The sequence below is a fragment of the Miniopterus natalensis genome, chromosome 6 (genome assembly GCF_054644295.1).
Source record: "Miniopterus natalensis isolate mMinNat1 chromosome 6, mMinNat1.hap1, whole genome shotgun sequence".
Classification (NCBI taxonomy): domain Eukaryota; kingdom Metazoa; phylum Chordata; class Mammalia; order Chiroptera; family Miniopteridae; genus Miniopterus; species Miniopterus natalensis.
In genome coordinates this window covers 10,286,667-10,358,755 of record NC_142086.1, presented here as the reverse complement: position 1 = coordinate 10,358,755, position 72,089 = coordinate 10,286,667, and the positions used below count along the sequence as shown (strand labels likewise).

Sequence of the window (72,089 nt, the reverse complement as noted above, 5' to 3'; positions counted from 1 at the left end):
TCTATTTTACAAAGTTTAATAAAAAAATGAAAGTAGGCCCTGGCTGGTAGGGCCCAGTTGGTTGGAGCATACTTCCCACACCTCGAAAGGTCATGGGTTTGATTCCCTGGGTCACATAGTTATGGGTTTGATCCCGGGTCAGGGCACATGCAGGAGGGAACCAATCAATGTTTCACTCTCACATCAATGTTTCTCTCTCTCTCTCTCCCTTCCTCTCTCCCTAAAATCAATAAAAGCATGTCTTCGTATGAGGGTTTTAAACAAAAGTCAGATGAGCAACTCATCCTGGTTTGCCCAGGACGTTCCCAGTCTCAGTACTTAAAGTCTGGCATCCCTGGAAACTGCTCAGTCAGGGCAAAACAAGAAGGCTGGTCACCCTATGACACCCCAACCTGCCCCACGACACAGATTCTTGTGAGACCCTAAGAACGCATTTAGAAGCCACTCTACCTTTCCCTTCCTGAGCGTTTGGGTATTTGTTGCCTAATTTCTTGTAGGCCTGAAACGCTTTCCCATAACTAACCTAAAAACAGCAAGGCACAAACAGTGAGGGCTGTATTTCCATGGAAATATCCACAGTGAGGAAAGAAAACTTTCTCAGACATAATCAGATAACATGTCAGCATTTCCCATGCTAAGCGTCCTGTGAGTGACAAGCCATAAGTAATCTGTAGAAGCATGATTACGGCAGCTCCAATGGGTTCTCACAGCAGAGGCCTACATGATTTCAGCAATGAACACCTACGTGCACAAAATAAGTCATGTCTAGTATTTGACCCTCTATGAGAAACTGAGGTACAGTATCCAGAGGTGGCCTAGGGCGGTTCAGTAGCACAGCTGCCCAGGACCCTGATCTATAGTCTAAATATCACAAAGGCACTGAAATGTTACTGGAAATGGAACAAAGTAGAGGAAAAATGGGATTTTCCAGAATTCCTTTAGGGTGGTCACTGTCCGTGGCTGGAAGGAATGCAAATGCTACTCACTTCTAAATTCTTCTAGACAGACAGAAACAAGGCTACACATCGGGGGACAATCACCCCCCGATGGTGTGCTGGCAGCTTGTCTGATAAATGTCTGTCTGGTGGGCTTACACCCACATGGATTTAGGGACAACCTTTTGAACTTAAACCATTTGTAAATAAAGGAGCAGCTGCAATTTGATAAGCCACTAGGCTGGAGAGATGTGGAGAGCACCCGAATCTCTCCCACCTTCAAATTCCACTCCTGAATCCCACCCCCTGGGCAGGCATCAAACTCCAGAGGTGACCCTGTGAACTGCTTCTCAAGAAGGGTGGGTGCAGTTAACCCGAGGCCTGGAGTTGTGCTGAGATGCCTGTACGTTTGGGACTTCTGGGTCCTTCTTTCTGTCCTTCCTGCACACGGAACTCAACCCTCAAGTAAAGCCAGAGTAAATGTCAGGCATGTATAGGTTTTCAGGGTAGACAAAGAATTAGCCTGCTAAGCATCCTCTAGCGGGCTCCAGTCCAGGCCAGCGAGGACACTTCATTAGGGGCATAATGCCAAGGCTGTAAGGATTCTGGGTTTAAATCCTTCCTGGGCACTTACAAAATATGTAACTTTGGGCACAATCTTGACCACTGGAGGCCCTCATTTCTCATCTGTAAAATAAAAATAATTTTACCCATCAGACTATTTTCAATGGTGTTTGTAAAACACCTGCAATGGCCTGGCTCATAGTGGGGTCTGCGTCTCCTCCATAGCTTGTCAGGGAGGCTGTCTCCACACTCCTCAAATCTGTTCTAGGACATCCGCCCACCAGTTTCCCCTACTCTCTACCGATGGCCTCACCTTGCTGTCAGAGAGAAAGGGAGCATCCACGAGGCTGCGCCCTCAGCCCCCTGCGTCTGCACCTGGTCATCACATTCCCTTCTCCTGGACGAGGCCCACCTCTTGGCCAGGGTGGTGGAGCCCTCAACGCCAGCCTTAAAGCCTTTACTCTCCCGATTTTATCTCCTTTCACTTGAACAGTGAACCTGCCCTTTCTAAGTTCAAAAGGTTGTCCCTAAATCCATGTGGGTCTAAGTCCACCAGATAGACATTTATCAGACAAGCTGCCAGCACACCATCAGGGGGTGATTGTCCCCCGATGTGTAGCCTTGTTTCTGTCTGTCTAGAAACAAGGGCAGGTTCACTGCCCTTGGCTTTTAAGCTTGCTCAAATGTCTCATTTAGAAAAAGAAGAGATTATTTCCCAGCCCCACTCCGGGTTCTGCTCTGAATACCAGTCTTCCCACCCACAAACGCCCTGTAAGCCCCGTCCATCCCCCCGCTGCCAGCTCCTGACTCCCCATGGGACCGGCAGTCTCGCCTCCTTCCCACCACCCCCCCGAAAATGCTCTCCAACCTTGCCGCCTGCTCTCCGGGCCTCTGGCCTCACACCCGTGATCACTCCCTTCCCCGGGCTCTCCTGGCTCAGGGTCTGGGTTCCCCTCCCTCTCCGAGGGGTCCTGAAAGGATAACCTTCCTCAGCACCAGGCCCGGGCCCTCCTCTTCGCCACCCACGCACTGTGGGCGCCCCGTCTTCTCATGGCGTCAGTTATGTCTGCATGCCGAGGACTTCAAAGTGCTAACTTTAGGCCCCCTCTGCAGACCCTCTATCCGACTGCTTGTGGAGATCTCCACTTAAAGAGAGTTAGTTGGGAGAGGAGATAAATCATTAACTTGTCTGAGGCATTGTGTTAGTTTGCTCGAGTCGCCAAAACACCACAGACTGAGTAGCTTTTAAAAAGCAAATTTAGGGGGGAAGGAAGATGGCAGCGCTGTGAGAAGCAGCAGAGGCCCTGCTCCCAGCCACGGACTCGATTTCCTCCTAAAATACCAGGTAAGCAGCTTGGAGAAACCAGAGGAACATACCTGAGTGGACAGAGTGTGAGTGGGGAGCGCTGAAGAGACATCAGTCTGGTAAGAGAGGGGGCTGTAGAAAGGGGGAGTCTCCCCTGAAGCCTGTGCTGGGTGCTGAGCCCTGAGGCCTGGAAGCTGCAAAGCTCCCTCCCCTCGGGGGGTGCAGACCAACATCCAAAGCAGGGATCTCACACCTGGAGCGGAGGAGAGGGGAAGGAGCGCCCCGCGCAGAGGGCAGAGGGCCCCAGGGGAGCGGGTGCCCGCAAGGAGGGGACAGCGCCTTCCTAGGAAATAAAGCTGCTGATGGCGGCCGCGACCCGCGTCTGATGCTCAGGGTGCCAACCATAGGAAGGGCTGTCCCAAAGTGTGTGGCACCCGAGTGGTGAGGGACCAGAGGACTGCACTGAGCAGCCGCACACAGGGACCCTCTGCCTCCTATGAGGCATCCTGTTGAGCCCCAGAGAGCATTTGATCTGAGTGGTTTGGGGGAGGGGAGGAGCCCTCCCGCCCTGAGCTCCCGGTGCAGAGAGACTGGGATCAGTGACCAGCCCTGCGGGACCCCGTGGTGGCACATGAAGCCGCCCCAGCTTTGCTGAGACCAGCGGTGTGGGGAGCTGCGGGGAGCTGACTTTGGGCCCCTCCTGCTGGGGGCCTTGGCACATGGGCAGCAGGACCTTTCAGGGCGAACTTTCCGCCGGTGTGTTGCTTTGTGCATTTGTGAGTTTGATCAGGGAACTGGCTCCCACCTTCCCGGCGTGCACTGCGCACAGACCAGCGGAGGCTGGGACTGGGGTCTGCGCAGTAGACGGTCTGAGGGGCGGGCCTGGTGCGACCAGCCAACCAGAGCTGAGCGGGGAGGGGCGGGGCCCGCCGGCCTCTCCTGCAGCAGGAGCCCCGCCCCCAACAGGAAAGGGGCGGGTCCCGCTCACTGAGGCCCCAGACACCCCGCAGGGCACAGTCCTGAGGGGGAAGGGAGAGCAGCTCACAGGAAGACTTTACAAGAATAAGACTCTCAGGGACTGTTGTTTGGGGACTGGAGAAAAAGCTGAAAACCCCTGCTGGGGGCTGGGCAGGCACAGGGCTCAAGGGAATGTTTTTTAATCAAACCCATTGAGCCCAGGCTGCTGAAATGGCCCAAACAGAAGAGGCAACAGGCTGAAATCAACCTGAAGCTGCAGCAGGACAGAGCCTGGGGAACTAGAATCAGAGGACAGGGTAGGGACTGAGGTGGCGGCGGTGGAGCAGAGACTAACTCCCGCAGAGTGAGCGCCTGAAAGCGAAACCTCTAAGTAAGGGGAGTGATACCCTGACCTACCCCAGCCACCCTGCACCCTAAAGACTCTACAGAAGACTCTGGAGCAAGACCAGGCAACTATAAGGTTGCAAAGTAGCTGACAAGAGGAGGTTGTCCACAGGGAGCCTCAGATCAACCTTCTACCTAAGGACACCAGAGCCAAAACTAGAAGGCTCCTCACATTGGCTGATACACAAGTACCTCCCAGGAGAACAGAAATCAGCCCACAAAACTGTGAGCCTCAGACAACATAAGCTGCCCGAAGAAACCCACCTGACTGACTCTTTTTTTTCTTGTTGTTTTTGTTTGTTTGTTTGTTTGTTTCTCTTTTTCCCTTAGGAAGAAGGGGGGAGGGATTGTTTTTTCTTCTTTTTAAATATTAGATTTTTTTTTTAATTTTTAAATTTTTTTAATTCATTTTTTTTCTTTTTTTTTTTAAAGAATTTTGTTTTGCTTAGCTTGTTTTTTGTTTTGTTGCTCTGCTTAGTTTTGTTTATTTGCTTTGTTTTGTTTTATCCTTGCCTCTATTATCAAGACTTTCTTGATATTCCTGCTTAATTGCTGGGACTTTATCATTATATCCAACAAGCTTACTGCTTTCTCTATAGTTTCCCCCATATCTCTTATCAGACTCCCTCCCTGCCCAGGCTTTATCTCTCTCTCTCTCTCTCCTCTCAATCCATTGGCATAACTTTTTTTCCCCTCTATTCTTCTTTTCTTTTGTTTTCCTGCCTTCTGTCTTCCTGTATTTTTGTTCCATTGTTAGTTTCTCTTATTCTCTTTCATGTATTTTTAGTTTTTCATTTTCAACTATTATCCTATTCCTATTCTCTCCTTTATTTGCTGGGCCTTCTTTCAGAATCTTTTCTCTGCCTCTTTAATCTCCCAGTAGCTTCTCTATTTTTTACATTTTAATTTAGTTTTTTATTATTATTATTTTCTAAATTTTCATCAATATTAACAATATACTTTTCTCTCTCTAAGCTTTACTTTTCTTTCTCTCTTTTTTTTTTTTTAACCTTTTTTTTTTTCTCCTCTAGAATTTGTGTTCTAGAGAAACACAAATTCTGTTCTGTTCTGTTCACTCTCCCAGTTCTGTTTTCACTTGGGTTGTCTTCATTGTGACTGTCAAGATACTTTGTAAGATACCCCTTGTTTCCTGGAAGTTTAGTTGTGTATTGTCCTGCCTTGTCAGCACTCATACAACAGTTTACACGAAGAGGTTGGGGCTGAGACACACAGTTAGCCAACATGAGAGGAGAGTCCTCCCCAGGACTAGTCAAAAACAATCTAGACCCAACCACCACAGGAGAACCCAAAGAACCAAAAAAAGGGGACACCCACAAAAGGGACATGCCTAGAGCAAAGAGCTCAGAAGTATAAGGAAAACACACCTTTGGGCTCCACTGGACTCACAATACAGAATCCTTCCCTGTAAGACAGGGAGACATCAAATATATTTGATATATAGATACAAACACTAAGAGCCACCAAAATGGGGAGACAAATAACCCCCAAATGAAAGAAAAGGAAAAATCACCAGAAAAAGACTTTGATGAGATAGAGTTAAGCAAGTTATCAGAAAAAGAGTTCAGAGTATTGATTATAAAGATGTTTAAGGAAATTAATGAGAAAAACAAGGCACTAGATGGTAAGATAGAGGAACTTAGTGAAAACATGAAAAAAGAGATACATAACATAAACAAAAATCAGAAATAAAGAATGCTGTACCTGATATCAAGAATACACTGGAGGAATTAAAAGCAGGCTCAGTGAAGCAGAGGATAGAACAAGTGACTTAGAAGACAAGGTAGAAAAAAAATCACTCAATTAGAGCAGCAAAAAGAAAAAGTACTTAAAAAGCATGAGGATAGTCTAAGGGAGCTTTGGGACAACATGAAGAGAAATAAAGTTCACATCATAGGAGTGCCAGAGGGGAAGGAAAGACAGCAAGGGATAGAGAACTTGGTGGGGAAAATAATGACAGAAAACTTCCCTAGGCTGGCGAAGGAGAAAGCCACACAAGTTCAGGAAGCACAGAGGATTCCAAACAAGAGAGACACAAAGAGACCCACTCCAAGACACATCATAATTAAAATGGCAAATGGCAAGGACAAAGAGAGAATATTAAGGGCTGCAAGAGAGAGACAAGCAGTGATCTACAAGGGAACCGCCATAAGGCTGACATCAGCTCTCTCAACAGAAACTCTCCAGGCCAGGAGGGAGTGGCATGAAGTTCTCCAAGTAATGAAAAGCAAGAACATGCAACCAAGATTGCTTTAACCAGAAAGTCTATCATTTAAAATTGCAGGTGAAATAAAGAGCTTCCCAGACAAAAAAAAAAAAAAGGCTAAAGGAGTTCAGTACCACCAAACTAGCATTGCATGAAATGCTAAAAGGACTGCTCTAAGAAAAAGAAAGAATAGTGAGAGAAAGGTACATCAGCATAAATGGGGGAAATGGCATTAAATAAGTTTATATCAATAGTAACCTTAAATGTAAATGGAATAAATGGTCCAATCAAGAGACATAGAGTAGCTGAATGGATAAGAAAACAGGACGCCAATATATGCTGTCTATAAGAGACCCACCTGAGAGCAAAAGATTCACACAGTCTAAACGTGAACGGATAGAATAAAATATTCCATGCAAATGGCAACAACAAAAACAAAAAAAGCTGGAGTAGCAATACTTATTTCTGACAAAATAGACTTCAAAATAAAGACTATAACAAGAGACAGAGATGGTCACTACATAATACTAAAGGGATCAATCCAACAGGAGGAAATAACCCCTATAAACATTTATGCACCCAATATAGGAGCACCTAAATATATTATAATTTCTTGAGGGACTTTAAGGGGGAGATTGATAGCAACACAATCTTAGTGCGGGGAATTTAACACCCCATTGTCAGCATTGGACAGATCATCAAGACAAAAAACCAACAGGGAAACACAGACCTTAGATGACTCACTAGACCTAATGGATTTAATTGACATTTACAGAACATTTCATCCCAGAGCAGCAGAATACACATTCTTCTCAAGTGTACATGGAACTTTCTCAAAAATAGACCACATGTTAGGGCACAGGGCAAGTATCTACAAATTCAAGAAGATTAAAATCATATCAAGCATCTTTTGGGATCACAATGCCATGAAATTAGAAATCAACCACTATAAAAAAACTCAAAAATATTCAAACACATGGAGGCTAAATGGCATGCTATTAAACAATGAATGAGTTACTAATGAGATCAAGGAAGAAATCAAACACTTCATGGAAAGTAATGAAAATGAATAGACAACAACCCAAAATCTATGGGACACAGCGAAAGCAATCCTGAGAGGAAAATTCATAGCATTACAGGCCTATTGCGAAAAACAAGAAAAAGCTCTAATGAACCATCTAACACAACAACTAAAGAAACTAGAACAAGAACAGCAAGAAAATCCCCAAGGAAGTAGAAGGAAGGAAATAATAAAAATCAGAGCAGAAATCAATGACAGAGACTAAAAAACAATACAAAAAATCAATGAAAACAAGAGCTGGTTCTATGAAAAGATAAATAATATTGATGCACCTTTAGCCAGACTCACAAGACAAAGAAAGAGGACCCAAATAAATAAAATCAGAAATGAAAGAGGCAATATAACAACCAACCCAACAGACATACAGAAGGATTGTAAGAAAATACAAGCAACTATATGCCAACAAACTGGACAACATGGATAAATTGGACAAATTCCTAAAAGCATACAACCTTCCAAAGCTGAATCAAGAAGAGGCAGAAAACCTGAATAGGTTGATAACAACTAATGATATTGAAGCAGTAATTTAAAAAACTCCCAGCAAACAAAAGTCCTGGACCAGATGGATTTACAGGCAAATTCTACCAAATATTCAAAGAAGAATTAACTACTATTCTATTCAAACTATTCCAGAAAATTCAAGAGGAAGGAAAACTCCCAAACTCTTTTTATGAGGTCAGCATCACCCTAATCCCAAAAACAGATAAAGACACGACAAAGAAAGAAAATTACAGGCCAATACCCCTGATGAACATAGATGCTAAAATCCTCACTAAAATACTAGCAAACCAGATCCAGCAATACATTAAAAAGATCTTACACCACGACCACATGGGATTTATTCCAGGGATGCAAGGCTGGTATAACATCTGCAAATCAATAAATATGATATATCACATAAACAAAAAGAAGGACAAAAGTCTTATGATCATATCCATAGATGCAGAAAAAGCATTCGACAAAAGCAGCACCCATTTCTGATAAAAACTCTCAGCAAAGTGGGAATAGAGGGATCATATCTCAACGTAATAAAGGCCATCTAAGACAGACCTACAGCCAACATCATACCAATGGGCAAAAACTAAAACCATTTCCATTAAAAACCGGAACAAGACAGGGGTGTCCACTTTCACCACACTTATTCAACATAGTACTGGAAGTCCTCGCCACAACCATCAGACAGGGAGAAAACATAAAAGGTATCCAAATTGGAAAGGGGGAAGTAAAAATGTCATTATTTGCAGATGACATGATATTGTACATAGAAAACTCTAAAGACTCCATCAAAGTACTACTAGATTTGATAAGTGAATTTGGCAAGGTAGCTGAATATAAAATCAACATCTGGAAACCAATGGCAGTCTTATACACCAACAATGAATTTTCAGAGAGAGAAACTAAAAAAGAAATACAATTTACTGCCCGGCTGGGCATGGCTCAGCGGTTGAGCATCGACCTAGGATCCAAGTGATCGGGGTTGGATTCCTGGTTCAGGCACATGCCTGGGTTGGGGACTAAGCAGCCAATCAATGACTCTCTCATCATTGATGTTTCTATCTCTCTCTCTCCCTTCTTCTCTCTGAAATCAATAAAGATATTAAAAAAAAAAAAATACAATTTACCATTGCAATTGAAAAAATAAGATAAGAAGGAATAAACTTAGCCAAGGATGTAAAAGATCTGTACTCAGAAAACCACGGGACACTGAAAAAAGAAATAGAGGAAGATATAAACAAGTGGAAGAATATACCATGCTCATGGATTAGAAAAATATCATTAAAATGTCCATACTACTCAAAGCAATTTATACATTCAATGCAATTCCTATTAAAATACCAACAGCATATTTCACAGATCTAGAACAAACATTTTGAAAATTTATATGGAACCAAAAAAGGCCCTGAATAGCCACAGCCATCTTGAGAAAAAAGAACAGAGTGGGAGGGATCACTTTACCAGACATCAAACTGTACTACAAAGCCACTGTAATCAAAACAGCCTGGTATTGGTACAATAACAGGCATATAGATCAATGGAACAGAACAGAGACTCCAGAAACAGACCCACGCCATTATGGTCAGTTAATATTTGACAAAGGAGCCAAGAGTATCCAATGGAGTAAAGACAGTCTCTTCAATAAGTGGTGCTGGGAAAATTGGACAGATACATGTAAAAAACTGGAACTAGACCACCAACTTTCACCATACACAAAAATAAACTCATAATGAATAAAAGACTTAAATGTAAGTCGCAAAACCATAAAAATCCTGGAAGAAAACATAGGCAGTAAAGTCACAGACATCCCACGTAGTGGAATTTTCACTGATACATCTCCTAGGGCAAGAGAAACAAAGGAAAAAATAAACATATGGGACTACATCAAACTAAAAAGCTTCTGCACAGCAAAAGAAAACATCCTCAAAATACAAAGGAACCCCACAGTCTGGGAAAACATATTTGCCAAGGGTGTATCTGATAAGGGGCTAATTTCCAAAGTGTACAAAGAACTCATACTACTCAGCAAGAGGAAGACAAACAACCCAACTAAGAAATGGGCAAAGGACCTGAATAGACACTTCTCCAAAGAGGACATACGATGGCCAAGAGACACATGAGAAAATGCTCAACGTCACTAATCATCAGACAGATGCAAATTAAAACCACAATGAGGTATCACCTCACACCTGTCAGAATGGCTCCATCAACAATCAATGAATGACATGTGCTGGCGAGGGTGTGGAGAAAGGGGAACCTAGTGCACTGCTGGCGGGAATGCAGACTGGGGCAGCCACTATGGAAAAGTATGGAGGTTCCTCAAAAAATTAAAAATGGACCTGCCTTTTGACCCAGTGATCCCACTTCTAAGAATATATCCTAAGAATCTTGAAACACTAATCAGAAGGAATATGTGCACCCCTATGTTCATAGCAGTGCAATTTACAATAGCCAAGATCTGGAAACAGCCCAAGTGCCCATCAGTAGATAAGTGGATAAAAAAGCTGTGGGACATTTACACCATGAAATACTACGCAGCTGTAAAAAAGGATCTCATACCCTTTGGGACAGTATGGATGGACCTGGAGAATATTATGCTAAGTGAAATAAGCTAGGCAGAGAAAGATAGACATCACATGATCTCACTTATATGTGGAATCTAAAGAACTTAATAAACCGATGACCAGAATAGATTCAATGACATGGAAACATGGATCAGACTGATGAATGTCAGAGGGATGGAGGAGAGGGGATAGGTGGAGGGGGAGAGATTAACCAAAGAATTTATATGCATATATGCACAACCCAAGACACAGAAAATGATGTGGCGAGGAACTGGGGAGGGGAATGGCACTGGGTGGAATGGGTCATTGGGGAGAAAAAAGGACATCTGTAATATTTTAAAGAAAAAGAAAAACAAAAACATAAAAAGCAAATTTAGGCATTGGCCAGTGGCTCAGTTGGTTGGAGCGTCATCCCATCCACCAAAAGGTTGCAGGTCTGATCCCCGGTCGGGGTGTGTACGGGAGTCAACCAATTGATGTTTCTCTCTCTCTCTTTCCATCCCTCTCTCTAAAATCAATAAAAGCACATCCTCGGGTGAGGATTTTTTTTAAAAAGGCAGATTTATTGTTTCATAGTTCTAGAGAAAGGAAGTCCAAGATCAAGGTGTTAGCAGGTTTGGCTTCTTTGGAAGCCTCTGTTTGGCTCAAAGAGAGCCACACCTTCCCACTGCATCCTCACATGGTCTTTCTGTGTATGCAATACCTGGCTTCCCTTTGTGTGCCCAAATTTCCTCTTTTTAGGACACCAGTCAGAGTATATCAGGGCCCACCACAATAGCCTCATTTAACTTAATCACCTCTTTTAAGGCCCTATCTCTAAATACAGGCACATTCTCAGGTACTAGGGGATAGTACTAGGGGTTGAGTTGGGGAGAACGTACTTCAGCCCATAACAAGTATCTACTTAGAATGTCAACTCAAGATGTGTGTGAATCCAAAAGGCACTTCAGTGTCAGCATGGCCATCATCTCCATCCTTACACTTAGACCCTGTCCTCTGCCCATGGGCGCTCCCCAGATATGGCACTCCTTTGGCTCAGCACCTCCATGGTCCATCCATCACAGGCACACCTGCTCGCTTCTCTCTATCCCCTCTGCAACAAAGTTGGTCCAAGCCACCATCCTGAATGGTCTCTCTTCCCGAGCCTTGTCCACCTCCAGGCCCCTTCTCCATGTGGCACTGACAGTGAGCCTTACCCATCCCACTCTGAATTTCTTTCAGTTCTTCAAACACACCACTCTCTTCGGTCTGAGGCCTTTGCATGTGCTCTTTGCTTTTCCTCAGACTCTCTCCACCTTTCCCCTAGCAAACTCTTACTCGCTCATTAGTTTTCAGTTTAAACATCTCTTTCTCCAGGAAGTTCTCCTTGATCTCCCCCAACAAAGGGGTTGGGTGCCTCCGTTTGTGCTGCACTGCATGATTAATTAGGTGTCTTCTCCACTGGAGGTCATAGGTCATATTGTTTGTTTTTATAATTGGGGGAATAAATGTTAGTTAAGGGGATTAAAATTTTGAACCCTTCTGACATAGATCCGAATATCAATTTTTTATTTATTTATTTATTTTTTAAAAATATATCTTTATTGATTTCAGAGAGAGGCAAGGAGAGGGAGAGAGAGATAGAAACATCAATGATGAGAGTCATTGATCGGCTGCCAGCCCGCAACCCAGGCATGTGCCCTGACCGGGAATCGAACCCCAATTGCCTGGATCCTAGGTGGACACTCAACCACTGAGCCACGCCAGGCCGGGCCTGAATATCAATTTTTAATTAGTGTTAAGCTTAGCACTATGCACAACAAAGCTGGGAAGTACTTCTGTGATTTTCTGGGAAACATGTCAGTGTACTTCTAAGTTCCTTGGATTCTTCCTCATTGCTAATTTTAAATTAGTTCATTAGAATTAATATGTATTCCTTTATTGAAAATGTAGGAAAATTTTTTAAAATTTATCTTTATTGTTGAAAGTATTACAAATGTCCTCATTTAACCCCCATTGATCCCCTCCACCCTGTACCCTTCCCCCCAGGCCTTCACCACACTATTGTCTGTGTCCCTGGGTTATGCATATATGTATCTAAGTCCTTATGTTAACCTCTCCTCACCCACCCCTGCCTACCCTCTGAGATTCATCAGTCTGTCCCGTGCTTCTATGTCTCTGGATCTATTTTGTTCTTTGGTTTATTTTGTTCATTAGATTCCACATATGAGTAAGATCATGTGATACTTGTCTTTCTCTGGCTGGCTTATTTCGCTTAGCATAATACTCTCCACGTCCCACCATGCTGTCTCAAAGGGTAAGGGATCCTTCGTTTTCACAGCTGCATAGTATTCCATGGCGTAAATGTCTGAGGAGATGCTTGATATGACTGCAGTCTTCTTAAACTTGTAGAGACTTGTTTTGTGTCCTAAGATGTGGTCTGTCTTTGAGAATGTCCCATGTGCACGTGAGGAGAATGCATATCCTTCAGGTCTGGGATGAAATGTTCTGTAAATGTCCATTAAATCCAACTGAGATGATGATATTTTTATCCCCTCCAGTGGAAGAGACACCTAACACAGGAAACATGTCTGTGCTTCTCTTTCCCAATGCCAAGCACTGTATCTAAAATAGAGACTGAATAAATAGTGAATGAAAAAATGAGTGAATGTAGGCAAAGAAAAAGACAAAAGCAATGGATTTACTGAGAGAAGACCTGGGTCCTTGTCTCAGCTCTGCCACTAACCAGCTAGTATCTATAGGCCAAAATGAAAATAAGATTGGGCTGGAAGCTCATCTCTCAAAGTCTCTCTTGATTCTAAACAGCTATAATTCTTCATCTCTGATCCCAGGGAGAATATACCGGGCTGTGCAACCAAGAAAGAGACCTTTGCCTGCTATTGATTCTGACAGGATGTCAATAGCTTGATGGAAATATAAGAGGCCCGGAAAGGCCAGTAATAAAAAAGAGTGCTCACTGACACTAAAAGTCTTCTAAATCAAGATGATTAAATAAATCATTCCTGACAACAACCCAAAGAGAAAACAGAGACACCAAATGCAATGCCTCTTGGCCTCCCCTCTCTATCCCGTGTTTCTCTCCTCTGCCGCCCTCCCTACTACACACACTCAGGAACTCTCGGCCTTAATAATGGGGGGGGGGTTCCTTAGATTAAGATGATTCTGGAGCAAGTCCCCAAGTTTTCTCTTAGCTTGAGGAGATTGTTGTCTATTTCCAACAAGGAAAACACAATTTGTGTTAAGCAATTAAAGCTCCTTCCTGGTTTTCAAGAGCCAGGAGAGGGAAGAGGCAGAGGAAGAAGTTTAATCAAGAAGTCACATCTAGCCGGGCTGACATGGCTCAGCGGTTGAGCATCGACCTAGGATCCAGGAGATCACAGTTCGATTCCTGGTCAGGGCACATGCCCGGGTTGCGGGCTCGATCCCCAGTGGGGGGCGTGCAGGAGGCAGCCGATCACTGACTCTCATCATTGATGTTTCTATCTCTCTTTCTCCATCTCCTTTTCTCTCTCTGAAATCAATAAAGATATATTTTTTTTAAAAAAAGATGCTTCCAGTAATCTTAAAAAAAAAAAAAAAAAAAGAAGTCCCATCTAGGTGCTCTTTGGTCAGTCATGGAAAACAGTGGGCCCCCCTGTTACACCCCTAAGAAAACCTGGCAGCCCGCCTGCAACTCTTTCTAGTGCTTGGTGCCTGTGAAACCAAAGAATTAATGGGACTAGGGAAGAAATATGTTCAAAACTTCAGAGAAGTTCAGCGGCCCCGCAGCACCCCCGCGCAGAGGGAAGCTGGGCTGGGGCAGATTCGCAGGAGGTCCGCACATAGGAGAACAGCCCCGGGGGGCCGCTCAACATCGGGGCCCGTGCAGCCCGCTGGGGGCCAGAGCCTGTGCGCACACAGGTCACTAAGACAGCCCCATCCTCCAGCTCAGTCTGTCGCAAGGACTCTCACCCTTAGCCGTCCACTCACACCACTAGGGGACTTAAAAAAACACGGACACACTGTTGGTGGGAAGGCCAAATGCTGCAGTCACTATGGGAAGCCATGTGGTGGTTCCTCAGAAAAGTAAGAAGAGAATTACTGTATGACCCAGCAATTCCGTGTCTGAATATATCCCCCAAAGTAGTGAAAGCAGGGTCTCCACGTCCATAGCAGCATGATTCACAATAGCCAAAAGGTGGAAATAACCCAAGTGGCCATCGACAATGATGGATAAACAAAAGACAATATCAAAATAAAAGGGAATGTTATTTGGCCTTAAAAAGGAAGGGAATTCTGACACATGATACAGCATGGATGGACCTTCAGGATATTATACTAAGTGAAGTAAACCAGTCACAAAAAGAGAAATACTGTGTGATCCCACTTATATGAGGTACCTCAAGTAGAGAGATTCGTAGAGGCAGAAAGCAGAATGGTGGTGTGGGGGCTGAGGGAAGTGGGGGGATTATTGTTTAATGGATATGGAGTTTCGGTTCCACAAGACGAAAAGAGGTCTATGGATGGATGGTGCCGATGGTGGCACAACCCTGTGAATGGACTTTATGCCGCTGAACTTCAGACTTAAAAATGGTTAAAATGGTCAATGGCCAACTTATGTTATGTGTATTTCACCACAATTTATAAATAAATAAATGAAGACACATTTTTTCAAACACTGACGCCTGGGTCCCACCTCTAGAGAGCCTGATTTAGCTGGTCTGGAGTGCAGCCCAGGCACGGGGATTTTTAAACCCACCCAGGAGAGGCCAATGGGCAGCCTAGTCTGAGAAACACTTCTGTGGACTGTAAAAGCCACTTGTCTACAGAGAAAGAACTCTATCTGGAGCTATATGGTACCTGGGTTCAACATTTAAAGCCACATGAGTGTGTTAAACTGTGCTGAGCCTCATTTAACCCCTTTATGTATAAATTTACATGACAAACCCACCCCGTGGTGTGTTGTAAGGATTCATTTAAGTTAGTTCGAAAGGATTTTATTCTTCAATAACCATAAGAATAATTAGGTAACAGAAAGTAAGAAGCACAGAGATCATTTGCTGTTTGCACTGACACCTAGAGTCCTTCATTCAACTCCCAAAGTGAAATGAGTCCCTCTTTCCCTCCTTCAAAGCCTCATAGAACCTTTAGCATCTTTGCTGTGGCACCAATCCTGTATCCGAGCGACCAAAGTTTGTCAGCGAGCCACAGACCTGGTGCCCGAAAGGCAGCCCGTGACTGGTTCACCACCACAGGCCTCACGGCGCCCAGCACACAGCGGGTGTTCAGGGGTTTGCTGGCCCCAGCCGGGTAGCTCACTTGGTCGGAGTGTGGTCCCCATATGCCAAGCTTGCCGGTTCATACCCGGTCAGGGCACATATAAGAAACAACCAATGGCCCTGGCTGGTGTGGCTCAGTTGGTTGGCATGCCATCCTGTACACCAAAAGGTCATGGGTTCAATTCCTGGTTGGGATACACAGTCAGGTTGTGGGTTCGATCCCCTGTCTGGGTGCCTGTAGGAGGCAACTGATCAGTGTTTCTCTCTCACATCAATGTCTCTCTTCCTCTCTCCCTAAAAAATAAAAAAAAGAAAGAATAAACCAACGAATATAAATGGTACAATAAATCAATGTTTCTCTCTCTCAATCAAAATAAATAAACAAACACTTGCTAAATTAAGTTGAACTGCATTACTTCACAGCATGTAAACCTGAGGCATTCGGTGCATTTCAAATATGTGCCTGTCACCAGCAGATTCATTACTCCAAGGACAAGCTTTATTTCTGTAAATAAGTTGAATACACACAGAGCGAGAATGGTGGCCCAGAAACAGAGAGACCGTGATGCGTACACGGGATCACAATTTAAACCAAGGCCCTGCCGCTCCTGACACCAAGCCACTCATCCATAGTCTCCTACTTCAGTGCAAATGTTGGTGCTATTATTACAAGCGAGAAGGGTCAGCCAATAGAAGCCCAAAATACTAACACATTTTTATAAAATGCAAGGGTATTTTTCCTTGAACTTTTAGGAGATATTAAAGCAATGAGATGGGTCAACACTCCCAAAACACAAGATCATCTACCACTGAAATGTGAAAAAAGAGAGATAAAACTCACTGCTCCTTCCTATTGTTTCCCAGTCTTAATCAGGGCATTGGCTCAACACTATACGCAGCCCACAAAGGGCTAACCTTGACATACAATACGCGAAGGTATTGTGTAATTTCACTTGGCCTTCCATAAACTCCAAGCAGGAATGTTACTTTGGGAAGAGTATTTGTTTCCCAAAGAGTAAGGCCTCTTATTTTCTTATTACATTCTCACAACCAAGTGACAATATGTTCAGTTACAAATAACAGAAACACTAACTCAAGTGACTTAAGCAAATAGGACTTCTTTTTCTCACATATAAAACCCTGGAGGTAGGAGCTGCTGGCCCTGGCTCTCCTGACCATTCCTTTATGTTATTGCCTCTTAGCCACAAGATAGGAGCTCTAGCTCCAGACATCACAGTGACGGATGTTCAAGGCAGGAAGATGGAGAGGGGTCATGCCTGCTGCATGTTCCCCTTTCCCTTTTTTAAATCAAGCAAGTAAATGCTTTCCCAGAAAGGCACTCCCACTGACTTCTGCTTGTGGCTGTCTGAGGCTCGGTTCTCTATAGCCTCAAAGGAGGTTCTTGAGCCAGTGACTTAATGAGGGGGTGTTTTCAGTAAAACTTTTAAGGAAGTAAAGAAAGCAGTGTACAGCAGTGGGAAGAAGCTAGGCAAAGATGAGGGCTCAGCCTCATCCCACCACAGAGCCGTCCCATACTGAGGTAAGAGGTTCCAGCTTTGGAATCCCCATGTCAGCCCATCATTGGCTGCAGGCTGCTTAGGACTTGTGGCATAATCTCCTAGTCATTTCCAAGCCAGGAGGCTCCTTTGGCTGAAAGCAATTCATAGCAGCTGGGGCACAAGCATGTCAACCCAGTAAAGGAGAGCTGGACAGGCCACCAATAGCATCTTCTATAATTATATGGTCCAAAACTAGGTTGCATGGTTGCCTCTTTAGGTAACAAGCTGCTTACAGCAATGATCCTGGACCAAAAGGGGGCAGGTGACCCAATCTTAAACAATCAGATGCTCTTCTCTGGAATATGACACAGTTCTAGTTAAATCTTTGTCCCCTAAACAGTAGATATTTGTCTTAGAGTTACTTAACCAATAGGTCTAGGGAAGTAGTCATTCCTGGAACAAAAGGAAGGACTACTTGGCATTGTGCCCCCATCTTCTAGAATTAGCGTCAGAATTTGGTTTTGACTATCCAGCCCCATGGCCAGCAGTTCCCCATGGTGTAACTGCCAATCAGAGTGCACTTCCCCACCAGGCATGAATGAGACACCTGTTAGAAAATCAAACATTCTTCTTTGAAATCCAAACCTTGAGCTGAGTGACTTTGAGGCTGGAAGTGAATGATCATTTACCCAAAGAGACTATCTGATAGCTCTTGTCACTTGATTCCTAGATCTATCAAAGTCCATATTTCATCCATTTTTCATCCTGTTCTCTGAGCTAAACCATATTCTACCAGTACAGCCCCTTTTGCTAAAACTAGCCAAAGTCTGCTTCTGTTGCTTGCACCAAATGACTCTAGTTGACGTGGCCCCCAAAGACAAACTGTAAGCTTTACCCTAGGAAGCATAAAATGCTTACAACCCCCAACTTGCAATTTTCCAGGCTTAAAAATGTTGGGATCCACCAGGCACTCATTATATTACATTGAGGCCCAGGATCTGGGACTTGTGCAATTTTTACGGCTGCTGTATTCATTTCCGTACCACCTACTGTCATGCCTCAGTGGGAAGTCTTTCCACACCGTTTCCTATGGAAGCCACAATATTTCCTGAACCTGAGACACAACCTTTTATTATTTGATAGAGGAAACATTGTTTGCTGGATTTTTGTATCATACTTTTAGCACAGGATATGCTGGGAAAATGAGCATTTATGCTTTGGTGCCATAGCAGACTGAAGCCACATAAATCCATTAGGTTACTTATATGGCATTGGAGGTTTTTCAAGACGGCTGCAAAGTAGGTAGAAGCTACACTCACCTCCTTCAGGCACCAAACCAGATTTACAGCTAAATTACAGAGCAATCAACCTGAATGACTAACTACAGGACAGCTGAAGAGGAGTATTATATCCAAGGATTTATAGAAGAAGCTACATAAAAACTGGTAAGAAGGGCAGAGATGCAGGGAAGCTGACCCCTTTACCCACATGCAGCAGCTGAGAAGCCAGAGGGATATCCTGGCTGCAAAAGTCACCCCGGAGAGGTGTGGGGTCTCAGACCCACACCAGTACTCCCAACTCAGACCACCAAGACCAGGAAGTGGACCCTGCATAGCATCTGGCAGTGAAAATCAGAACGAACTCTGTCCACTGGGAAGAGGAAGGAGTCAGCTAGAAACCCAGGTGCTCTGCTAAAGGGCCAACACACAGGAGCTTGCTTTCTGGCAGTCACTTGGGGCTCTGATAGAGGGAAGGTGACTCAGGGAATACAAGAGTCATAAAGAGAAGACCTATGTGGTGTGGCCCCAAAGAGAGACCTAGGGGGTCAGCTACTGAGGTTTCAGTCCTGAGTGAACATCCCGCACTGCCCCCAGGTGCCATCCTCCCAGGGTCGGACACTCCTATTTTTACAGCACCAACCTGGGGAGTGCACTACCCTAGCCCTCCAAATACTCATGATACCACCCTGCCAAGCTGAGTCTAGCAGAAAGGACTGTTGGCTGCACCCAACAGGGACCTTTGCTGTGCTCTTTCTCTGGAGAAACTATAGGCATACATTCAGAGAGTGGGGACTTCTCTTTGGGCTGTAAAAACCAGCGGGGATTGAGGCTGAGGAACACAGAGGCTGTGGGAGTCCCAGGCATTCGTCTTAGAGGGCCAGCGCATGGACTTACTCAGATGTGCTCCCTCTGAGCTCCAGTGCTGGGCAGCAGCTTGAAAGGAAACTGGGACATTCAAGAAGGAAGTAACTTGCCTGGAATCAGAGCAAGAGCTGGAGGGGCAGCTTTATCCCAGACAGAAGAGCTGGCAGAAGCCATTGCTCCTTTGCAGAGCCCTCCCCCCACAGAGCCATCAGGCAGGAGCCTTCTCTGAATCTCCATCAACCTGACTCACACCTTTCACTCCATCCTGGTGATTCCCAGAGACCCCACCCCTCCCTATTTGCAAGCTCATCCAAGCTATTTCCAGTACCTTTTCTATGCAAGTGGCCTCTCTAGCCTCATGCTTAGGACTTTCCTAAAATCAAACAAGCAGCAGCGAGCCCCATACATCTCGATAAGTGGCCCCAGGCCCGGGCCTAGCAGCAGCCTGCACTGGTTCATAGCTTGGCCTTTCCCAGATACCTTCAAGCCTAGCATAAGTAGCCATTTACAGTTTGCTGTGTAGCTCATGCTGGGTGGCCCTGGGCAAGGCACAGGCAGAGACTGACTTTGCACCTCCTGGGAGGCCCCAGAGACAGTGCACTTGGTGGTCAACTTCGACCACACTGGATTACAACCCTACCACATTCACGAGTGACACACTCAAGGGGTGGACTCAGTGAACACCAAAGCTCCACTGAAGTAAATCCTGCTCCACAGGGGTGTCTCCAGCATACCAGCTCTTTGGCTGTAGCTCCAGCTGGTCCTCATAGCCAATTGTCCTGGGGGGGTCAATTCCTCCCAGTGATGCCAATAGCAACCAAGGCTCAACTACAACAGGACAGTGCACACAGCCTACAGAGGGGAGCACCTAGAAGGCCCAGCTCAGGTGACTGGGGAGACTGAGCCACTGGGCCCTACAGGACACCTACTACACAAAGCCACTCTATCAATTCCAGGAGACATAGCAGCTCTGCCTAATACATAGAAACAAACACCAGAAAGCAGCCAAAATGCAGAGGCAAAGAAACATGTCACAAAGGAAAGAAGAGATCTCCAGAAAAGGAACTAAGTGAACTAGAGCCAAGTAAACTACTAAATACAGAGTGCAAAATAATGGTTATAAGGATGCTCAGGGATCTTAGTAAGGCTATTAAGGAAATTAGTGAGATCATCAATGACATAATAAAGTACCAATCAGAAAGGAAGGCTACATGAACTGAAATGAAGAATAATTTTCAGAGAATCAACAGTAGAGTAGAGGACGCTGAGAATCAAATCAGCAATTTGGAATATGAGGAAGCAAAAACACCCAACCAGAAAAGAAAAAAGAAAAACAAGTTCAGAAATATGCCTGGGCCAACTTCAAGTGCCCCAACATTTGCATTATGGGGGTGCCAGAAGGGGAAGAAAGAGACCAAGAAATTGAAAACCTATTTGAAAAAATAATGACAGAAAACTTCCCCTACCTGGGGAAAGAAATAGACTTACAAGTCCAGGAAGCACAGAGAGTCCCAAACAAGAGGAACCCAAAGAGGCCCACAGCAAGACACATCATAATTAAAATGCCAAAGGTTAAAGACTAAGAGAGAATCTTAAAAGCAGCAAGATTCTCTGTTGAGAAAAGCAGTTAGTGACCTACAAGGGAGCACCCAAAGTTGATTTCTCAACAGAAACTTTGCAGGCCAGAAGGGAGTGGCAAGAAATATTCAAAGTGATGAAAAACAAGAACATACAACCAAGATTACTCTACCCAGCAAAGCTATCATTTAGAACTGAAGGTCAGATAAAGAGTTTTACAGATAAGAAAAAGCTAAAGGAGTTCACCACCAGCAAACCAGTATTACATGAAATGTTGAAGGGTTTTTTTCAAGAAGAAGCTAATGAACAAAATAATCTGGCAAACAAAACAGACCCAGAGACATTGAAGCATGCAACAGACGGTCATATCTCAGAGGGAAGAGGGAAGGGGGAAGGGAGGTGGAGAGCGGAAGAGGTTAATCAAAGAAGTTTTATGCAAATATGCATAACCCATGGACACAGACAATAATGGGGTGAAGGCCTGGGGATGGGGTGGGAGCGAGGTGGAGGGGGTCAATGGGAGGAAAAAATGGGACACCTGTAATACTTTCAACAATAAAGATAAATTTGGGGGGGAAAAAGGAAATTTTACTTTTTGCAACAGCATGGATGGACCTGGAAAATATTGTGCTAAGTGACATAAGCCAGCCATAAAAAGACAAATACCATACCATCTCACTTATATGTGGAATCTCATGAGCAAATTAACAAACTGAAGCATGGCTGCGTAGAACTGACTGCTGTCAGAGGGGAGGTTGGGGGGCTGGGTGAAAAAGAGGTGAAGGAATTAAGCAAAAAATATATCTGTAAAGCTATAGATATAACACAGACCCAGACAACAGTATGGCGATAGCCAGAGGGAAAAGGTGGTGCGGGGAGGTGGAAGGGGGAAAATGGGGGGTAAATGGGAATGGAAAGAGACTTTACGCCGGGCCATAGGCCCACAATGCAGTGTGCAGATGATGTTTTGTTGTACACTTGAAACCTGTATGGTTTTGTTAACCAATGTCACACTAATAAACTGAATAAAAATAAAATAATAAAATAAATATCATGGAAAGCAGAAGCCAGAGAAGGGGGAGAGATGACAGTCCTGTTGAATTTACTGTTATCCTGACTGCGCGGGCCAGTCTGCACAGGTGATGATGTCTCCATTGATTCTCCACCCTCAGCATTATCAGGCCTCTTATCACTGAGCAGAGTTTGAGGAAGCGGGAAAGACACTACATGGAGTCACAAACTCAGGTGGCTGAGGGATCAGGCACGTGGCAAACTGAAAACAGCAGATTTGCGGGGATAGTCATCAACTGGGGAGCTCATGCATCTTCATGGGGGGAGGCTGACATCCACTCTGCACAACTGAAGGCTGCCCTGAAAGGTGACTGTGAACTTTGTAACCGTAGGCCAGTCTCATTTCTTCACCACATTTCACTTTTCACATCATGAAGTGGGAAGAGAAATGGAGTTGCTTTCAAGACCCAAATGAGACAGGAGCATTAAAACATGCTTTGTAAGACTCTGAAAGGATGGGTTACTATAAACTATCTAGTCCCACATTTAACAGCAAAGTTTACATGCCCTTGATGTGATTATTTAGTGTTGCAGAGATGAAAGTTGCCAGGGGATTCTGCTTTTTAAACAGAAGACATTCATGAATTTGATGGGTAACAAAAAAATTAAGAAAGTCAAAAGTGTTCACATATCTACATGCAGGCAGGGAGACAGAGGGCAAGATCTTCAATGTGCTGACATTAGGATTAAAATAATGACCAATGGCACTGCCTGCATTTTAGACCTATCCTAGTAGATGCTTGCAGTCTCATAAGTAGCCCATCATCATCGTCATCATCATCATTTCTTTCAAATGTTACATTACTGGCTACAGTTATAATGATCTGAAATCCTAAAACAGCCAGGTCATGAGAGCAAAGAAGGGAAGACTGAAGTTCCTGTGGGCAAGCTACCCTGCGATGCTCAGGGTCTTGAGAGTAGCAGAATGGTGGGAGGCGTGCTGAAGAGGAGAAAAAAACATCACACACAAAAAATTTTTTACAAGAATTGTGGGCTGGATTTGACCTGTGAACACCCAGTTTATAACCACTAGTTCAAAGGGTATCTGAAAAGAACAAACTAAACGCCTTGTCAAAAACCTTCTCGCATTCAATGTTCACAATAATCCTACTAAATAGCTAAACATATCCTGATTTTCACTTATAAGAAAAATCAGGTTCAGACATCTTAAATACCTACTCATTGTTGCACAGCCAATAAGTTGTTTTGCTGGGCTTTGTTCCCAGGAATGTCTAAAGGCCTTGTTTTTTTTCCTTCATAAACCAATGGACTAAATGTCCACATTGTGCAGGCAGATTGTTTTGTTCAGCCTTTGAAGCTTTAAAAAGGTTGAATTCATTACAAATATTCAACAATCTAGAATCGTCATGTACAAATCTGGATTTCTGACTTTAAGGGAAGACAAAATGTTGCACTCTGGCCCTGGCTGGTTTGGCTCACTGGTTAGAGTGTTGGTCTGCGGACTGAAGGGTCCTGGGTTCGATTCTGGCCAAGGGGCGGCACATACCTCGGTTGCAGGCTCAATCCCTGGCCCTGGTGGGAGGCAGCCAATCAATGTGTCTCACATCCAGTGGGCGACCAATCTATGTACACATTGATGTTTTTCTCTCTCCCCCCACCCCTCCACTCTTCTCCGAAAAGCAATAGAGAGAAAAAAGTTGCACTCTGGTAACTCTGAACACACTGAGATATCTGACAACCTCGGGATAGCTGACAACCTTGGATGTGCAGCTCCCATTGTCACTGTGCACCTGCTTGGTGGCTCCCCCCCTCGAAGGAGCCAGGAGGGCCCCACCATATCCAACTGACTCATAGCTGGCTATAGTCGCCGACTTTACTCACCTGGCCCTGTGTGCACTGCAGTTCCTCCCATCCCCCTGCTGTCCAGCTCATGTTTGCATTCGGAACAAAGAGAAGCTGTTCATTCTCTAGCATCCCTGGGCGAGAAGTCCGGGGAGTGCTGCAAGGCACACACTGTCCAGAGAGGTACAGCTAATTCGTCTGGGCTTTCCCTGAATTGTGGGCTGGGGCAATGTTTAGGATTTGAATGCTGCTTTAATCCAGGTGTATGAAATCAGTACGCACTTCCTTTTGCTTTATGACCAGAAAGGAATGTGCATCTTTATTGAGACTTGAGGATTGCAAATAGCCATTTACTCCAAGTCACATAGAGGAGGCACAGAACTAAACTGGTGAGAAACGTGGCATTTTTGGTTGAAGCTGCTGCATAGTGCCATTAAAGCACTTGTCAACTTCAAGCCAGCAAAGCCAACACCCTGCCTCTTCGCTAGCCACAAATTCTAAAAGCTAATGAAGTCACCTTAAATGATATCTAATATCCCAAGTTTGAGTCTTAGAGTACCGAGAATCACTCTGATCTACACTCACACAGAAAAAATATATATATACATATACATACACACATATACATACACACACACACATAATCAACTAAAGTAATTCACTGGTCTTGTCTTACTTCCCCAAAAGGTTTTCCTTGACTAATCCAATCTCACCTTCATACCATTTCTTCTGAGCAGTCATGTATTCAGTCTATACTATATTGTTTTATACTAGTTGAATTATTAGCTCTTGAAATTGAATTCTAGAATTTAAGTGCTGAAGGGAACTTAAAGGATCATTACATCCAGGCCTTTCAGTTTATAGATGAAGAAACTGAAACCCAGAATATTTAAATATTTCACCCAAGGTCACAAAGATAGCTGACAAAGGGCACACTTGACCCCATGCCATGGTCTTTACACTCCAACATTCATCCATTTATTGGGTACCCTCCCAAATATACACTGAAAATAGTGTGGCCTGTAATTTACTTTTAAAAACTTCAGCTCAGTATAATATGAATGCATGTGTTAGTCTCCGTGTACACTCTAGGGACAGTTGGTTGCCTTAATCAAGAATTCACAGCTAGCATTTCATCAAAATGCTACACACCAGAGAGGAGTATCACAAGGCTTTAGCTATCTTCAATCAACACCAGAGGCTTTGCTAATTATAATAAATGTTATTAATAGGCTTTCAATGGTGAAATCGGTGACTCATTTATTAGCATAATGGGTACTATTCATGGACTGCCACGGGGAAGCCGGTGCTGTTCAAGACCTTTCACAGTCAAGGTGCACCCTCCTCTTTGCCCATAGGGCTGATGACACAAAGGACTAGAATCAGAAATGCTCCCGTGCGAGCCCCAGTTTCAGAGGATTCTGGTTGGGTGATACCACCATGTGGCGAACTGGATCCTGTCTTTATCTGGGGCATCGGCCTGAGGTTAATCCTTCATAAAAAGAAAACTTCCTGAGATTACAGGTTGTGTGAACTATTCCTTTGCCCACATATTTATTAAATAAATGTCCATATGTGCATAAGAACTTGGCTGAAGACTTGCTTTGAATATAAACTAGTTATAGTGAAATTCTCAGGAACTATCCATTGTCACTTACCTCTAAGGTTGGTGGCTGCTAACACCTACCAGAAAGAAACCTGGTTCTAAGTGACTATTAGGTGTTGAACTGTGTCCTTGAAAAATTTGTGTTGAATTCCTAAACCCTAGTACCTCAGAATGTGACCTTATTTGGAAATAGGATCTTCACAGAGGTAATCAAGTTAAAATGAAATCATGAAGATGGGCTGTAATCCATTATGACTCCCATTCTTATAAAATTTGGCAAGATACAGGGAGAAAGCCAAGTGAAATAAAGACAAATATCAGGGTGATGTGTCTCTAAGCCAAGAAACACAAAGATGGCCAGCAATCTACCAGGATCTAGGGCTGTCTCAGCCCTCAGAAGGAACCAGCCGTGACAATACCTTGATATTGGACTTCCAGATACAGAACTGTGAGACAACTGTGAGGCTGTTGTTTAAATCGCCCAGTGTGTGGTACTTTTTTACAGCAGCCCTAGCAATGACCAAATAGTCTTAGGTCTGTTTATAAAAAGGCTTCAATAATTGGACTGATAAGTCCAGTTTCACAAGAGTTAAAAATATAGCTACTAATTGTGTAATTCCCAAAACATCTAATTGCATTAAGTTGTACTCCTGCTTAAAAATTTACCAAACTTGATAATGGAATAATGGAATGCCAATGCTCTCTAGCCAAAGTCTACCAGAAACACACCTGACACCAAACAAAGTTGTGTTTATTGGCTCATTACAAGGGAGACCGCGGGCCAAGGGGAGGCACGGAGGTCTCAGTAAGCAGGTATTAGAAGGCTGTCTAAGATCCGGGCTTGGTCCTGATTGGGAGAATAGTTGGAGCAAATGGGGCTCTGCTCTTTATTGGATGCTGTCAGGAAGCAAGGTGATTCTATTACCGGGTATTTTAATAATTCTCAATTAAAAGGCAGAAGGAACAAAGTGCAGCTAAAGCTGTGACTGGTAAAGAAGCAACAGCTACTCATATTGGCCCATAAAGGAAGGAGTCTTGTGGTTTGTGCAGTGTTCTCTCCATACATGCTCAGACAGGGTGACAGAGCTGTCCTGTTTTTCTCCCGCTCCCTCACGGTCACAGAGCGGTCTTGCCGGTGCTGGTGTTGTGTGAATTGTGGGTGTTCAACAGGAGAGCGCCACGGGCTGGGCCGTGGGTGCCGGGCCCACTCCCATCAGAACCTGACCTGCGTCGCTCTTTCTCACCCCTACTCGATCCTAATGTCGTTAAAGGAGGCAGCTGGACAGTACGTGCCTCCAGATGCGACGCGAGAGACCGCACCACATCAGCTCGACAGTGCTCTCGTCAAAAAAGAAAAAGGGAACTGATTAAGCCTCTAGATCAGCATGGTCCAGTAGAAACATAAGACAAGCTATACATGTGATTTAAATTTTTCTAGTAGCCACATTTAAAGAGATAAAAATAAGAGGACTTTAAATATATTTTATTTAGCTAATATCTCCAGAATGTTATCATTTTAATATGTAACCAATATAGAATATTAATAAAATAATCTATATTCTTTTTTCATGGCAAGTCTTTGAAATATGGTGTGTATTTTACACTTAGAGCACATTTCTGTTCAGACTAAGCACATTTAAAACACGCAGTCACCACGTGGTTAGTGGTTGCCCTATGGACAGGGTGGCTCTCATTTTCTCATGGAAATATGAGAACTAGAGGAATGCCTCTCTCCATCAAAGAATAAAATTAGCCTGATCTAAGTTTGTGAAATTCTACATGAAGGAATCAGTTTCTTCAACAAGTAAATAGTAAGAAAAAATAAAGGGAAAGAGAAAGTTTTGTAGATTAAAGAATTTTTATTCTTTAACTAAATGCAATCTGTGGATCCTGTTTAAATTTTGATTTGAAAAAAAACTGTAAAAAGTTATTTTTATAGTCATCTGAGGAAACTGAATACCAGAGACTGTCTTTTAGACGATATAAAAAATTATTATTAATTTTGTTGGATGCAATAATGTTATTGTGGTTAAAGAAAAAGTCCTTATCTGTTAAAGATATGTGCTATATCTTTAACATGTATCTGTTATAGATATATTTATAAAATAGATCATATCTGGAATTTGCTTTAAAATATTCCAGCAAACTAAGAAAAGTAGGAGGGAGGAAATGAAATGAAAATAGCTGAATATTAATATGGGTGATAGGTTCAAGGAGTTCATTATACTGTTTTCTCTACTACTGTGTATGTTTTAATATCTCCATAATAAAATGTTAAAAATAAATGTAACAAAAGGAAAATAACCTTTCTTTAAGTTTATTATCACAGTTGTGGCAACGTTTCACTGGTACATACATAAGTCAAAACTTATCAAATTGTACACTTTAAATATGTGTGATTTACTGTACATCAATTAAACCTCAAGTTGTTTAATAAAACAGTCTATTGTAGGACCACACATACTTGGCAGCCCAGCTCAGATGAGAAGTTTTCACATCCATTATCTCAACTATGAAGATGGCTTGTTAGAACTTTTTGTTGCAAGTGGCAGAATCTCAATTCTTTCTGGCTTAGGAAACAAAAATGAAGAGAGGATGACTGCCAGGTCTGGTATGAATTGCACTCTACTCACAAGCTAATAGGTTAGCCTGTGACTATTTCATGGACGCTGACAGAGGACACAAAACTCCTGGATCTACTCAGGGCACAACAAGCAGCGTGAGCACCAGCATATTTACCTTGGTTGCCTTGACCCCAAGGCCTTCAGAAGTGACAAAATATGACTTAGACGGATGCTCTGCACACAGTAGGCTTGGGTCACAGCTGCAGGACACTAAGCATGGGAAACCCGTCCGTTTTCTGGAGAGCAGTAAGAAAGCCTGCTCTTTATCCTGGAGGCAGACATCACCTCACCCTTCAGGATTGTTTGCTGTGAACATAACTGCAAGAAATGGCCCAATAAAAGTGGTCATTTGTACTTAGCACACCCAGCATGATGTATAAGATTGAGAGGGACCCATGGAGGAGTGTCTCCCTCAACAATTAGGTAATGTAACTGATAAATTCCAGAAATAACTCTATAGCTTCAGGCAAAGCTGGATCAAGTAGCTCACAGGATGCATTTATGCCTCTCTCCATCTCAGCAATTTTTCCCTCCGTGTTGGCACTGCTGTCAGGCATCGGCCTAGCTTGGGTAACTTCCCTTTCCCCGATCTGGGGCACAGGGCAGGCTGCTTTTAATTCGCCTAGATCAGAGCGGCTTCGCACAGCTGGGCAGGCGAGGTGGTACACAAAGCACCGCAGGTAAGGGAGCACCATTGTCCCAGACATCACCGATCTGTATACAAACTACAGTTTCCAACAGATGGAAGTAAAGAGTCCTGAGAAAGGTGTTGTATGGGTAGCCCTGGCCAGGTCATGTGTCTGTCCCCAAGCTGGGAGGTGGGATCAATCCACCCTAAACCACACAGAGTGGTCCCCCACTGAGCGGCATTTATTAGGAGTGGGAGTGGATGCTGGGCAGACAATAGCAGATGCCTACTACAGACCAGAGCTGTACTGGGATCCCTACTTTCTATTTGAGGACACTGAGGTTCTGCAGTTAAGGAACCTTCCCAAGTCCCATAAAACACAAGAAGGGACAGGCTCAAATCAAGGAGTATCTGTTTCCAGACACTCCCAGTCTCCATCCAACCACCCCAGTTCCTGATCCTTAAAGAAGCAAATCTAAGCTTATTTATTTGGTGTTCAAATCCCTCCAATAAGTGTTCCCACTCTACTCACCTAATCCCAACTCTCATCATTCAGAACGGAATCTACCCTGAGAAGGACAGTCTTATTACCCTCACTCAGTCCGGCTAGGAACCTATGCTCCTTCAATTATTCTCATGTGAAGTAACCATTCTCTCCAAAGCTCAAAGTCTTACGCTTCCTTAAACTCCAAGTACTATCCACAAAAACAAATATTCTACACTTGTTTGAAGTAATCCCGACTCACCGTCCAATTTTCCTAATGGGGCTTAAGGGCTGAGAAGACAAAGATCATGTCTTTCCCTCTAAGACAAGGTAAGCAGCTTTTGGAGCGTCCAGCCAGCCCCAAAGTCCTCTTCTCAAAGTTCTCCCCACCCCCAACAAGTGGGGGAGCAGCACTAGAAGCCAGATTGCATTCAGTGAGCCACCAGCCTGGCTGCATTTGTCCCTGGGCTATGGGCGGCCATCAGAGCCCCTTTGCAGAAAGAGGAAGAAAATACTCTCTCTGAGAAAGACTTGGAGAGCACAAGTTGCTTCTTCCTGGAGGCTTCTGGTTCCTGACCCCAATGTCAAGGCCTGCTAGCACTGCCTACCCTCCTCTTCTGTGTGAACCCCCTGGGCTAGCCTGAAATAAGTCCCATCTTGTGCGAGCAAAAGAGCCCAGGCCGCCCTACCCAAGGCAGGTCTCCCAGTAAGTAAGCACTAACTTGTCACTTGGTGAATGCCACAGTCAGGGGAGCGGTTTCCACGTCATCACTCATTACAGGACATCCAGCCACTCAGCTGCCAGGGTTATTTATGTTTGTACTCTACAGATGGCAAAAGAGGTGCTGGAGGAGGAAGGCCAGTGACAGGGTGGCAAGAGGCAGAGTCCCATGACCTACTCAGGGCCTCAGGAAAGGCGGGGCACCGGGGATGGCAGAGGGGCAGGTTGTGGGAGGGAGCGGAGGAGGCAGAACTGCGCTGAGCCAGTGGGAGGGGAAGTGAGAACTGCTCCCTGAGCCCTAGCCAGGCTCGCTGGGGCAATGATGGGGCCACCCCCCAAGTCCAAGAAAAGCAAGGGGAAGCAGGCACCCGTGGGAAGCGAGGAGCACTGGGAGAGAGATCTGCACAGGCTTTTCTCCCTTCTCCGGGTTTCTGTAGCACAGCCAGCCAGAAACGGAGTTTTAAATCACCTGCTTTCCACTAGAGAGTCAGGTGCTCCCTTTCATTACCATCTCTTTTCTGAGACTCCAGAGCCTGCCATTGGACTTTCAACCTGGTAAAAGTGATATTGAAGGAGAGAAATGTAGTATTTGAGGTCTCGAGGTTATGTCAGTCCTGCTGGCTCTCAGTGGCCCACATTCTGTTCTGGGCCCCGCATGGGTGAGGCCGTCTGGGGAATGTAGATCAAGCCTACGCACAGGGGACACCAGGGAGATGCGGGGCTTCTCTCCCCTCTGCCTTTCTTCATTTCCACTAAGACTAAATGTTGTCTCACAAGGGAGACATCTCAGAATAAACAGTCCTGGGAGGACTGCGTGACAGATCTGTAACTGTATGTCAACAGCCAATTCAGGGAGGAGGAGAGCAGGGATGGGATTTGGGGCGGACAGAAGACTCCCGAGGGTAAGTAGGTTTAAGAGCTCTGTACCTTCATGGATACTGGTCCCTGTCTCGGCTGCATTCTTTAACCCCCTCCTTTGCTTGTCACGCTCCTACTCTTGCTTCAAGACCCAACACAATGTCCCTTTTTCTTGATACAGTCCTCATGCTTGTCCAGGAGCATGCGTTTCACCCTCCTGTTCCCTAACTCTATTATGGCATTTATCAAAAGGCTTTCTGAGCCCAACCGGGTGTGGCTCAGCATTTGAGCATGGACCTAGAATCCAGGAGGCTGAGGTTCGATTCCCAGTCAGGGCACATGCCCGGGTTGAGGCCTCGATCCCCAGTGGGGGGCGTGCAGGAGGCAGCTGATCAATGGCTCTCTCATCATTGATGTTTCTCTCTCTCTCTCTTCTTCTCCCTTCCTCTCTCTCTGAAATCAATAGATTAAAAAAAAGCTTTCTGACAGGACAGCCAAGTTGTTAAGCACACAGATACTGGCATTAAAATCACCTGGATCCAAATCCTGGTCCTGCCACGTATCAGCTGTGCGACCTCCAAGATCCTTACTTTATTCAACTATAAAATGGGATACTACTACATGCCTCATAGGGTTCTTATGAGGATTAAATGTAATGTGCTTAAAAGGGTGTCAGGTATATAGTTAGCACCATGTAAGGGTGAGCTATCATTAATATTACTCCCCTTTTGGGCTACTATCACCCCCAACAAATCAAGCCTGGGTTTGAGTTTATCACTGGCCTCCAAATGTGACACTATAACTGAATACATCTTTGTACTTGCTCAGCTGACTGATGACCACAACTACTTGGCTCGCAGCACCACCCTCACCTCTGCCTAGGACTGAATTTCTGCCTGTCCCAAGAAACCTCCCTCACAGCAGCCGGCCCCCAGCCTGTCTAGTTCCTGCTGTCCAGGGTCTCCAAGTTCTGCTCACACCTGCCTGTGAGCTACTCTTACTAAAGTTACAGATTCAGCACAGCCTCCCAGACTCAGAGACTTGTCTGCAGCTCCTTCGTGGCCCATGAGTGCAGGGACCACCTCTTGTGGCCAGCTGGCTGATCTTTTATGTGTCACTCAATTTGGCATCAACCCTACAGCTAATAAACCCTACTCTAAAATAACCCCAGAAAGGCAAGGAAACACTTTCTTTTTCAATTGCACAAGAAACACATGAATAAATTCTTATTTCAAAAAAACAGGGGAGGGGCGAAAGAAAGGTAAGACAAAATAAAACCTTAGAGATACAAAAGCTACAAAGCAAAAGCTCTTCACATTCATTCATACTCCCCTCCCCAGAAACCATCACTGTCATCAGTTCACCATTTCCTTCCAGACCTTCCTATACCCTTTAACCATATAAAGAAAGAGTTTTATTTTGTTTTTTTTTGTAAAAATGGGATCGTTTGGGGGCTTCTTAGCTGCAGCTTGCTGTTTTCATATAGCAGTTAGTTTTCCAAATTGCAGAGGATTTTGTGGGATAGCTTACATAGTTCATTTTCCTGTTGAAGGACAGGGACATTATTTCCAAACTAAATAAATTCATTTTAGCACAGTTTCCATTACATGAAATTATCATTTTAAAAAGTATAAATTTAGCCCTGGCTGGTGTGGCTCAATGATTAGAGCATCAGCCCGTGCACAGAAGGGTCTAGGGTTTGATTCCCGGTCAAGGGCATGTACCTGGGTTGCAGGTTTGATCCCCAGCCCCAGCTGGGTCACATGAGGGAGGCAGTGGAGCAATGTGTCTCTCTCACATAGATGTTTCTCTCTCTCTCTCCTTCCCTCCCTCCCTTCTACTCTCTGTAAAAAATAAAATCAATGAAAAAAATATCCACGGGTAAGGATTAACAAAAAATAAAAAAGTATAAGTGTAAATCAAAGTAAGTAATAAAAACATGATTCTGGGTATTTTGGTATTCCAATTTTTTATTTTTATAACTGTATACCACAATGATATAAAAATTGTATTCCTAGATTTGTTTGAATATACTTAAGTTGCATTATAATAAAAATAATTTAAGACAGAAATAATGTAGAGGGTCTATAATTTGCAATTCTTAGAGACACACTTTTTAACCTTGAACAAGTATATTAGTTATATATTGCTGTGTAACAAATTATCCCCAAACCTAGTGGCTTAAAACAACAAACACTACCCTGGCCAGTGTTGCTCAGTGGCTGGAGTGTCAGCCCTCATACCGAAGGGTCCCAGGTTCGATTCTGGTTGCAGGTTCAATCCCAGGCCCTGGTCTGGCGAATTTGGAGGGCAACCAATTGAACATCGATGTTTCTCTGTCTCTCTTTCTCTCTCTCTCTCTCTCCCCTCCTCCCCGCCTTCCACACTCTCAAAAATCGATGGAAAAAATATCCTTGGGTGAGAATTAACCAAAAAAAATTTTTTTAAACCAACAAACATTTATTATCTCACAGTTTCTGTGTGTCACCTCAGCATTTGTTGCCACTGGGTCCTCTGGTTCAGGGTCTCACAAGTGCAATCCAATTGTCAGCCAGGCCTGGTCTTTGCTCACTATTGGCCAGAGACATTAGTTCCATGTGGCGGTGGCCTTCATAGGGTTATTCCCAATGTGGCATCTGACTTCACCCACAAAGAAGGCTCAGAGACAGCAGAAAGACAGAAGTCTTAGTTTTTTTGCAGCTTAATCTTGGAAGTGACATTCCATCACTTTAGCCACATTCTGTTCATTTAAAGTGAGTCAGTAGGTCCAGCTCTCACCTGAAGGAAGGGGACTGCACAGCGCAAGGACACCAGGAGTATCGCTGGGGCCACCCTAAAGACTCCTGACCAGGAGTAACTTGGCCTCTCTGTACCTCAGCTCTATCATCTGTAAACATCTACCTCATGGGAGACATTGTGAATGTTAAAATAATTAAAATATGTAAAGTGCTTAGAATAGTACTGGCAGAGGGTGAACACTGAAGAAATACAGCTAAATACAGATACAAGAATAATCTAAATGCATATACACGGTACTGGGTTCATGGTGGTTGCTCAAGAAATACTGGCATTAAAAGACGCATACTTATTCAAAAGAATCAGAGCATGTGGAAATTACCCCAGAAACAAAGTACTTCATAAAGATGAAAGTTCCTACCATAATTATCAGGGGGCTTCACAGTCCCCTCCAAATTTCCCACAGGCTTTCCCCGTATTAGAAATTTCCACACAGCAAGCTCCAGTGCCTTCCTGAGTCATCTCTAAACCTAACAGGAAAGGCCAACCACACTTCGCTCTGACGGTGCACACCATGAGCCTGATTGCAGAAGTTGCCCAATTTACAAAAGCAAACAGCTGTAAGTTACAGAAAGGAGGGCAAGAGCTTGTCTGCGGAACTGTGCTCAGCAGTTCAGGAGATTAGGGGCTCACCTGTGAGGGTTTAAAAAGACAACAAGACTCACCCTGGTATTTTAAGGAAAGAAAGGTTACTCAGTGCACCCATAGTCTTTAAAGGGTAGTACAAAGGGGAAGATGGGTTAAGAAGAGGTATCCGGCTTTGCACGTCCCTTTTGTGCAATCACGACACAGTGGGTGGGGGAAGGAAGCCAACCTGTCAGGCAGCAGATGTGGTAAATGAGTCACAAGAATCAGGAGATAACAAAAGGCTGGACGACCCTCCCTCCTCCTCCCCAGGCCACAAAGTCACCCATTAAACACAAGCCCAGCAACAGCAGCAACTCTCCAGGGCAGATAAACCTCACAACAGCATGCATGCCCTCCTGATAGAGTACTCTAGTTCACAGTGTCCAACATGCAAAGGCCACCTTTCTCTGAATCAAAAGTCCCAAGGAGGAGGAAGGGAGGGGGACTGGAAAGGCCAGCCTAGCAGCCTGGAGAGGTCACTAATGTGGGTCACCCAGCAGGCCTGTCCACTCCCATCCCACCTTCCTTCAGCAACTGCCAAAGGGGTGCAATGACATGAACGAGGAAGCCCGAAGAAATTTCTCCATACCATGGGAGGCACCTGCCCAGGGTAAGAGTGGATGGGTTAGTTGTATTTTTGGAAAAATAAACCAAATCTCTCTTCAGAGAATTGCTTTTCCTGTTCTTTATTTCAACACCTCTGAAACCAGATTGCCTTTTGAACAACCAGGGCCTAGCTGGCTGGAGCAATGAACGCTCATTTGGACATGGCAGGATGGGAGCCCCCTTCTCCAGTGACAGCTAGTGAGCCCTGGGAATGGGGGACACCTACACTGAGAGGTGAGGTGGAAGGAAAGAAATCTTGGTAATAAATTCCACTTTCTTGGGTGTTAAATTAAAAGTGGAAAATATTATATTTTCTCCAATAAAAGTGAAACCGTGGCTAATTCTTTTTTTTACTGTTGTCACTATTATGTTCTTTATGATATAAAAAGGCACAAATGGAATAAATAGAATATGATTTAATTTTTTCCTCTGAAGACCAGCTAAGGAAAGAATTTATGTAAAGTGTGCCCACAAAATTCAGTACTTTATTACAGGCTGTGCAACTGCTTTCTGACTGTATTGAGTGTGCTAATCTTAACTCCTAAACCAAACTATAAGTAGGAGTCAGGCATAACTGAAAGGGAAATAGACTAATAGTTAAGAAGGAAGGCTCTGGAGCTTTTTCCAAACATTATCAGCTGTGTGATCCTAAGCAAATTAATCTCCCTGTGTCTGAATTTCAACTATAACAATGGAGATGAGAACAACAGGACCCATCATGTAGAGTTGTTGCAAAGTCCTCAGAACAAACCATCCATGCCTGGTATGTGGCGGGCACTCAAGAAATATTAGTTATTATTATTCTGTATTCCCCTTTCCAAACTCTGACTCAGCCATGTAATAGTGTTTTTCAAAAACCTACAGTGGTTACCCCTTGTCACTTAGATAAAGGTCTCATCAGGCCAATTGAGGCTCCCATGCATCACACCCTCTCCCCAAGTTCAATGCACCCCTAAATGCATCCTCTCCCTGTGCTTTAGCTCCTGCTACAATGTCTTCACTCCCAACCCACCTATTCATCTGAAATCCTCTCCCATCAGTGTACGATTATCCTCCTTGCCCCCTTACTAGAAGGGAAACTGAATGAGAACCGTTCTCAGAGCCCAAGCAATGACTGGCCCATAACCTTTGCTAGGAAATACTTACTGAATGATTGAATGACATCACATCTATTAATTTTTTTTCAAGACTTAGATCATATGCCACCAATTCCATGCATGTAGTCCTTCTAAGAAATTAAGATTAAACTTAATATTTCCTAAGCTCAAACAGCTTACTTCTCAAACAGGTTTTATTCACTGATAATCAATATTAATATTAAACATCCACTAATAATATTTTTTAAATAACAGCTAAGGTTTAAACAATACTTATGATGGGCCAGGCTCTTGGCATATATCAAACTCATTTAATCCTCACAATGTAGGTACTGTTTTCATTCCACGTTTCCAGATGAGGAAACTGAGGCACAGAACATTTACGAAGTCCAAAGTCACACAGACGGTAAGCAGAAAGCACTGTTCTTCACTCAGTCCTGTCTCTTGTTCCTTACCACTGTCTCTCCTACAAAGAATCATCTGAATCCATCTAAGGAGCCCATTCCTCCCATTGCAGTGTCAGTGGCTCAAACTATGAAGCGCAATTTAACTCGAGCACCTTAAATTGATGGACCTGTGGCTCACTGTGCAGGGCGAGCGCCCTACACCTCGCATCAAAGCTTTTCACCCCGGCAGCAATCTCAGAAGGGGACGCGCTGCGCTAAACTGCAGGGTCACCTATTGCTCTGGGGCCTCGCGACTCAACCTGTATTTCTGGCATTCCTGGGGGACCGCGAACCCTCCTTTCAGCCAAGGCTGTCCGTGACTCCCTCCCGGGCCTACTTGGCGCTCAACTCAAGAAGCCTTCGCCTTTCCGCTGGCCACGCAATAAGGAGCGTTCGCCTCCTGCCCGCTGTGGGCAGCAGGCTCAGGGCGGGCTCAAACCCCTCTTAGCCCAATTCTAGGCCCCGTGCCCACCGCAGACCACCCGAGCCCCCGCTCCGCGCCCCGAGCAGGCTGAGCGCCCAGCGGCCGCGCCGCGCGCCTCCCGGGGCGCCGGCGCCTCCACGCGGGGACGAGCCTCTCGGCCTCGTCCGACCTGTCCAGGGGCGCCCGCGGCCCGCCCCGCCCAGCGCCGAGCCCCCGCCCCGCTGGAAGCGGTCCTTCTGGTTTGAGCCCCGGGACGCGTCGGCGTGGCTCCGCGGGGTGTAGCCAGAGGACTGGGGCGACGCCTTCCCGAAGGGCGCCCCCCCCCCCCCCGACCCGGAAAAGCAGACCCCGCGCGGCCGCCGCGCGCCCCGCCCGCCCTCCGCGGGCCCGCCGCCGTCCGCGCAGGAAGTGCCACGCCGGGCGGCCCCCGCGCTGCCAGCGGGCCCGGGCGGAGCGGCGCTCCGTCGCAGGGTGGCTGTGCCAGTCCCCGCGCGCCGGGGCGGCCGCACACGTGTCCAGGCGTCACGTCCGCGCGCGCCCCCGGGGCTTACGTCAGCTGCTGCTCCAAAAGCTGCCGCGCCGGGTTCTGCGCCGCGCTCGGGGTCGGGGTCGGGGTCGGGGTCGGCGCCGCGACGCCGCCGGGCGGGGGGGCCGGGGGTGCGGAGGGGTGCTCGGAACGCCGCGGGCCGCGGGGATCGGCGGCGCGGTCCAGCCCCCAGCCTGCCCAGCGCCCGCCGTCTCCGTTGCCCGGTCCCGGGCGGGCGCGGTGGCGTTGCTCCGGAGCCCGCCGCCCGGGGGGCGCGCACCGCCTTGACCCCGGCGGCCCCCGCGGCAGGCAGGCGCCCGCAGTTCCATGGTTGGTTCGGAGCGCGATGAGCCGCCCGTCCTCCACCGGCCCCAGCGCTAACAAGCCCTGCAGCAAACAGCCGCCGCCGCAGCCCCAGCACGCTCCGTCCCCGGCTGCGCCCCCGGCCGCCGCCACCATCTCGGCTGCGGGCCCCGGCTCGTCCGCGGTGCCCGCCGCGCCGGCGGTGATCTCGGGCCCCGGCGGCGGCGGCGCCGGCGGCGGCGGGGCTGGCCCGGTGTCCCCGCAACACCACGAGCTGACCTCGCTCTTCGAGTGCCCGGTCTGTTTCGACTATGTCCTGCCCCCCATCCTGCAGTGCCAGGCCGGGCACCTGGTGTGTAACCAATGCCGCCAGAAGTTGAGCTGCTGCCCGACGTGCAGGGGCGCCCTGACGCCCAGTATCAGGAACCTTGCTATGGAGAAGGTGGCCTCGGCGGTCCTGTTTCCCTGCAAGGTAAGCCCGGTGCCACCTGCGCCCCTCCGCCTGGCGCCCCTCTGCCTGGCGGGTCTCCTGCAGCCCACTCGCGGGCGCCGAGGGGCAGGTGGTATCTCACTTACTTAAAAAAATAAAACGTTTACACTTTGTCCACCCTTCCCATCCCCTACCTGCCCACACTGGGAGTAGCTCTGGGCTGACGGTTGCCCCAGCACTGACCCCGGACTAATTGGCACGCGATCGTTGTTAGAACACATCACAGCTCTCCCCGTGCGGTGCCCGTGTGCTCTGCGGCCGTGTACTCGGCCGTGCGGTCAGGGCTGGGCCGCACAAGTAAAACTTCGACCGGGAAGCTGACTGTCTATGGAGGTTTGAGAAGGGAGGAAATGAGCGAGCTGCACGCACCCTTTACCAGCACTTAGCGTGGCTGGGTTGGTCCCGGATTTCTCCTGCACTCCGCACCTGCCATCTGCGCGCCCGCGACACGTGGGAGCCCTCAGGAGTACAGCTAAAAGGGGGAGGGGGTCGCCTACAACCTGTGCTCTTTAATCCAGCAACAAGAAAACCTTGCAAGCCACGCCTTTCCCTCGTATAGCTTTCCAAGGACTGGAGAGATGTGTGTGTTTTTCCTAAGTGGGGTGGAAACAAAAGTTGATCAGAAATTTAACAGGAAGCAGGAGCTGTTGTTACAGTTCTTTATAAATATACTCTTGTAGCTGAATTTAGAATTGTAGATGTCAGTGTGTGTCAAGAAGGTTTATATATACATGCACAGGCGTAAGTTTGTTTTTGTTTTCCAAAAATGGCTTCTGCAACTTGCTGTTTTAAATTCATATTATCACACATATTTTTCTGTGGCTGAAACATAGTTGTCCCTTGCTGTATTTTAAATGGCTTCATAGTATTGCATTGTGTGGTCATATTTATAACATCTGTTTACCTACATCTGTCACTTAAAAATCTTAAGGAGGAGTTTCAGAGATATACCTGTCTATATTGCTTCATTATAACCGAGAGTTATACCATAAAGTTCTTTTTCTAAACTTAGAAATGGAAATAATGTCATTAATACTTTTGAGTTTTTTTGTAAAAGTAACTGCTCTGCCTCTTGAGCCATTTAAGCTGTCTTGCATTTCCCCTTGATGCTGCTTATTTTTATAGGGCAAGAGCTTATTTTTAAATTAAAAATAATCCACCTGAGAATTGAAGCTTGAAACTCAAGTCAGTAAAATGAGTGATTTAATTTGGTCTGTGCCCTACCACAGATCAAGTTTAAAATAGCGTATTCAAATAAGGGTTTGAATTCGTGTTTGGCTGGGGTTTCTGTCAACCTGAATAAATGACTCTTCTTCTAACCACTCCTCATAATGCTTACTAATTCACACCATCCAATCAATAGTTGTTTCTCATAACATATAGACAAACTATTTCTATGGTTTTCTTAGGATCATGAAGAAGGTGGTAGCCTAGTGATTAAGAGAAAATTTGGTTATAGTGGACATAAGAGTGGATATTTGATGTTGGAGATACATTGTGGGGTTTGGAGTTACAGGAGGGATGTACCACAGGATTTCTGGGGAGTCATCTTCTCAGCCCTTCACTTTTCCCCAAACCTTCAGTGGCCAGTAGAAGAAATGGCTTTAGGTGAATTACAGTCCACAAATGAGCATTTGATATCAGTCAGTATGCCATAATTTATTTTCTAAAAGCAGTCTTCTAAGAGTATTGTTTCGCTCCCGAGGGAAAGTGAAGGAAACAGTTATAACATGCTGTATGAAGTGTGAAGCTTCACTTTCAGGATCTAGGATTCTGGTTCCTATTGAAGTATCTGTTCTTTCTAGCATCTAACATGCTAGTGAAGTCTTTTTTTCTTTTAAATATATCTTAATGATTTCAGAGAGAGGAAGGGAGAGGGAGAGAGAGATAGAAACATCAGTGATGAGAGAGAATCAGGAATCAGTTGCCTCCTGCAGGTCCCCTGCTGGGGATAGAGCCTGCAACCCAGGCATGTGCCCTGACCCGGAACGGAACCGTGATCTTCTGGATCCTAGGTTGATGCTCAACCCCTGAGCCACGCCTGGCAGGGTTAGTGAAGTCTTTCTTGGAGAGTAATTCTCTTGGGAATCGGGTACTCAGCCTTTCTCATCATTGACTTTCCACATCTCTGTCTGTAAGAATGGAGCTGGGCAAAGCCATCACTTGGCAAGCTGAAATTTAACAGGGCCAACCATTTCCGTACAGACCAGGAGCCAAGTCGGAAAGTGATCTTGGTGTCCCTTGTGTGGGGGTGCATGTGTGTGAGATTTATAATGCTGGAGTATGGTGCCTCAACTTTGACTGACCAAGGTGTTGACAGGGCAGCTCAGCCAGTTAGTTTGATAAACCAAACTTGGATGTGAATAGAGTCCCAGCAAGCAACCAAGATATGTTAGTTGGGGAGGATGAGAGCAGTAGGGAGTAGTAAGGCCTGTGTCAAACAGCCAACAAAATAGGCCTGCGCACCTAGCTCTGCGACTTGCGCTTCTTGCTGGAAATCAGAGGGACTGCCTTGTCTCGTCCCCACCTGCTCTTAGAATCTTTCTCCTGGGCTGGCTAATGTGAGAAAACCGTGTTGGGTGAAGTACCAGAGCCCAGTCTCAAGAGTTGCTGGAGCTGCCATTGTTTGTCAGAGAGCATTTCTGGGGCCTTAATTTCCTCGCGTTTATGAGGGGATGGGACTGCTCGACTTCTAAGGCCCTGTAGCGTCTAGCATTCTGTGAAATGAAGGGAGGTTTTGTGGAAAGCTTATTGGTTGCCTTCTGTGTGCCAGCTACTTACTTGTGTGGGTCAGCTTTTATTAGTTTGCCTTCTTTTTCCGATGAGAAAACTCATGCCTATAGAGAGGTTAAGTGTTCAGTGACTTGGCAAGATCACAAAGCTAATAAGTGGACCAGCCCGTGAACCTGCATCTCAGAGGCACACATCCTTGGTACTGCTCATTACGTAGGGGTTCTGAATGTGAGCTTATCTCCAAGGCTCCAGATCATAACTCAGAGTTGACAGCAGTAACAAAACCAGCTGGTTGGATGAGTTCACCAAATGGTCCTCTGCTGGGAACATCCCAGAAAGACAACATACATGCTCACTATAAAATTCATTGGTGGGAATTTTGTAGGGCATGGGGTAGGAATATCAGGGAGGAAAATAACCTACAAACCTAATATTTGGGGGATTTCATTACATTTCTGCACTGTCCATGCTTCAGTTTGCCTCAAAATGGATGAGTTGCCAAGTAGCTTCCTTACATAGGTGTGGGGCCATTTAATTAAAGGCTAAAGTGCTGCCAGCACCTTTGATAGAGGGCACCACATGCATTACTAGCTCAGGTCTCATTTTTAAAAAAGAATCTCTATCAGAGCATAGCTCTTCCACGCGTGGTATTTTTAGTCCATTCTGTGGCTTGTTCCACGCCTGAGAAGTTTGACGTCCTGTTCCCCAGACCTCAGACCCACCACCTTAGTGGCGCGTGGGCAGAGAAGTGAAGGTTGACACATTTGTGCCCCCACTCAACATTTTATTTTAATATCAGCCAAGTATTTCTCTCCACAACTGTGGGAAATGCTAAAACCACTCCAGCCCACTTACACTATGATACATTTTCTTTCTACTTTTTCTTGATCGTCTCTAAAAGTTTCTAGTAGCACATCTTTAAATAATTATTGCACTGGAAAGCCTTAGCCAGCAAGTCTTCCTTGCATTTGGATTGGATTGTTTTTGGTCTTTAAAAAAAAGACCAAAAACACAACAAGTTAGGTAACCCAGTTGAAAATTAAAAGCTCCCAGGGTGGATTCATCTAGTCCAGTGGCAACAAATTCTAAATACCAGGAGAGCATCGTTAGACCTGTGGCCTCATCAGACCCTTGGCCTCGGGGGATGGGAGACCTCAGGAGCAGCAGAGCTGTGGGGAGCTGGGGAGCACATGCCATCTCCAAAGGGTGACTTTTGCTCTGTGCTGGGTGACTGGCAAGAGTGGCAAAGTGTGTTCAGCCAGGCTAGACCTTTGAATTTTTTTTTTTTTTTGGAAAAGCCAAAAAGCTGCATTTTTTTTTTAACATTGCCTAAACTCAAATTTAAAGGCAGCACTTTCAGGCCAAACCAACCATGCCTGTGGACCAAATTCCATCTGCCAGTGTGCAACCTCTGACCTGGTTCTCTCTTAGAAAACATTCATTGAGCCTTATCTTCATGAACTTTGGAACTTGGATGGATCCCAACTGTATATGATTTTTTAGCTTATTTTCTTTTCATCTTTATTTTGCCAAGAGAGTAGTCCATTCTAACCATTGGGAGACCTGCATTGTTGTGCTAGTGACTGTGTGTTTGACCTTGTACCAGCCAGTTTCTTTCTTTGCACCTGAGTGTTTTCATCTTTAAGGAAAGGTTGGCCTAAATGATTATACCAAGGATCTTTTCTCAGAACCCAGTAAACTACCAGGGAAGAGAGCACTACCAGGACATAGAACTGGGTTCTCATCCTGGCTTCGTATGACCCTGGTTCAGTCATGTACTTGCCTCAGCCCGCATGACCATCCTGGCAGGTGGGTGCTCTGAGATCACATTTGAAGTGGTATAGAGGGCTTTTGCTTCACCATATCAGATGGCTGGTACTAGGGTTGTTGCTTGGTGAGAGTGATTGATCTTCTAGAAGTCTGGAGGGATAAGCCAATTAGCCAAAGCCACTTCAGAGATCTCTCTTAACTTGGAAATCCCCCTAAGACAAAATAATCTCCTTGGAAACTAAGCTGTCCCTGCAGTCCTCTCTAGCAGCTGCTGTTGACCAGGTTGGCAGCCCTGGAGCCCACATACAGTTACAGTGAGGCTCCAGATTGTAAAGCACAACGTTGAAAATACAGCTTGTAAGTGTGAAATTCAGAACAGAGGCACTAGAATGCTAGGTAGGAGAACTGAAGTTTAGTGCTGATTCCACACTTAGTTGCCCAAAGATTTTTCCCAGGTTGCATGGCCTGGAACTGGAGTAAATCATTACTACTTAAAGCTGGTCTTTAGTACAACCAGAGGGGAAGCCGGTCCAGAGGTACAGCAGGTCTGGCCTGTGACACCCCAGCCTGAGACTGCATTTGAAGCCCTCTGTTCTGTGAAATGTCTTAAGAGCCAGACATGTACATCTGACAAAACTTGTAAACAGTGGCATTTCTTATTCACACCCATAAGGTCCTCACGCCCTGAAAGGGGCACAGGGTAGGTACCCGTTTGCTAAAGTGAATGGCAGTGGTCAGGCCCTTGGGTGAGTCATGAGGGGCGATCAGACGGGGCATTGGAATGCGATTGTGCTGTGGACGTCCTGAAACAGAGATTAGGAAAGCCGAACGCTTTTCCTGATCAGATGTGTCTTTATGTTGAACCTTGGAGTATCTGTTCTAAGACTTACAAGAGATGCTGAAGATCCTCCAGCAGAATTTCTTCATCCAGATGCCCATCATTCCCTGTTCATTTCTTAAAAATTGGGAAACTGTTGTCCTTATTTCCATTTGGTAAAGATTTTATGTAATGATTTTTAGACTCTGTAGTTTCTGTGAGATAAGTTTTCGGCCACATACGTACAGAGGTGAATGGAAGACACACCTGGTGTTAGATGTGTGGGCCTGGGCCCTATTTTAAAACTTTGAATCAACAAAGGCAGGTCTTTGGGTCACTCCTCCCCCGAGGCTGCCTCTTACTCTGGTGGTTTTGAGGCCAGGCCTGCCTACGTGAGCTCCTGGTACAGATCCCACTGTGACTGGCTGGTGACCTCTCCAAGCTTCAGTGGCTTATTGGTAAAAAGGGGCGAGAATCAAAGTAGGTAATAATTCACCCAAAGTGCCAGGCACAGCCGCAGCACAGCCAACATGAGATGTGCACCGTTAGAAGCTGCCACAGAGCAGTGGCCAGTGGATAAGGTCAGGTTCAGGCATAAACTTTAAAAAGCAAAAGAAGAATATTTTTTATTTTTCTCCCGTAGGTTCTCCCACTGAGCTTCTCTTCCCTACACATTGTAAACTATGTTAAAGGTTATCATTATTTTAGAATACAGGACATAGAAATTTAAAATTATAATCCCCTGTAATACCCCCCTGCCTAGAATGAACCACGATACCATTTTGCATATGCCCTTGCCAACTTCCCTGTACATCAAGGGAATTTTTCATTAAAAAAAGAAAGCAGGTAAGGTGGAGAATCCACACGCTATTTCATGCCCTGTTTTTGCATGTAACCCACCGTGGCTGCTTCTCCGCATCGATGGTCTTGAAGACCGTGTCTCATGGCTGCAGAGCAGCGCAATTTGGTGGGAGCACCAGAGTTACTCAGTCAGGCTCTTGTTTGTGGTCACGTAAGTCATTGTTTTCTTACTGTGACTTAAAAAAAGCACTACTATCACTGAATCCTTGTGTATAAGAAAATAATTCTTCCCGAATGAGAAATTCCTTAGAAGTTGAGTGGTGGGGCCAAAGGGTATATGCAGAAATGAAAAGCTTTGCTGGCAGAGCCCAGCCGCCTTCTCCCTCCAATCATTGGCCATGGAATTACCATTTCTCCGGCGTCACCAACACTGGGTGTGAGCCTTTGGTTTTCTCAGTGCTGCTGCCAGCTTTTTCCCCCGATATAACCTCGGGCCAGAGGTGGCTCCTCGGGATTACCCACCAACTGTTCATCGCACCCGCCCTTGCAACCCCCTGCAGTCTGGAGCCCTCCCCTTCTTACGGCCCATCTGCCAGCCAGCCATCGGCTCCCCTCCTGCCACATCCTTCTGGAACCCAGTCCCAGGAGCAGCTGGGCCTTTGCAGCCGTGGGAGGGAGGGAGGAGGGGCGGGGGCCTCCCCGCACTGGGCCTGCAGAGCTGCGATCGAAGGGGAGCGGCCTGCCCAGGAAAAGGGAGGGTGGGTGACCTGATGCGGTTCTGTGGGGAGGCCAGAGGAGTCGCACTGCTTGCCTTGCTAGGTGTGTTATCTCGTGTTATCCTCTGAATTACTTTTTTTTTTTAATCCTCAGCAAATGTCTTTTCCATTGATTTTTAGAGAGAGTGGAAGGGAGGGAGGAAGGCAGGGAGAGAGAGAGAAAATCCATGTGAGAGAGACACATTGATTGGTTGCCTCTCACACGTGCCTCCACCAAGGCCTGGGACTGAACCACAACCGAGGTACGTGACCTTAACCGGGAATCGAACCCGGGGTCCTCGGGCCGACACTCTAACCACTGAGCCAAAGCAGTCAGGGCGCCCCTAATTACTTTGAAAGGAAATAGGGCATAGTTAGTATTCCCCTCTCAGCGGTGTGCCCAAAGCCACACAGTTTGTAAGTCTGGAGAGCAGGAACTTGAACCTGAGCCTTGGAATTTGCACACACAGTGTCCCACTGCATCCTCCTGCCTTTCTGCTGCGGGTGCCACTCTGCGGAGGAATGGTGATCTCCTTCCGATTCCAGGCCCCCACAGTGGCTCTTGGAGAGAAGGCGGTGGTCCCAGAATGGCCCTGTCCTTAGGGTCGCCAGGTAAAACACAGGATGCCCATTTAAGTTCAAATTTAAGATAAATAATTTCTTGGTGTAAGTATAACCCAAATCTTGCCTGGGACATACTGGGCATTTTGTATTTTTATTTGCTAAATCTGGCAACCCTACGTAGCACTTAAGTCTTCTGGTGAATGCAGTTTCTCTAGTGGAGAAATAAAGACTGCTGGGGGGGGTGGCACTGCTTGACAATCTGACGGAGCAGTTAACTTGATTTGCGGGTGGGAGCCTGGCATAGAAGAGTAAGGACATACTGAAAACGGGCGGGCAAGCTACTGAAAGTGTGGCACTGAGCCTTGAACTCCAGCGCTTACTTGAAGGTGCTTCTGTTTGCTTGAACATAGACTGAAGGGACCTTATAGAACTGGTTCTCCAAGTCAGCGTGCGGTTGCCTGCTAATTCCAGCTACGGTCAGATGAGAAATAAACTTGGTCGAAAGTCAACTTTTGTGTCTAAGATTAAAAATAAACCCCTGCCAGCCCAGGGAGCCTTTGTAAGGCTAAATGCACTCACCCCTTTCCCCAAAAGCAGGATGTTCTCAGATGACTGCGATAAAATTACACCAGTCTTCCACCAAGATACCTTTAGTAGGAAAGCTGTCTGCAGCTTGGGGTTTGTCAGCTTTCTCAGGCAAAAGGAGGACTTTTTAAGCCAATATTTTCATGAGAATTGCCTTCTCCAGAAGATAGTTTGTAAAGTTAAATATCAGTATTTCCTTAGTCTCGTCCCGGTGTGACAGTTCTGGTCCTGAGTGGTACTGTCTTATTATCCGTGAAACTGTTACTGTAATTCTCTCTTTACACTACTTCATAGTGGAGGTGAGGAACTTACCATTCGATTTAAGGGAGAGTTTGCTAAGACAGGAAGGATTCTAGACAGATGCAATTTGAGTATTATAATTAATTCACAAGAAGAGATTTCACTTTCTCCTGTGGCCCGTGTCTGAACTCCTTCACTGTTAATAGTCAATAGATGAGTCATAGACAGTTTTGTAGACGCACTCAGAGGTGACACGGTAGGCTCAATTCAAGGTCACATAGGACACTGGGTACTTGAGTTCTAATTATAGCTACTCTACCAATGGTTGTAAACACCTTTTGAGCAAGAGGAACAAACAGCCGTCAAAATGACAACGGTGCCTTTGTTTCCCAGCCTATGTAAGATTCACCAAAAGCTATAAATAAACACCCCCACTCCCAGTAGTTTATGTAAATAAAATATGTGAAATGCCTTTATCAAAAACTACAAAACCCTTAGTGACAAGTCTAGAATAAACATTTTTCCTTACATGATCTGAAGGTCTATTGGATTTTTGTTTTAATTTTTCCCAGAGTGAGGCTTTTAAAGTGAAATTAGCAATGGTGGGGGACAGTTGTCCTATGGAGATAATCCTGATATTCATTTACCAACAAATACTGGGTGGATGGGAAGCAGGCAATAAATCAGTAAATCGATGAACAAAATTAATAGGCCCATAAATTAACTGGAAAGCAGCCTGTGATCACTCAGTGATATATTGGGGGGCAGTAAACATTTTGAGTCCCAGAGGAGCCAGCTTGAATTGCTAGACTTTTTTTTTTAAGTAGTAAAATTTAACTGCAGGTTAAATTTTAAGTTTTACCATGATTTCAGTCTGTACTAGATTCTGCTACAGCTCTCGTTTTGCCAAGTCTGAAGAATGCTATGAAGACAGAGACTACAGCCCGCAGTCCCCTAGAGATCAGCTTATCATACGTAATAAGTTGCACCGCCAGGAACTTATCCTTCCAGTGGAACTCAGATAACTGATTCCATTTCTGAGTTTACCTCCCTAGTGCTAAAAGGGGTTTAAGAAAAGGGGGGAGGAGTGTGGGTATGAGTTCCATTCCTGGAGCTCCTTTTTCAGATGTGGTGGGGAATTGAAACCTTGGACATGGCACCACTGGGGGGTGTGGCTGGAAACTACACTCCAGGGCCACAGACTTGGGCCCACAAACTCGTGCCCACAAACCTTCAGAGGGGCCAAAGAAGCAAGGAGGCTTTGGTTTCTATGGGGGTCAAAGAAGTATTGTTTATTGTATATAACCATTGATGTCTTCATTGCAAAATTTTATTGGTTCATTCAAATGAGTCCCAAAGAGCCTCTAGTAAAACAAAAACTAACGTAGTTACATCTACACATAGATATGTAGTTAACAATATTTTTCTTTAAAAACAACACTATTATGATAAAAATTCATTCGAGCCGTTCCGCAAAAGACCTCTGTCCCATAAGGATAAATATGCTGTGCCCCTGGGTTCTGTTAACATATTTTTATTCTTGTATGATTTCAAACTTATACATCAGTTGCAATAATAGTACCAAAAAAATTCCCCTGTACCCTTTTCCCAGAATCACCAGTTGTTTCCTTTCTGCCCCTTTGCTTTTTCATTTGTGCTCACTCTGTTCAAACATATATATTTTTTAACCATTCACATGTAAATTGTAGGTGTCCTGCCCCTTTGCCTCTAAATACCTCACTGCATTTCTCCTAAAAACATTCTTATATAAGTAAAGTGTAGTTACCAAAACGAGGAAGCTGGACATGCAGTGGATACTGTGATCTAATCTAATCCACTGTATTCACATTTCAGCTGCTCCAGCCCTGCCCTTTTGGGCAATTTTGTTTCCCCACTTGCGGTGCTGCTTTGCATTTAGCCGTCACTGTGCGTTCTGTGATCATTACAGCCTAGAAAAGTGTGGTTGGCCTTCGCTTTCTCCAAACAAGGTCATTTCTTGGATTTAATCAACAACAAAATATCGATTGTGCTTTGTTTTCCTTGAGACATTCTCATCTGAGGTGCTGACAGATATTCTCCTAACACAGTTCATTTTCCAGGAGGGAGGCAGGTGGAGGCAGGGCAGTTGCCTCCCAGTCCCCACGAGGGACACGCTTTCCCCGAGCTCATGGGGCCCCCCCTGCAGTACACGTAGAGTGTCAGAGTTCAGCAAACTGTTCTCGCATTGCATGGACTCACATTTAACTTAATAGGTTAAGTGTTCGGAACCAGTCACAGGGCTCATGACGGTGACCTAGCACCTGGCTAAGAAGGGTTACTCTGTTTATAGACTCATTCCATAAACAAATATAATGCAACTGTGTCTATTGGGTAAATAACAGGTGTCTAGTGTCTGACTATGTTTCTGATGGACCTGGTCCTGTTTGTATTAAAGGGGTTTCTATGCCAAAACCCTGCCTAGTTTCCAGTTTAAATACAACCTTCAGACCTGTGCCCAGGAAAAGAAATAGCCCCATTTACTGCTTTCTGCAAAGACTTAAACTTGAGGCACCAGGTCATGCATTGCCTTTCATGGCAGGACACGTTTGCACAAGACTTTTGAGCCACTGTGATGCAAAAAGCTTCTAAGGAGAAGTCAGAAATGTTATTTCAACATTTGTTTCTCATTCTGCTGTGCCAGCCTCCCCCGCCCTGCCTTCTTCTTTGCTTTCAGCTTCTGTGTGTGGTTGTGTCTCTCTGCTCCCCGCCCCCGCCCCCCAAGAGGTTTACTTAAGCATATTCCCACCTCACCAGCAGATATGGCCCCGTGGAGAAATCTCGTTTATAACTAAGGTCCCACGGGCAGCCCTCTGTGAACCAGCCCAGCTGCTGCTCAGGAACGGGAGCGACCCTCCAAAACCCAGGCGTCTGAAGGGGCGCAGGCAGCCTTGGAACCCGCCCCCTTTGTGGGGCAGGCTCGAGCCAGAGTGCGGAAGAGTGAAACCTCGCAAGATGCCAGAGAAGCCTGGAAGGGCCTAACTCCTGGTAACGTGTTCGCGAGGTGCGCTGTCCCTTCCCTCGGGAGAGGCCTTTCAGGCTGTTTTCTCCTTTGCAAACCAAAGTAGTAGTTAATTTTAGAACCTGCTTCTAAAAGCAGTATCTCTCTCCACTCTGGTTTTTGTGTTTGTTGGGTTGGGTGCTGAGGAATCAAGGCAAATGTAAATTAGTTTCTTTTTCTCAAAATATTCTTTGTTTGACTCCTACGCTGTGCTGGGCAGTGACAGAGAACCTGCTCCCGTGTGGCCATGAATGACCATGGAGCCTTGATGAGTCAGCCTGTAACGCAGGTGGAACCAGCTCGGCTCCCTGGCCTTCCTCCACGCTTTGCAAACAATCGAGACCTACTTATGTATGGGGCTGGCGTCCCTGAGCTTTCCTGGGTGGTGCCTGTGGGGTGGAGCAGTGACCAGCCTGGCCTGCCTACCCATATGGGCCTCTCCTCACAGCTGTGATTGTGGCTGCCCAGCCAGGCTTTGTCATTCATTGAAATTAGCACCTCTCAGCCAGGACGATTTTGCCCCCAGGAGACATTTGGCCATGGCTGGTGACATTTCTGGTTGTCATAATCCATGGGGGGTGGGAGTCAGTTGCTACTGGATTCTAGTGTGCAGAGGCCAGGGATGCTGCTGAACATCCCACAGTGCACAGAACGGCCCCATCACAGAATTACCAGTCTAAAATGTCACTAGTGCCACTGTAGGAAACCCTGAGAATAAACTTAGTAAAGTCCCTGCCTTGTCATAGGTTTTATCCCCACTGTTTGCTCTTCTCATGCTGTGCTGGAACCAAATGGAACTACTCCATCCACAGCCCCGTTGTCTACAGTGACGCTTCCCTTACCCCTCCTCGCCCGTCCCCGCCCTTCCTCTGCACCTCTGTCTGTATTTCTGCAGTATTTAAGCTGTCTATTGTTGCAGGGGGTGGCTCTCCACAGGAAACATTTCCTGTGCTCTGGGATAGAGGCGCACAGCCTTTCCAACCCTTGGAGCTTGTTAGGAAAACACAGCTCAGGGGTCAGTGTAATTTGGGTTTGCTGCTCAGAGGCACCCAGACAGTTTTCCATAGTCTCCGGGAATTCACAGCCCCTCCCTCTGATCCCTGTATGCCAGCCCCCAGGGCAGGTAACAAGGACACCATAGTGTTTCCCAGAACAATGCCGAGGCTGTTGCCAGCATGAAGTGTGACAGTGGAGTGTGTGTGAGTGTGCACATGTTTAAAGTATTTCTTATTTTTTTATTTATTGATTTTAGAGAGAGATGAAAAGGGAGGGGGAGAGAGAGACATCAATTTTTGTTCCACTTATTTTTTCATTCATTGGTTGGTTGACTCTTGTATGTGCCCTGACTGGGCATCGAACCCAAAACCTTGGTGTATAGGGGCGACGCTGTAACCAACTGAGCTACCCGGCCAGGGCTAAAGTTTAGATCTTTTCTCTTTAGAATCACCTCTATTCCAGTCGTCATGAAAGTAGCATTGTGGTCATGAAAGCCATGCCCTCACTCATGATGGAAAAGAGAAGGAATAGTTTGGCATTAAAGTTCAGCTTGTTTAGAAAAGGGGTGGAGTAAGCACCTAACACTTTTAAAGTGCTTATCTAAGTTAATGGAAGTTGTAGCAAGACCTTTATTCATAAGGTCATTGTCCACACAAATGCTAAGTAATGCCTTTTCTGTTTGCATAATTTGGGGAGGTTCCCTGTCCTCTATATTTGGGTTGAAGGAAGAGTGTGTGACTTGTAAGGCAAACCAAATAATTCAGAATATAAATATTCCTACTTGAGCTACACAAGGGAAAGTTCTAAAATGATTGCTAGGTGATAAATATTTGCTGTGCACTGAGTTGGTGAACGTGGGGTGGTTTGGAGCTGTGAGTTTAGGAACACAGGCAGGCGGTACTTTTCTGTACACTCTTTGCCAAAGTTCTTCCTGTTCCTGGAATTATTTCTGGGCAGCTGTGGTAAACAGCCTATTCTGAAATGCCTTCAGATCCAAATATTTCTTTTATTTTAATTTTTATTTTTTTAAATATATCTTTACTGATTTCAGAGAGAGGAAGGGAGAGGGATAGAGAGAGACAGAAACATCAATGATGAGAGAGTCATTGACCGGCTGCCTCCTGCACGCCCCTGACTGGGGATCGAGCCCGCAACCCGGGCATGTGCCCTGACCGGGAATCGAACTGCGATCTCCTGGATCCTAGGTGGATGCTCAACCCCTGAGCCATGCCCAGCCGGGCTCAGATCCAAATATTGAGGGCTGGTTTCAGCCAGAGAATCTGCCAGGCTCTGGGGTAATTCTTGCTATTTTTATTGTATGTGTGTTACACTGTGGGCAGAAATGCCTCACCCATCACTTAGAGAACATCAGTAGGCTCTCTATTCCTAGCTGCACCCTAGATTTAAAACTCAGTTAATAGGAATTTGTTTATTAGGGCCTTAATACTTGTCAGGAACACAAAATATTGATATTGATATATATGGATAAATAAACTTGTTTCTCCTCTGATTAAGTTTTTTACACCCATGCTTTTAAAATTAGTCCATGGTTAAAAATACAAATAAGGCCCGGCCAGGCATGGCTCAGCAGTTGAGCATCGACCTAGGATCCAGGAGCTCAAGGTTCTATTCCTGGTCAGGTCACATGCTCAGGTTGCGGGCTTGATCCCGTCAGGGGCGTGCAGGAGGCAGCTGATCAATGACTCTCTCATCATTGATGTTTCTATCTCTCTCTCTCCCTCTCCCTTCCTCTCTGAAATCAATAAAGATATATTTTCATATATATATATATATATATATATATATATGAATAAGCAGTTGCTATGGGCAAACAGCAGTGAAATTTGTGCCAGTTTCTCTTGACGATTGTCATGTGCTCTTGGCCTGGGAGGAACGAGCTCCAGTTCTTTCCCCGAGCCGCTCTCTTCTTCCACGTTAGGGGAGTGGAGACGGGCTTCATCGCATCCTCAGTGACCACTGCTTGGGGTCTTGGGTGGAGAAGGTGCCAGTGCCTGCTTGTTGCTAATGATTAATTCAGCTGTAAAAGTTAGAATTTGACATACTTCAAGTTTATAAGGGTTGATTCCCTAAGGTAGGGTAGGGAGAAGCAAAAGCAGCCATGGGATTTTGTTTTGGTTTTTTTAGCCATTGGGCACAGCATCTTAGAAAAATTGCCTAGCTGCCTTCATAGGTGACGTCTCAAAAGGGCGCGGGGGGCCCAGTGGGTACGCCAGACAGTTGGCCTGCCTGCTGCTCGGGGGCTGACGCATACTTCTAGCTTCACCCAAAACGGGTGCTCGGGTTTCCTCACCCATTACAAGACACTCACGTACTCTGGGCAAGTGTCTCCTTGTGGGCTGGCCCCACCTGTTAGCTAGGCAGGAACACTGTCATTTTTGTGAAGGTTGGGAGCAAACACCTCTTTCCTTTCTGTGCGGTCCTTCCCCAGGATGGGTGTGATGTGCGCGTCAGGAATGTCACCCTGAGCGCCAGGGAGGACAAGGCTTTGTTCGTACCCCATTAAGGCAGGAGCTTAAGGGCGGACTGACCTGTCAGGAAACATCTAGGACAGTACCCGCTGCAGGGCCCACATTAGTTCCCCTTCCTCCTGGGCCTGTTGAGGACCTACATACGTACCTGACAGTGGCATCAGGAGACGTGCACTTGGACTTGAGGAAGTGGTCTGGGGGAAGCTCGGAGGGCTTTGAGAGGGGTGCGAGGCCTTTTAAGCTCCACTGGCTGCGACCAGGCCGACCAGCAGCCTCCCAAGTCAGTTAAGCAGCTCGAGGACGTGAGTTCCTCTCAGGCAAGAGGTATGGTCAGAGGCCCCCAGGGGAAGATTTAAAAGGTGAAGGTGAGGTGATAGTTCTGTCACGTGCCTGGTGTCCAGCCTTCTGCCCCAGGCTGGTCACCGCAGCTGGCAAGGGCATGGAGCCCAGGGCAGCCTTCCCCACAACCTGCCTGCCAGTCCAGTGAGCCAGGAAGAAGTGGAGACAAAGGGGGGAGGGGAATGATACTTTCAAAATTGTCTTTAGGTGAAAACTAGTATGAAGATAACATATTCCCGGTCCAACCCTACCCCTACGCAGCTTTAAATTCTTTAAAAATTTCTTTAAATTCACAGAAAATAAGGGGGAAGGCCAGGTTCCCTAGGACTGGCTCAGCAGTTTTGTTGGAGGTGTTTGTACTAAGAGCACCTGAGCCCTCAAGGTTTCGGCGTCGGAGGGGGGATACGCAATGCAGCTCGTCCCTGCCGCAGGGTCGGCCCTGGCTTGGCCTGGGCGGTACTGACAGTCAGTGGGAACTGAGACTTTTACTCAGGTATTCGACTCATCTCGAGCAGAAATAGTTGAAATAAGGCTACAGTGTACGGCGGGAAACCTGAGTGGGTGGGCGGGGGCCCTGCGAAGGCCAGATGGCTCAACGTGTCCCTTTCCGTCCCCGCAGTACGCCACCACGGGCTGCTCGCTGACCCTGCACCACACGGAGAAGCCAGAGCACGAAGACATCTGCGAATACCGTCCCTACTCCTGCCCCTGCCCCGGCGCCTCCTGCAAGTGGCAGGGGTCCCTGGAAGCCGTGATGTCCCATCTCATGCACGCCCACAAGAGCATCACCACCCTTCAGGGAGAAGACATCGTCTTCCTGGCGACGGACATCAACCTGCCGGGCGCCGTGGACTGGGTGATGATGCAGTCCTGCTTCGGCCACCACTTCATGCTGGTGCTGGAGAAGCAGGAGAAGTACGAGGGCCACCAGCAGTTCTTCGCCATCGTGCTGCTCATCGGCACCCGCAAGCAGGCCGAGAGCTTCGCCTACAGGCTGGAGCTGAACGGGAACCGGCGGCGGCTGACCTGGGAGGCCACGCCGCGCTCCATCCACGACGGCGTGGCCACGGCCATCATGAACAGCGACTGCCTGGTGTTCGACACGGCCATCGCCCACCTTTTCGCGGACAACGGGAACCTTGGAATCAACGTGACTATTTCAACGTGTTGTCCGTGATGCACCGAAATTATTTGGGCACAGTGCTCTGTGGTTAATAAAGGATTTTATGGATGTTTTATTCACGATGTCTTCACAAGTCAAGGTCCCCAGTTACCCCGTGTGTTCTGTCTGAGCAGCAGCTTCCCATCTGGCACTGGCCCAGCAGAGTTCACTAAACTGGGATGAATGCCGTTGGCCTGTGGGTCATTTGGAGGCTGTTCTGTAACCTGATTATTAAATGTTGCTTCCCGAACAGCCCTTGACTGGTTGCACAGGGCTCCTGTAGACCAGTATGTTAGGAATGGGACGCTTCTTCCTAACCCCCTTCCTATATTGGTCCCTCCAAATTGACAAAGCACAGTGACTGTCAGAAGATTACTTTTATCTTGTGTTTAGGGGGTAGGAATTGTTTTAATGCATTTTAAACAGTGTTTCTCAAACTGGAAGGCTAATCAGTACGCACAGAATCACCTGGAATACTCCTCTTGGACGTGCAGATTTGGGGAGCCTGTGAATTTAACAGGCTCTTTTCAACAGTCAAGTTTGAGAATTACTGGGTTAAATTGTGGGAAAGGGTCCAGATTTTAAAGGTGCTTAAAGATTGCCCTCTACTGATACTGTTTTTCTACAATTTCATCCCCCAACAGCCTCCCACACCCAAATTAAAACTAGAACTACAGGTCCCCAAGAACACACTCTTAAGAGTTGATCTGTCTTGTGTCTGGGGTAGATTACCTAGGAAAGCGAGTCGTTTGGCCATTGAGAGTCCTCACGTAATTAGTTTGGGCTCATCACTAGTACCGGGGACCTGTTTACATGAGGCTTCCCTCAGAGGCCCTCCTTGACCATAGATGGTGGGAAAGACTAGGTCGGTAGAGTGGGAAAAGCTTTATAACCAGTGTCATATGCTTGCTATTTAAAGGTATGTCTTGGGGTTTTTTTGTTTTTTTGCCACATTCACTTTAGTTTTTTAATAAATATTTTCCAAAACTGAATGTCGTAGTTCATTTTCCAAGTTGAATAACAGGTATTTATTGTGTGCCTACTGTGTGCAGGTGCAGCGAGGCCCCACCACCACCCTCTACCACCACTGGGAGCCTGGAGCTCTCGCCACTTCCACAGGAGGAAACAGCCACTTGCCCAGGGTCATAGCCCGGGTCATTGGCTGCATTAGGGTCCAAACTCACATCTCTGAAAATGGACTGTCATTGGTGTTAGAGGACTTGGAGCTGTTATTTGTCTGACAGCGCCAGAAAAAAGATATTTCTCATGTTTTACACAATCAGAAGGAGGAGGGATGGCTAGAGGTGACCTATTGGGCTGGGTTTGAGCCAGAGTGACCCACTCCCTCAGTCCCAACCCTAAACTCTCAAAAGAATTCAGAATATTAGCCCTGAATGCTCCGTGAGGGTTGAAGACTGTTCTCCTTAGCGGCCTAATGGCATTAGAGCAGCACCGGGTGGGAGTGGTGGCTTTAGAGTTGTTTTGTTTTTTAGGTGAGATGCAGGGTTGAGTTTTCAGCCAGGACAGAGTTCTGGCAGTTAGGGGACTGCTAAACTAACTTATCTTCCAGTGTAGTCTTCAAATAAAAGTGAAAAGCAGTGCCCTGAACAAAAGAAGGTGCACAGAACATCTTTGGGAAATGAAAGGAAATGACAGCTCTTGTCACCAAGTCAGTCACATTTCAAGCCACTATCTAGAAGGATCCGTGGAGGTGAAACTAGGATCCAGAAGCAGGTGGATTTTGCCCCTCAGGGGCAGAGCTGGTCCAGGTGTGGCTGTCCAGTGCAGCCATGGCACCAGGCAATGTGTTTGGGACGTAAACTAGCCAAGTTTGTCATCGTCACTTCATGTTCGTATCTAACCATTCTTGTTATATGTGATGGAGGAAGTCAGGGCCCGATTGGTCAACAAGGTACCAAAGGGTAAAGCTATAATCAGAAACTATAATCAAGTTATTCCAAAGCATAAAGGTTAGATCTGAGCCCCAAGAGGTAAAGTCTTGGGCCAGCAGCCATATAGTATACTGGTGGAAGCACTGAGTCTAGAATTCAGACTTCCTGACTCCAAATTCAAATGTGGTTCTAATGTAACAAACAAAAATAAAGTTTTAGGCCAAAAAAACTCTGAACTTTTACTTCCCAGAGTTATTTAGCCCCCCCTAAGTCTCTGTCACTGGCAATCTGTAAACTGAACTTTTACTCGGACTTTTTTTGAAATGAAGCATTTTCTGCCAGAAAACAAACAAAAAACCTATTTTAGGAGGAAGCGAAACAGCAAAAAAGACTATGTAAATTAAGTGTCTCTCTATACTGCTCCAATTTCAAATACAATTTGAAACACAGCAATAGACATTTGTCAAACTCATCACATGGTCCACTTCTGTACATTTTCTAAAAAACAAAGAATTTTTTTCTTCCTACCCTAGTTCTACATTCTAATTTGATAGAAATCTGGCTGATCAAGCAAGATGGTAGATTCAGTCTGTACCTTACAATACCCAAGCCATTCTAAGGAAAAAAAATCTCAAAATACCTTGGAAGAAAGTCATTAATTCTGGGTGGCAGGAACCTGGGTGTATGTTATATTAGTATTTGTACTGTTCTATATTTTTAAAGCCAACCAACTTTGAGATCAGGGTTCCCAACCATTCTGTAAAAAGGAACTAGCCTTGGTTTCCCTGAATCCTTACAATTTAAGGGAGTAGGCGGTGAAGTCCTCATGGTGAATTGTCCCGTGCAAATTATGGGAAACCAGGGGAGAAGTCACTGAGGCATCACCACCCTGGAACTCTGCCAAGTAGTACCTGGAACGACCAACAATTCAAACCAAAGACTGAGTGTCCCTGTCCCAGCAGCAGTCATGCAGCTTCCTCAATACCACCCCGAGGAAATTGTCCTGTACCTAACTGCAGGTTTTAGGGACTTGCCAAGTAGCCAGCAGTGTGACCTTAGGTTTATCAGCTGACCTCTCTGGTTTCAAGTTTCCTAACCTACAACAGTTGAAGGTTTATTTTCTAAATTGTTTTACTGTAGTACTAACATCTGTAAGACAGTCGGGCTATTTAAAAATTCAGGTATGTAAATCCTTCCGTGCGTGAGGTGGTTCTGGGATAATTGTGGCCTAGCGTGTGTCAGCGAGTGTTAGCAGGTGAGTCCAGCTCTCCAGCTGCCTCTGAGATTCCCACGGTTTGGAGCCAGGGATGGTGCCCGGGCATAGAGACCAACTGCTTTGTAGTTCTGGCTTGAGAGGCCTGTGGCCTTGACCCTTCCTCACTCACACCGCCTGTGCTTGAAGTAAGGTTATCATTTCACTGACCTGTGCTGGCCCGGAAGAAACGGATCAGGAGTTCTTAAAAATTAGGAAAGCTAGGCTAGTCCGCCAGTCTGTCCACCCGCAGCATGAGTGGCCTGCGTGTCTACAGGAAGGGTCACCGGTCCCGCGGTCAAATCCCTGCAGAACGAGGTGACCCGCATCCTGGATGGGAAGCACATCCTGTACCAAATAGCAGACATCTCCCAGGACAATGCCCTGTGGGATGAGACGTGAGCCTTGGCAGGCAGCCCCAAGGCCATCCCCCCCAGACTGTCAGGGGGTCAGTACTGTGGAGACTGGAACAAAAGAGCCGCAGGAGCTCCTGAAACTGCCCTGAACCAAGCCCGCCTGGCCAGCTGCACTCTGTCACCATGTGCCCCCAGCCCCCAGCCTCGTGGGCCATACTTGTGACCTGCTCCCAGTTATTCCTAACCTTCAGACCTTGGAACCCCGCCCCCAGCCCAAGCCTCTCCCCTCCTCCCTCTAACTGTATCCTCCTCTCCTCATTCAATGGCAACACTCCTTACCCAGGAGTCTCAGAAATTATCTTAAGCAACAGCCCAAGTGCTAGCTGTCTCATCCTGGCCCTGGGGCTGCCACTCTCCCTGGCACTGGCCAACGGCACCTTTGTTAGTTCCACTAGCCAGGGCTGTGCCAAAGACCCCCAAATCCCCAACCCAGGAGTACCCTAGAGACAAATGTTCCATTCCATTGGCAAAAAAAAAAAAAAAAAAATAGAATAGGAAATCTAGTGTTCTCTATTGTTAAACCTTCTGCTTCTGCTACTGATTTGAAGCCTATGAGTTTGTATTTGTGAATACTTTTAATTTGTCTTGGAGTTCCTAAGTGACAGGGCAGGGAAAAATGTTAGACCCTGTTGACACCAACACCTGCTATCATACCACTGTTTTACTGAATGAATGAATGAATGAATGAATGAATGAATGAATGAATGAATTTATGAATTAATAAGACCTACAGAGGGAAAGCCACTGGCCCCAAACCTCACAACTGGTTAGAATTTTTTTTGTGATTTTTATTATAGAAGACATGTCTATTATAGAAGACATGTCTTCTATAATAAAGGGGGAAAATTGTAAAACTATTGAAACTACATACTGACAGAAATTTGCTCCCAGTCTTGACTCCACCAACTCCCCAGCTCCCCTGCCACCACCAGGGCCTGGGCCACTGGGAGAAGTCCCAGTGGTTTGTCTTTCCTCTTGCCCTGCTCCAATCTATTCTACACATGGGCAATCAGAAGGCGCCTATTAAATGAAAATGTATGGTCCAGAGCTCCTCATAATATTTTCTTCCTTGGTGCCCTGCTCTTTTCCTTCATAGCTCTCTCCACAGTTGCGATTGTGTATTTTATTTGTTCAGTGTCTGCCTCTGCTGGACACACTTCAGGATATGAAGTTTTTGTTTGTTCTTGTATCCCTGGTACCTGAGCACTCAATTAACATATGATTAAATAAATTACTACCATCTGTTAGTCTGATAGCAATGAAGCCAACTTAAAGAGCTAATATTCTCTGTTTTTATACCAAAAATCACTGGAAAATGTGCTGCAGGTAGTCAGGGGACAGACATGGGGAGATAATCTAATAATCCAGAGAGGGAGGAGGCAAAGGGTTTCTCTGCCAGGGTCATTCTATAGGCACAGGCAGAAATGCTGGCTTGAATGCTCTGTGCCCTGAAACTTCTTACAGCATAGTGTCACCTGACATGCAGATCAAAGGCAGACTCTGCTCTGTTTGCTGATGCTTGCAGAGGGCACAGGTCAAGGTTCCTTTGAACTGCAGCGAACTGTATTACAAGAGGAGATCAGCTTGCAAAGTTCACCAAGATAACAGCAGGTGCCATTTATTGGGCACCTATTGGTGCAAAGTGCTCTGTCTATATTAACCCATTTAATCTTCCCCATAACCCAATGAGATATGGGTTTATTAGCCTCAATTTTGAGTATTGAAAATTAAAGCTCAGAGAGATTAAATAATGTCCTTAAACTCACACAGCTGGTAAGCAACCAAACTGGGATATGAACACATTGCAGAGTGCATGCCCCTTCACCACGTTACATGCTGCTTTATTGGCATTTGGCTTTCACATATTTTGGCCACAGAAATACCGCTTATTTGTAACAAGGGTGAATAGGCTATAGGGATGCAGGATGCTTGGTGGATACAGAACAGAACCCCTGTCACAGCATGTTAGAAGGGGACAGAAACCTAGAGATCATCCAGACCCCACTACTCACAGTGTGGTCCATGGACTAGCAGCAGCAGCAGCAGCAGCAGGAAGCTTGTTAGAAATCTAGCATCTCAGGCCACACCCCAGACCTACTGACTCAGAATCTGCATTTTAACACAACCCCAGGTGATCTGGGTGCAGAGCAAGTTTGAGAAACCCTGGTTTAGACCAGGAGTTCTCAACCCACTCACCCCCTTAGAAATGCCTGGGGGGTTTTAAAGCTACCAGGACCCGAGTTGTATCGCTGGCAGTGGGGCTGAGCTTGTGTTCTTCCTAAAGCTTCCCAGGAGAGTCCAACATGCAGTTCGAGTTGAGAACCACGATCTAGTCCAACCCCACTGCCTTATTTTTTCTTTTCTTTTTTCCCTTGTTTGATGCCACAGTAAACACAAGTGCAGTGACCTACTAAGTATAGTGAAAGGAGTGTGGCCTTTAGAGATTAAACAGGTCAAGATTTGGGTCCTGATCCTGCCACTTATTAGCAGTGAGGCTTTGGCAAATCATTAGCCTCACGGGCCTCAGTTTCTACATTTATAAAAGGGGGATAATCACACCCACTTAGAGGGTGTATGGTAAATGGGAACATGGTCCCCTTCCCATGCTCCCCCTCCCCCTCCCACCCTGTGGGAAATATAGTGAAGGCTTCTTGGAAGGGACTGTGAGACCTTGGGAACCTGGCCAGAAGAAAGGCCAAAGAGAAGCTGCTTCTAGATGTGAGTCTGGATGTAAACAGCTAGTGTTTTCATCTTACACAGGCCCATCCCCTCCCCCTGCATGCCCTGTTTTCTGTTTTCTGTGCTCTATAAAACCTTGTACTGGGAAAGTCTGGGGGACAGTGAAAGAATAGCACTAGCGGGATGGGACCTGGCGTTGAGCTTCACCAGTGGCAGACAGGGCGGTAATAAACGTCACCGGTGGGCCTCCACAGGTGCGGGCACTAAGTCCTAACAAACCCATGTCTCTCACCGCCAGGCCTCCCGGTTCTTTCTTTGGGAATCCAAGGACAATACGCTGAGGATTTCTGGGCCCTCAGCACTTTGCATAACAGAGGATCACTGTGAGAATTATATACACAAAACCCAGAGGGAAGAACATTTGCGCCCAGTAGGACCCTGATAGATGGTGGCTACTCTGACTTGCCCCAGTCAGATCAGCTGGGGCAGCAGGTGGCTGTCGGAGGAGTAAAGCCTGACGCATCGCAGTACCTTTCCCAGTATATTCTCCACGTGTGGAGCCAACGCGTCGACATGAATTTTGTTAAAGCGATGATGAAAAGATGCGGGGAAAAGCGGTTGAAAGCAAGTTCCACAGGGAAGGAGGGCAAAGGGGCCTTCTTTCCATGTGCTCTCCCCTGCCCACCAAGCCCATGTTTCTAGATCCCCTCTGCTACCCCCTGACCCCCTGTGCTGCCCCTGACCCACAAGTCCATGCTCCTAGGCCCCCTGCTACCACCTGATTCCCTCTGCTCTCCTGCCCCCCAAGCCCGTGTCCCTGAACCCCTAAACCCCTCTGCTTCGCTTCACTCTGGCCTGCTGCCCGACTGTAGAAGCAGCTTGTACCGATGGTAGAAGGTATACAATCATGGAGTTAGTATTTTTAAAGAATACAAACAAAAAGCACTTTCCATACAGCATTTTGACCTGTATTTACTAGAACAGCAAACACAGGCAGAAAGAGCCCCTTTGGAGAAATGCCTTTACTATGACTGAAACTCTGTAAGAAAACACAAAGTGTGTCTTTGATATTTACCTTAAAAAATCCAGGGCTTAAAAGGTGGGAAAGAAAGAGGCTTCCTCACCCTCCTTTTAGCTGGGTTTTGTTTTTAAATTTTTTTTTTTTTTTTTTTTGTGGTAAAATATACTTAACATCAAATTACCATCTTAACCATTTTTAAGTGTGCAGTTCAGTGGTGTTAAGTACATTTGCATAGTTGTGCATCCGTTTAACAGTTTTACCCTCACACTTCCTTTCTTTTGCACACGCCCACACATATGTGCGCACAGTAGCTTCATAGTTTTGTGGTTCAGAGATGTTTCACATGTAAATTTAGAAAGGATCTGTCAAGGGGTCCCAGGGCAACATGCATTTTCCTCTCACTGGGGGGAAATTTGTTTGGTGACAATTATGTGTCAGGTGCCTCCACTCTTCATTCATAACAGCCTGTAAGGGCCAGAGGAGGCATTCCATTCTTAACAGGTGAGGAAACTGAGCCTTGGGGGGAACAGTAGCATGTGCACAGCCTGGAGAGAGGGAGGCCTGTAGCCAGCTTTCACACCCACGTCTGCAGGAGTCCAAAGGCAATGCACTTTTTCTTTTTTCCAAGAAAAATGTTTCTTATTATAGAAGTAATATATGAGTTGCTGTTACAAAAAATTAATACAGGAAAAAAATGCAAAGGAAAAACAATCATTCACAAACTCTTCTCCCAGAAATAGTCATTTTGAGGTCTTGTCCAATTCTTTCCATGTGCCAGCATGTTTGCTGTCGTGGTATCCCTTTGAAACTGGGACAGGAGGTGGAGTGGCAGAGATGTGACAGAGAACTTCCATGAGTTTTTTCTTTGCATATATATGTGTTGCTTGAATCTTTAACAATAAAATGTGTTCACATATTAGTTGTATTGTAAAGAATAGAAAATAACTGGAAGTAAAACACAGAAAAAGAATGCATTGATCAAAATGGGAGAGTTGTCAACCCTGGTAACACTGAGAAAGGAGATTGCAAGAGACAAAGATTGAGTCGCAACCAAGAACTCGTTAGGGCAAAGGAGAAGACTCGAGCTGGGTGCACTGCCAGCGTGAAGACGGGTGCCTCAGGCTTTCCAAGCGTGATCTAGGCTCTCCCTTGGCCGCATCTACTGCAAGGATGAAGACCCTTCTCAGCGATCAGACTGTCGACATTCCAGAAAATGTGGGCCTCACTCTGAAGGGACGCACAGTTATTGTGAAGGCCCCAGAGGCACCTGCAGGGGGGATCTCAACCACATCAACGTAGAACTCAGTCTCCTTGGAAAGAAAAGAAGAGGCTCTGGATTGACAAATGGTGGGGAAACAGAAAGGAACTGGCCACGGTTCACACCATCTGCAGTCAAGTACAGAACAAGATCAAGGGTGTCATCTTGAGCTTCCGTTGCAAGGTGAGGTCTGTGCATGCTCACTTCCCCATCAATGTTGTTACTCAGGAGATGGTTCTCTTGCTGAAATCAGAAATTTCTTGGGCGAAAAATATACCTGCAGAATTCAGATAAGGTCAGGCATTCCTTGTTCAGTATCTCCAGCCCAGAAAGACAATTCTTGATGGAAATGACACTGAACTTGTATCAAATTCAGCTGCTTTGGTTCAGCAAGCCAAAACAGTTAAAAACAAGGATATCAGAAAAAATTTGGATGGTACCTATGTTTCTGTAAAAGGAACAGTTCAGCTGATGAGTAAGATCTAAGTTGTCCAGCTATAGAAACATGAAGATGCCAAATGATTTGTCACACTTTTTGCAATGTTTTAAAGATGCAATAAAAGCCTCCTATTGAAAAAACAGCGTGATGTCATTAAGCCTCCCTATCACCTGGTAGCTCCTGGCGCTGAGGTCTCATTCTGTGCCTGCCAAACAACTCCCTGAATACAACTCAGCTTCCCATGCAGTTGCTTGCAGGGTGAGAATGATCGGGGCAGACTATCGTAAATGTTCCAACTATCTGACACTTGTGGGCCTTTCTGCCAATTAAATTAATTAGTTTCCAAATATTTCTTCAGTCAGTCAGCATCACTAAATTATGTCAGTCAAGACACTGTCGATTTGAACTTTCAAATTCTTAAGTGGGGACTCCGGATTATGCCAAAGGTCAATTTAATGCCATTTCATGGAGTACATTCTAGGGTGGGGAATAACAGGACTGCAGCAGATCCCTGGTCCTACATATCCAATATGTACCAGAAAACGCCATCATTAACACCATCGTTAACACTCCTCATGGTGTGTTTGGGGCAGGACCAACCGTGGCCCGTTTAACAGCACTGCAATGTGGTGGTGGGGTGGGCAGATTCTGAGGAGACAGACCCAGCCACAGACACCGGGGGGAAACCCCATCCAGCACGCAGAGGATGGTATCTGCTCACACAGTAACAGAAGATGCTACCAGTTTCAGCAACCATTTAGCCGCAGTTAGTGCAGGTGGGAGTGAGGCATCATAAGGTCTGAGAAGAGCAAAGAGTCAAAGGAAATCCAAGAGTAAGTGACAGGGATCCAGGGATCCAGGGATCCAGGGATCCAGGGATCCAGGCAGCTGTAGACTTCAGGTGAGTTCATCCACAGGCACCAATACCAGGTACCTGGTCACTAGACGAGGTTTCATTCATTCATTCATTCAACAAATATTTACCACATACCTCTTGGGAGACACCCCTCCATAAGACTCTCTTGCTCCCACATACCTTGCTGGGTATGTCATGGATACAAGGCCTGACTTCTCTTTACCTGAGCTATTTCTCAGGGTTGTGTTGTCAGCAAGCAACCTTGAGAGACGAGATAGCCTCCCTTGGGGACAAAAGGCAGGCTTACTTACTGCTTCCTATAAAAGTCATGGATCCCCAAGTTCAGTGTTCCTCACCCGCATGTGCGGTCTCCATCTGGCCTAATCATGTCTCCCACTTGAGAACCAGAGGCAAGGGAAACCTGACACAAACATGCAGAGGCTCACACTGCCTGCCCCCCTCGGAGTAAAACAGTCTTTTGTTTCTGACCCTTGAGTCTCATGTCTCCTGCCAGCACCCACAGAACAGTAAAAGGCTAACTTACTAGCCTGTGAGTGGGGCAGAATAGAATTCGAGACCTGTCAGCACCTACTGTGTGTCAGGTCTCATACTAGGCCTGAAAGAAACCCAGAAAGACACATGGTTAAGGCAGGAACCGAACGGTTGTTTTATGATTCTGGAGTTCTGAGGAGAGGCCAGCCTGTAGTGTCATGTGGGGGCCGTCACCATATGTGTGGCATTCAAGCTGTGGGGTAGGATGAGAAGACCTGGGGGGACAATGAGGACAGAGAAGAGAGCGGGGGTCTGGACCATGTCCCAGGACTGCCAACATTTTAGAGGTCAGGTGAGGACCTAGAGCCCGGAAATGAGACTTATGAGTGGCTGTCAGGGTGGGGGAAATCCTAGAGGTCGTGGTGTCATGGATCCTCAGGAAACAGGTCGGGTTCAGGCAGAACAGGGGAGCAGGCTGTTGACTGCTGCGGACAAGACAAAGGAGGCCCCGGGTGAGCTGACAGGAGCCGCTCAGTGGAGTGGAGGGGACGAGCCTAGAGCGGAGCAGCTCAGGGAGGGGAGTGACGGGGAGTGAGGAGACAAGGTGGGACCCCAGGCAACACTTTCAACAAGTTGTGCTGAACAGGGGCAGAGAAATGAAGCGGTTGCTTCCACATAATAGTGGGGTCAAGTCACAGGCTATTTTGTTTTTCAGCTGGAGCCCCAAGCATGATATTTTACAAATGGGAATAATCCAGAAGAGAGGGGAAATGAAAGGGAGGGTGCTGGGAAGAGAGGCAGTGATGGCAGGAGCAAAACCCTCATGAAGACAAGAGCTTTTGGGGCAGATTATATACTTGTGCAGTTAAGACGACCAAGCAGCAGCCACTGTTAAAATACACTAAAGTAAGAGAGAGGTTGGAACCTCAAAAATTGAGTGGAAAGCAAGGTTTGAAGCAATGATGTTCAGATGCCTTGGTGACTGAGCCTGGGCCTTGCCTTGGAGGAAGGAACTGAATCCAGCTCAGTCTAGAACATTCCAGGTACCAGAGAGGTGCGCTCTTCAGTAAGCTGTGGTGTTTTTCCAGTGTCCTTTAGAAAGCGGGTGAAATTTTCCTGAGGACTGTCCAAGTCCATTTGCCTGAGCGACAGGGCCTCACACTGCTCTAGTTACTGACCCGGTCCCTGGGACAGCGATATCCAGCGAGAGGCAGCTCAGAAAACAGTTTCCATTACCCCAGACCAATGCGTGGGGCTACCCGAGTCCTAGAATTACACAGGCTTCTGCTGACAACATGGACAGATGTCCCTGCCCGAGTGTGGCACACTTGTTGTCCTCTCCCTGGCCAACCCCTCTTACCTGTCCCTAAGGAGCTCGAGGACACACCTGTGGGTGTGCATGTTTCCCCTCACCTCCAGCTATGCTAATGCTACCCACCCTTCAAGGCCTAACTTGTTTCTCCTCAATTCAATACACATCAATCAACTGCTCTGTGCTTGATCCTATGCTTGTGTATATCCATAAGATAATTTAATCCTCACAACACACTTTGAGGTGAGTATTAACCAACGACAAAAGTGAGGCTCAGAGAGACCAGGTTACTTGCTCAAAGTCACGCAGCTTGCAAGTGGTGGCAATGGGATTCAAACCCAGGACTGTGGCCCTCCCAACAAGGAGCCCTGCCTGCCTGCAAAGTCTAGCAGAAGTCTGAAAGCATAAGACAAAGAGGCAAATCACAGTAACACAAAATACGCCACAACCTGCGTAAACTATGTCACTACAAAGCAAGTGAAGGTAAGAGGACATACAAATTGCTATGGAGTTCAAAGAAAATGCTTCTTGGAGGAGGCGATGTGTGCACGGGGCCTTGAGAGTTGGACAGGATTTTGCAGGGCTGAGGCAGTGGGGAGGGTGTGCTGAGAGAAAGGAGCAGCCGCCCCTCACCAACCCTGATCAGCTCAGTGCTTGCTCCCTTGGCCCCCTCCCACTCCCCTGCAAGCGCTTTCCAGCTCTCACATTTCTCACATTTCCTACATCCAGCGTGGCTGTGAAACATTTACAGGCTATGGGCACCCCTCGGGCTCCAATCCAATTTCAGATCAGCTTTTACAAATCTTGGGGACAGACACACAGATGTCTCAGGGAGAGGATTCTCAGGGCAGCCAGTCATGGAGTTATTTTGAAATCATTCTGCTCTGGAATTCGGAGTCAGCCAGGCTGGAGGCAAAATCCTCTGTACTTACGTTGATAGTTGGCGATTACCTTACTTACGGTGGGGGAGTCTAGCTCCAATTTATGGTAGAGATAGTTTCCTTTTCAAACAAAATTGTTTAAAGTACAAAAAAAGTCAATTTTTGGAAGTAACATTAAGTAAATATTAATACAGCTAATATAGGGTGGGGCAGAAGTAGGTTTATAGGTATGAGTATATGAAACAGTTTATTCTTGTGTTATTATTTATTAATTATTGTATTATTTTCCATATGAACAACTATAAACCTACTTTTGCCCCACCCTGTATACAGAGGTGGCAAAATTTCTGATGGTGGCCTGCAAGGACGCCACCTTGAGGAGCCCCGCTCAGTGACGAAGGACCCGGGCTCTGAGGATAGTCACCTGGGCTAAATGCAGGCATTCCTGATGGCCACCGGCTTCAGTGTGCTCATGAGACAACAGGGACGGACTCCTTAGGGCTCTTGTCATGAGTCAGTGAGAGCAGGGAAGCTGGGGTTAGGCACAGCTGGGCTGACCACAGAGGGCCTGGGCACGAGCCTGGCCCGGGCCTGGCCTCCCACAGCCCTTCAACTTCCTCTCTGACAGGAGCCACGTAAATATTCACCACCCACAGCATTTCCTTCAGTAATCGCCCAGAGCAGCAGCCAGCACCACTCCCATGACTCAGCACCACTCCCCTGACTCATGGTCCTTGGTGGGGCTGCCGGAGAAGCCGGTTCCTGTAGGAGGCCCGCTGCCCTCATGACGGGAATAAACATCCCCCTGCCAGTTGATTATATATGTTCTGGTTTTTTATCTTTTTCACTTCCCTGGGGGGCTCAAATGGCATTTTGCAGTAGGAACATAAACTTTAATAGACACACAGTGAACACGGTCGTAAGAGTCCTCATGCCTCGTGTTGGCTGTGGGGTGAATCAGACAGCTTGCAGTTTAAATAAAAGGCCCAATGTGTGCGGGGGGAGGGGGTTAAATGGTGATGGGCAGAGACTTGACTTGGGGTGGTGAACACACAATAGTGTAATGATGTCTTGTATAATTGTACACCTGAAACCTATATAGTTTTATTAACCAATGTCACCCTAATAAATTCAATAAAAAATAAAATAAAGTTGAGGGGGGGAAGGCCCAGTGCTTCTGACAGGGTCCTCCAGCTATAGCCTCAGGGACACGTGCCTGGCCTGTGCCCGCTCAGGGCATCAGCAGAGACACCGGTGTGTCTGCCTGCAGGGCTCTGAGCAGCCTGAGGAAGGCCCGCGGTGGAAGCACAGCACATTCCAGTACCAGAGGCCGGGCTGAGGTCTTGCCTTGGTGCCCTGATTGTGTCCTTTGTGTTGGGCTGTTTTGCTTGCAGGGAGTGGAGATCCCTGAAATCCTCCGATGACAGGCATTTGTGGTAACAATCACAGTAGCAGCCACATTAGCGGCACTTGTGCTGGGAGGGCACTGTCTGCCCCCCCACACACACACACACCTTTCAACACCTGCTCTGGGCCTGGCTTGTGTTTTGCATCCACTGAACTGCCTTGCCCTGTGGCCTCCAACTGAACTGGTCTTTGAGGAGTATGGGCAGGACATCAGGGCGAGGCAGGAGAGGGCTTGGGGATATGTATGCGCTCCACTCCTGCCCTGTGGGGTGTCGGGTAACTGCCCCTCCCCACCCCTTCAGGCTTAGGAACAGTAAAGGCTCCTGCAGTTCTAGCCCCTAGCCCAGGGGATGCCCACTATCAGTGTCCCTGCGCTTACCTGCACCTCTGTACATGGTCCCCTTACATTCCCCTCAGCCTCCCATGGCCTGTCCTGCCCAGGCCCAGCCTGCTACCTGGCGATAGATAGTGTGTTTAACATACCCAGGCTCTTCTCTGCATTTATATCCATTAAGTCAGTCATCGCAACTCTGTGAGGTAGAAGCAGGACTAGCCAGCCGGTTTACAAATGAGGAAATTGAGACACAGAGGTCAATCACTTGCCCAAGTTCACACCCCAGTAAGCGACGGGACCAGCATTCAGACCCAGGCAGTGGAGCTCCTGACACTACCCTGCATCCAGGAGGTAAGGGGAGAGGGAAGTGTCTGCGTCTATTTCTGCTGGGAGCACAGGTCCAGCCATATACACAGGCTTCTGCAGTCCAGGTCCCCCTGACGATGTCTCTCAGCTGGTGGTTCCGCCGCATCACTGTGACTCAGCCACATCCTCCCTGCCTGTCCTGTGGCCAGCACCTGCTTCTATCTGCCCTTCTCTCATCACTGCTTCTGCCCAGCGCCTTTACCTATACCCTCCACCAGCTGCTGCTGACTTAATGCCCCCAGAGAGGGTCTGCTTGACTGGGCCAACCACCAGTTGGTCTTCCCCACTCTAAAAGCCACTGGCCCATTCCTGATCCAGGAGCTACCTGGTTGCTGGGAGGGGATGGCGGGCGGTCAGTGGAAAGATATCAACAGCCCCACTGCAGGACTGTTTCACGGCAAAGAAAACAAAAACATACACCATACACGAGCAGAAGGTTGCACAGCCTGCTCTGAGGCAGAGATACAGGCCCTCTCATGGGGGGTGAAGGAAAGACATTCTCACTCCTCCCACCTGCCCCAGAGGCCCTGGCTGCAGGCTGGCTGTCCCCAAGGGCAAAAAAGTGATGCAATAACTCTCACAATACCATGAAGCTAGGTGCGACCAGACTTAGTGTCCCAGGAGCATCCGCAGCAGACTTGGGCCTCAGGCCTGTCCCAAGTCCATCTCTGCAGATGTCCACCCCTGCTCAGCAGCTACAGCCAGGGGAGGAGGGCTGCCTGGTACAAAAAGACAGGACTAGGCCAGCAACGACACGAAGCCACGCAGGGCCCTTTCTCTGACCTCTCGGGGAGTGGCAAGTGCCCAGGGTTTGACAGTCCTCTATGCACATTCCTCAGTCACCCTCCACTCCAGTCTCCCTGAACTTCCCTGTTTCCTAACAGACCATGACAATGGGGAAGCAGTTCATTTCACTGTAACTTCCAAAAACTCTTAGAAAAATGATGGGTAAAACTAACAAAACCACCTTCATACTGGAAAGGAATCAAGGAGGAGGCACCTGGAGAGTACATGGGTACATGACAGGACTTTTCAAACAACGCTCTCAGGACGCGCACAGTGGGGCTGCTGCGGAGCCCCTAACACCTGCTCCAGCTGTGCCGGAGGCGCTTCTCTATCTCACCTCCGCAGCTGGGGCACATGTACAGAGGCATCCTCCAGGGTTGCCTTCTTTGTCTTTCTGGGGTAAATTAGATTTTCCTGAACAGTCCAAGATTAAAGGCAAGATGAGAGATTAGGATTTATTTTCTCACCCAGCCAGTGTGGCTCAGCAGTTGAGCATCAACCTATGATGCAGATTGAGGTTCGATTCCCGGTCAGGGCACATGCCTGGGCTTCAGGCTCGATCCCCAGTAGGAGACAGGCAGGAGGAGGCCGATCAATGACTCTCTCATCATTGATGTTTCTATCTCTCTCTTCTTCTCCCTTCCTCTCTCTGAAATCAATAAAGACATATTTAAAAAAAAAAAAAAAAAAAAAAGATTTATTTTCTCGTGTGAGTCATAGCCTGGATCACCAAACACAAAATTCAACCAGTGTTTTAGTGGTAACGACACAACAGAGAATAGATTATAGAGTTCCGGTGAGATGTTTAATTAAACTTCTCATCTGATCAAGGGCACTGCCACTGTTGGTGACAATGTCAATTACCCATCTCCCAGAAAGTCTGCTTCTGGGAATTCATCCTAAGGAACGAATAAAGAATGTGGGGTAAGATTTAGTTACCAAGATAGTCACCACTACTCTTTAAAAGAGCAAAAATTTAGAAACGGTATAAATTCCCAAACGAAGGGGGTTAAAGATAGTACCATCATACAATGAAATATTCTGTTCCACCCTGCCATAGATGTAAACACCATATATGTGTTTGTGTGTTTGTATAAATACCATATGTGTATACATATGTATATGGACACATGGACACACATATTTATATATTATGCTCTGACATAAGATGAAAGAATCGATAGTATTCCCCAGGTTTGGGAGAATGGGATTATGAGTATTTTAGATGTTCTTTTGCTTGTTTTTATTATGCGCATGGACTGCTTTTATAATACAGAAAGAATAATTACAGAATAATCCCACTGAGGGGATCCCCACTGCTTGTGCCCAAGGTGGTCATAATTTCCCCTTTTCTAGCAGGTTAGTCTTGTAGACATTCGTCCAGCTTAACTAAGACATGCCACACACTGCAAACTCCTGAGGACCCAAGGGTGAAGGTGGGGTTCAGTCCCTGCCGTTGAGGAAATCATGTCAGGGGGGACACACATTCCTCAATGGAAACTCATCGGCAATCTCAGGGAAGCCTAGATTTGAAGCACAACTGAGCCTCCCAAGCACCAGGTGTTACGTTAAAGCGCTTTGGAAGGCAGCGCTGCACTAACGGAGCCCCCCAAACACCTCCCATCGGGGTACCCGCTCAGCAACAGCTAAGTGTTCCCGTGAGAACCGGCCCAGAGTGTGCGGCATGGAGGGAGTGGCACAGGCTCCTGCAGCCAGCGCCGGGGGTGGAATCTGAGCAACGCTGTAGCCATCCTCCCAAAGCCTCCTGTGACATATAGTGACAGTATTTCCCTCCTGTAGAATACTACAGACACTATATTAAGGAAGACATTTCACTCTCCTTGATACTAGACATCTTAGATCTCCTGGTCAGATTGTCAAGTGTGATGATTTAATTGCAACTGCCTGTTGCCCCCTAGTGTTCGCCTATATTATTGCACCCTTTGTAATACGGTGACCATGGAGCGAAGGCTCCATCAACTGTGCCCCTCTGTGTCCCTCAACTTCCCAGAGGGGGGAAACCAATGTATTGGATATGTGATAGAGCCTTCAAAAGTACACAAATAGCCACTGAAGTTGCAAAACATAAGCCACGGCTCTATTTTTTTCTATAATATAAAATTTGCTAATTTGCAGTCAGCTTAATAATGAGGCCATATTTAGTGTGCACTTACCATGTACAAGGCGCGGTGCTAAGTGCATTGCATATATCCACTCATCCAATCCTCACAACAGTCCTACCACCACTCCCTCACATGCCGCACACTCTCTGCGAGTTCTCATGAGAACA

General features: G+C 46.3%; 1 protein-coding gene and 1 pseudogene across 1 annotated transcript; both read left to right on the top strand.

Annotated features, from left to right (window-relative positions):
• The first annotated feature begins 37,673 nt into the window (after positions 1–37,673).
• SIAH2 (siah E3 ubiquitin protein ligase 2) lies at positions 37,674–55,400 on the top strand. Its single transcript, XM_016216696.2, has 2 exons — positions 37,674–38,102; positions 53,866–55,400. The coding sequence occupies exons 1-2, from the start codon at positions 37,674–37,676 to the stop codon at positions 54,421–54,423; spliced, it is 987 nt and encodes a 328-aa protein (XP_016072182.2). The 3' UTR covers positions 54,424–55,400.
• Positions 55,401–62,826: 7,426 nt separating this feature from the next.
• LOC148092848 (large ribosomal subunit protein uL6 pseudogene) lies at positions 62,827–63,412 on the top strand (annotated as a pseudogene).
• Positions 63,413–72,089: the final 8,677 nt, after the last annotated feature.

What these genes read in the sequence shown, in the direction of transcription:
- SIAH2 (XM_016216696.2), top strand. Translation starts at nt 37,674, where the DNA reads ATGAGCCGCCCGTCCTCCACCGGCCCCAGCGCTAACAAGCCCTGCAGC. An exon ending in CGGTCCTGTTTCCCTGCAAG is followed by an intron (nt 38,103 to 53,865) that starts GTAAGCCCGGTG and finishes CCGTCCCCGCAG; the next exon opens with TACGCCACCACGGGCTGCTC.